General features: G+C 42.5%; 1 protein-coding gene across 1 annotated transcript; it reads right to left on the bottom strand.

Moving 5' to 3' along the window:
* Nucleotides 1–29,782: 29,782 nt before the first annotated feature.
* On the bottom strand, nt 29,783–37,734 carry LOC143800713 (vomeronasal type-2 receptor 26-like). The gene is made up of 4 exons (XM_077281206.1): nt 37,623–37,734; nt 34,483–34,498; nt 33,443–34,164; nt 29,783–29,805 (listed from the first exon to the last, which is right to left on the bottom strand). Exons 1-4 carry the CDS (start codon nt 37,732–37,734, stop codon nt 29,783–29,785), a joined length of 873 nt encoding a protein of 290 aa, XP_077137321.1.
* Between the last annotated feature and the right edge of the window lie 34,355 nt (nt 37,735–72,089).

The following is a 72,089-nucleotide window of genomic DNA, read 5'->3' as shown; positions in this document are numbered from 1 at the left end:
TGAACTAACGACCTGAGCAGAGTTAAATAGGGAAGCCAGCAGAAGCAATAAGCGAGGGCAGCTGAGAAATCCAACCTCAAAGATCAGCAGTTGCACTCAAAGCCACCAGAGGGTGTCCAAGGACAGAACTCACCAGAGTACCATTCATGACCACAGGAGGGAGCCCGAGAACGGAATTCACAACACCTGGGTATCACGCTGCTGAGCAAGCTCCTGCTGGAGACTGACCAGCTGAGCAGCGCTTCCTGGATCGGATGTCTGGAAGGCCGATAAGCGGGACTCCATGGTTTTGAGGAAAGACATGATCCTAGACTGATTCTCCCATAAAAATAAAAGTTCCTTTTGAGTTGGGATGGGGTACCAGCAAGGTCCATGGCCTGATTGTACTGTCAGATCTTATGGATCTCAAAGAGTGAACCCGCAGAACCACGACAACGAACCTCCCATGGGTGAGCTGGCCTGGTGGACCACCCCCAATACAGGGAGCGTTAGGGGCAGGCCCAAGGGAGACTATTGCCACAGAAGCTGATACCAGGGAACAGGAAGCAGAAGAGGAAAGACATGGAAGTGGCTGAGGCGGAGACACAGGACAGAGTGACAGTGACTCAAACACAGAGTGGACTGGATTTAGCGGATGCCCAGGACTGGCAGGATATGGCTGAGACACGGGACGGACTGGATATGGCAGATGCCCAGGACAGGCAGGGTATGGTGGAGACACAGGATGGAATGGATATGGCAGACACCCAGGACTGGCAGGGTATGGCAGAGACACAAGACGGACAGAGAATTGCACTGGAAAGCAACAAAGCACAGAGGGACCTGGGTCAAGTGAGGACAAATGACAATCAGGCATGGAGCAGAGGAAGGAGTTACCTTAAATAGACTGAGTGCTGCAGAAATTCTGGGTCAAGATCCTCCAGAATCATAGAGTGGAGGAACAGAGTATCTGCATGCCAGAGAGAGGAGTGTGTGTGCGCAGTGAGAGGTGCACACACGCACCCGACGAGAGCCAGGGACCGACGGTTAGTCAAGAGAAGAGACCTTAAGGCACGTGCACACCGCTGGAGCATGCCGGGAGAGGTAAGTTTGCTGCAAAGCAGGTGCGGCAGGTGCGGCAGGCATCACACTAAGTCAGTGCTCATCATTATCATGATGATTGTGTGGTGAGGAGCTGGACCTTAGATACAGATCAGGGTGACAAAACTAAAGGCCGCAAAGACTGAGAGTTGTGTTGTAGGAGACCAAGACATTCCAGGGGCAGATCTGGTTCTGTTGTGATCAGATGACTCAACAGCAAATGATGCCACAACTACTGTTGATGGAGGAGATGCAGTTTTATGTGTTGACTAGCTGAAGAGACCAGCATTGCCAGGGTATAGTAACTAACTGTGGTTAGTTATAACAAATTATAATGATTATATTGCACATAAAAACAGTTCACATCATATACTCAACACTACAGATTTGCAACACAAATTAACCAAATGATTACCTAAGTATTGAAAGTATTTTATTTTCACCTCAATCAAGAGCCTTTTGGATAAACAAGATTTTTTGTTTTTCTTTCCGGAGCAAAGCTGAACAGATTTTTGGCAGTTCCAACTCTTGAACAGGCCACGTAAAGTTGACCATAAGAAAAGCATGGAGATTGCAAATTGATCCCTACTTCTTTCAAGGACTGTCCCTGAGCCTTGTTAATAGACATTGCAAAAGCCAGTTGAAGTGGAAACTGGAGGTGTTTAAAATCAAAAGGCAAATTCTATGGAATGAGTGGAATTCTTGGAATGAAAAAGTCCTCTCCTTTGGCACATTCTGTTGCTGAGCTGTGTATCTAATCCTATACTGTGTGATACCATCTGCTGAGTTGTGAATCTAATTATGTCCTCTGTGATACTGTCTAGTGAGTTGTGTACCTAATCCTATCCTGTGTGATACTGTGTGCTGAGCCGTGTACCTAATCCTATCCTGTGTGAAACTGTCTCCTGAGCTGTGTATCTAATCCTATCCTGTGTGATACTGTGTGCTGAGCCGTGTATGTAATCCTATCCTGTGTGATACAGTCTGCTGAGCTGTGTATCTAATCCTATCCTGTGTGATACTGGGCTCCCCCTGTAGTCTATGACAGAGGGTGGTCTGTGTTGACATAGTAATACATTCTATTATTTCCAGCTTTACTGAAGGATAAGAATAATAGGCATCAGTGTACACAACTGTCTGCAAGGAAAACTGTTGCAAATAGCAACCAATCACAGCTCAGCTTCTTGAAAGATGCTTAGTGATTGGTTGCCGATACACACACACATACACTCATTTTTTATATAGATAGATTGAGAGCCATAGTTCTTTCTCTACTTGATCCTTGATTTCCACATCTTGTTTATCTTCCTCAAAGTCTGTAAATTGAATAAAATTTATCGGTGGAAAAGATTGACTTTGTTTCTTCAGAAACAAATAGACAACATAATGCTATTACATGTAATCTGCTGTTGAATTATCATTGTTGTCTGTCACATGAACCCTGCTAGTGCCTACAATTTTTGGTAGATGTCATATTTAGAAACAAATAAACTATCAATGTGTTCAAAATGTTCTGTATGCTAATCCAAAAATGGCATCGGCAAGGACTTGGTAGAGCGATAGAAAAAAAGACTAATATCATGGATTAGAGTGTATTAGCTGCCAGTAGCAGTATCACTGGCAGCATAGATCCTGGAAGGAGTAGCATGAAACATAGGTCACATTTGGCCACCTTTGCCTTTTACAAGCATATTAATGGGGAGGAAACACAGGGCATAACGGAGAATAGCTGGAGTTAATATTCTCCTCAGTCCACCTCGCCCATCGTCATAATACCTATTGTTGTGTTTACATCAATGTCCAATCTGTCAATTATACCTGTTTCTATCATGCCCCATAGTCTCCTAATCTACAGCACCCTGGGGCAAAGGGCTATATTACACCAGAAAAAAAAAAATCATGCAATTGATTTTCTGAATGAGAAAAACAGTCAGATTTTGCTCTTGAAAGACATGTTGCCGGAGGAGATGGAGAATGACAATCTAATGCTAATCATTGGCACTCTGTAGGCTCTTCAAGATGAAAATAAGCTCTGGATTTCCAGGACATTTATAAACTATGAATTGGGATCCAAGAAGTATCATTTCTCCTTGCGGTGAGTGACATGTTAAGCATGTCGAGATGAGGAGATTTAAAGCCACAATGCTTCTCTGGGAAATATGCAAATTGTCTCTTCAGAGAGGAAGAGGACTAGAACTCTAGTGCAATCTACTGGAAGTAGCAAATCCTCAGATTCTGGTTCAGTTATTATCCTAAGTCATGTGACAAGGCTCGTTAAAGGGTCAACAAATCAACATTGAATGTTAGGATTGCTACTTCCAATAGGTGGCACAAGAGTTCTAGTACTCATCCTCTCTGAAGAGACAATTTGCTTAGACTATGAATTAAAACTTTCCATCAGCATATGAAGCCACATCACTAGCTCTTTTGGCCAGTTAAGGTTGGACAGCATTTAGAACTAGCCTCAAATTGTCCTCCTCCCACTTCTGTCAGCCAAACCACACTGTTAGATACTACCTGAACAATATCATCATCACCAGAATCCATAATGATAGTTTTCTGGCCAGTGGGTCCCGCTGAACAACCCTGGCTGTTACCTTTTTGTCACGAACAGCCCTTTGCTGCCCCCTATCGTCAGGACCATTACAAAATTGACTGACTAATATCTAATCGCTTCCAAGGCACCAGAGAGATGATTCTATTCATTTATTCATCCAAAATGGATCATAAAAACAACACTTTGGCTGGCAAGCGGCCTTGTTCAAGCATAAACAAAATGTCAGATGAAGCTAACAGTCATCATCACCACTATGATCATTGTCGTCCACCTCTTCTGCCAGTCATACTCCTAGAATGCCTCCTCCTCCTTCTTTTTGTCTCAACTGCAAATAGCCATTCCCAATTGTTTGTCAAGGAAACAAGTGTATGCTTCTAGTTATCTACATAGAACTTATAGGTAAACCTATAAATAAAGATCACATGCACCAAATATACCAAGATGAAAAATGTATTGTATAGTCAAGCATTTATAAATAAAAATGATAAAAGAAGAAGCAATTAAAAACAAATCCGAAAGAGATGAATGACAATAAGTATTCTATGAACAAAATGAGATAGTTATTTACTATAAAAAATTAGTAAATTAAGGTGCAGTAGGAGGAAGCTGGTGCTTGTAGGTGACAGCCATTTTGTGCTGCTCTGTGCTTCTAAGAAGTGGCACTCACTTATGGCGAGTGCCTCTCTTTCTTTCTTTCTTTCTTTCTTTCTTTCTTTCTTTCTTTCTTTCTTTCTTTCTTTCTTCATTATATATTTTTTTACTGGACTTTTTTTATAGTATCTTTTTACCAATTTTGCCTTATGAAAATGTAAAATTTGAGGCTAAGATAACATTTTTGTGGTAAAAATGTAATTATTTTTTCTTCACTGGCCAATGATATAAAATTCTGTGACCCACCTGTGGTGTCAAATTGATCACTGCATCATTATATTAATTAATTGAGATGTGTCGTTTGTAAAATGAGGTCACTTATCAACAAAATCTGCAGTCTAATATGTTTCATGGAAATCCTTCCCTTCTGAGCTCTCCACTGTGCCTGAAAAGTGTCTCCTGAGTACATGCAGGGTATTGGCGCATTCAGTAGAAATTACACCACAAACTGTAATGTCCATTTTTTCATATTAGCTCTAACAAAACTTAAAAACTTGGGGCTAAGACAACATTTTGGAGGTAAAAATATAATTATTCTTTTTCCACCAACCAATGATACAACATTTTGTGAGCTTATGCAGTTTCAGTATTCTCACTGCACCCCTAGTAGTTTCCAAAATGGAGCTATTTGTGGGGGGTTCTGCAGTTTTGGAATTTCAGTGGCTCTTCAAATGTAACTTGGCATCCACAATCTATTCAACTCAAAATTGAGGTCCAGAATTCAATTGATGCTCCTTCACTTCCAATCCCTGCCGTGTGTCCAAACAGTAGTCTTCCACCACACATGGAGTATCTGTGTACTTAGGAGAAATTGCACAACAAACTTTATGGTCTATTTTCTCCTATTACTCTTGTAACAATGAAAAATTTGAAGGAAAACCATATTTTTTTTGCCAGAAAAATGCATTTCATCATTTTCACAGCTCAACATTATAAAATTCTGTGAAGCACCTCTGAGTTCAAAGTGCTCACTACATCTCTAGATAAGTTTGTTGAGTGGTCTATTTTCCAAAATGTGGCCTCTTGTGGGGGGTTTCCACTGTTTAGGCACATCACTGGCTCTGCAAACTTGACATGGCGTCCGCTATCTATTCCATCCAGTTTTGGGCTCTAAAAGTCAACTGACGCTCCTTCCCTTCCGAGCTATGCCATGCACCCAAGCAGTAGTTTTTAACTAGATATGAGGTATTGTAATCAGGAGAAATTGCACAACAAATTGTATGGTCCATTTTTTCCTGTTACAAAAATTTGGAGCTAGATCAACATTTTTGAGGGCAAAAGTAACATTTTCATGTTTTCCTTCACATTGTTTTAATTTCTGCGAAGCACTTGAAAGGTTACTACACTTATTGAATGTGGTTTTATCACTTTGAGAAGTGCAGATTTTAAAATTGTGTCACTTTTGGTTATTTTCTGTCATATAGGTCCCTGAATGTAATTTCAGATTGGTGGTTCTTACTAAAACAGGTTTTGTAAATTATGCTGGAAAATTTGAACCTTTCTAACTTCCTAACAAAAAATTATGTTTCTAAAATGATGCCTATGTAAAGTAGACATGTGGAAAATGTTAACTATTAACTATTTTGTCTCGTATAACTGTCTAATTAAAGGGCAGAAAAGTTTAGTTTGAAAATTGCGAAATCTTCAAAATTTTCACAAATATTTTCACAAATAAAAGCAAAAAATATCAATAAAAACCAATCTCAAAATCACTGGGAAACATTGAAGCATTCCAGAGTTATTACCGCATAAAGTAACAGTGGTCAGAATTACAAAATTTGGCTTGTTCAGAAAGATGGAAATATGCTCGAGGTTGAAGGGTTTAAGTGTCTGAATCTAATGATGCACAGATGACTGCAGCAAATTCTTCTCATCTATAATACTATTTTTTTTCTATATATTCATTGCTTAGCTACTTTCAAAATAAACAAGGTAACATGTTTTTGTGAAATGCTGATTATTTTTCTTTAGATGTTATTTAGGTGGAGTTGCAGAATCTCACATAATGAGATTCCAACAATATTAACCACTTTATTGCTTAAATTATTTTGCTCCGAAAAGCTATAGTGCACAATTCACAGAAAGAGATAGGCATGTTCTAATAGGTTTTGTCTTTTTACTTACAATATGCAAATCATTTTGGAAAATATGTCCCCTTTATACCACCATGGCATTGTCCATGAGTGTACAGTGAAGATTCCTCCTATAATAATGTCTCCACCTTGAGAATATTTATATTCAAATGTATAGTTCTTCATCGTTAGATGACATCCAGGAGCCGAGGTCTGAGCAGAGCAAAGCATCATGCAGAAGAGTAATATCCAGCAGAGCATCAGTGGAAGATCCCATACAATGTAACTGGACATCAGAGGATTGGTGAAGACTCGTCTCTCTTATCCCAAATGACAGATGTAAATCTTGACTGAAAAGATCAGGACTGCGCTGACAATGGCAGGATGAGGGCTTTATATCTTCTTCCAAGTCATAAAATAGACTCCATGTACAAATTTGTATTTAGAAAAATGAAAAAAAAAAAAAAATGAAAATAAAATAAGATCGTCTCAGGTGTGAGGGAAATATTAGAATTGTAAAGTAATTGAATTAAATAAAATATGAAGAAAAAAAAACAGCCTTGGGGTAACAATGAACGTTAATACGTTTTGGTACATTGCTGACATCTGCTGTTCTATGTTTAACAACAATCAGATCAACTGATATCCACTTTCAGTCACAATCTCATTGTTATTATATCATTGTATAGGAGCACCACAGTTTCTAAAAATTTGGGCAACAGGTCCAATGTGAAAAAAGTGTTGATATTCCAACCCCTCATCCACAGCTCATTTGGAATTGTAGAGCACAAGTAGGGGTGGAATTTTTTTTTTTCAATTTAGATTATTTCATTATTTTTCAGCTGCTCAATATAGCTCTGCTTATGACCAGCCACTCCAGACACATCAGTTATTGCCACTGCAATGCATCCTAGAGAATAGCCAAATGTATGTATTACTTACAATACATTTTATTCTGGCTTCTCTCCCTATCACGGTAACAACCCTGATATCAATGACTTTCCTTGCATTTCAGACTCTATATAGGGTAAGATTTAGACAAAAAGTATCCAAAACTACTATCAGTGAGATCTTGAGAGGAATTGTAGACATCATACAAACCTTCAACTAGGTGGCACTTCTCCACCAAGACCTTGTCCTGTGACATCTTCTTCTTTTGTCCCATACTGCAGTATTAATTCTATGGGCAGAAGTTAGAAGAGACATTGGAACCAGAAGATCTGGACGACACAGGATCTTTCCAGCTGTTTAGATCATTGTGGTTGGGACCTACAGTGCTGACCAGTCAGACAGTGTGAGTGTGTGCGCTGCTAAACTGGAGTTGTCAGCTCCATGCTCCAGGCAGTTGGACAGAACTGCACTCTTTCTAAGCTTACAGCTTACTGCTGGAAGCTGTCTGATATAATTGTGTGCTACTCTGGTTTAGTCCTGTCTGTTCAGCTCCTTGTTGCATTACTGACCCTTTTTTTTACTTCAACGTGTGTTGATCAGGGAAATGTGGTAGACATAGTATATCTCAACTTTAGCTAGGCATTTGATAAAGTATCTCATACTAACCTTATTGAAAAAATGACCAAGTATGGGATTGAGAAGACTACAGTTAGGTGTACTTATAACTGGCTCAATGATGGTACTCAAAGAGTGGTAATAAATGGATACATATCCAATTGGAAAAGTGTTTCAAGTGGGGTACCACAAGGCTTATTCTTAGCCCAGTGTTATTCAACATTTTTATAAATGATCAAGATAAGGGAACTGAAGGTAAACTAATCATATTTGCAGATGATGCAAAGCTAGGAGGGATATCTAACACTAGAGAAGACTGAGAAAGGATTCAGAAGGACCTAGATAAGCTTCAACAATGGGCAGCGACTAATAGAATGGTATTTAACAGGGAAAAATGCAATATTCTACATCTGGGCAAGAAAAATGAAAATTACATCTATAGAATGTGTGTAATAATTATAGGGGATAATTCAGGAGACTCTTTGCGTGGAACAAGACAACAGGACACAGTTTTATAAGTGGTAAAGTTTATATTATCACACGGAGATTCAAGCAGGTGCAGAGAGAAACTCAATTCCACAACACTTGGTACAAATAATAAACGCAGCTTAGCAGTCTATAGGAAACTTCAGAGGTGGATGCAAACAAACAGAAAGTCTATGAAGCACAGTTATTCTTGAGGAAACTTGACACGAATAGATCCTTGACTTAGTCCAGACACAGATAGATATGCTATTAGGCAGTTCAAATCACATCTTAGCTCAACCAGGGAGGACTGGTTAATAGTCTTAGGTTTTACAGAGCAGAAACAGCTTACATGTCCAGCAAATGCAGATGGAAGTAACACGAGCAGCAGATGAAGGAGGATTACTGAACACTGGTGTATGCAGCAGGAACTCAGAGCAGAGTGGCAGGATCTCCAACACAGGTTCACAGGAGCAGGTGCAGGTGCAAGGCCAGGGAGTAATCAGGAGCTGGATGCAAAGCAGAATAATCTAGCACAGACTGATGGCTGGGGTGGAGTTTTATAGCAGGAAGACAAGTGCACATGAGACCAAAGACACCATGTTGGAAAAGGGCAGTAATGCACAAAAGGTAAAAATGTTCAGAATCCTGACATTACTCCCTCCTTAGAAGCGGCCTCAGGACGATACTGGACCTGGTTTCTCAGGGAATCTCTGATGAAAACGAGAAATCTTCTCGTTGGGCATTGATGTTTTCTGCCAGATTCAGGCAAAAAACATAAAGATGACCCATCTTGGAGTCCAAACATTTCCAAAAATAAGAGACAGATACCAGGAAAAGTGGCATCGATTGACCCACAGTAGAAATTTGATAATGGCGCAACAGTCAGGCATGGGACATGCATGAGTTATTAGAGTCTGTGCCAGCATTTATAGTTTTTAACTTATGTTTAAATTAAGACGAGGTGGATGAGGGACCGATGCAAGCCTGTTTTGCTGGGAGCCCTGATACCTCATGCAACAGCTCAAATTGCTTTTCTGCTCAGCCACACTTAGATGGCACAAATATCAGTTTCATCAACTACTATTAATAGAAACATTTAAGGATAGTAACAAAGGTAATAGACAGAAAGTAAGTGTAGGCCTGCTGTGCTGGGAGCCCTACTGCTACAGGCAACCCACATAAAGGAGGCCCAACTTGGAGTGCAAACAATTCCAAAAATTAGGGGCAGATATCAGAGCAAGTGTCATTAATTGACCTAGAGTACAAATTTTTATAATGATGCAGCAGTCAGACATGAGCCATGCTGTTATGGAACTGGTGGTTAGGAGCACCCGAAATGACCTGATGGTTAAAACAGAAAACCTGGGACAAGCTCTGAGGAGGTGGTAACTCTACTGACCACAATCCCTAATCCTATCACACACACTAGAAATAGCCGTGGAGCGTGCCTAACTCTCCCTAGACGCCTCTTCACAGCCTAAGAGCTAACTACCCCTAAAGATAGAAATAGCAGCCTAACTTGCCTCAGAGAAATTCCCCAAAGTAAAGGTAGCCCCCCACAAATATTGACTGTGAGTTAAGAGGAAAGTAACAAACACAGGAATGAAACAGATTTTAGCAAAGGAGGCCGAATCTTCTCTAAATAGACAGAGGATAGGAAAGGGAACTATGCGGTCAGTATTAAAAACTACAAAAACCACGCAGAGTGTGCAAAAAGACCTCCACACTGACTCACGGTGTGGAGGTGCAGCTCTGCACCCCCAGAGCTTCCAGCTAGCAAGGAAATATCATAATAGCAAGCTGGACTAGAAACATAGCATGTACTGAGAAATATATTCAAAAACCAATGAACAGCAAATGAACTACCAGGGACTTAGCTTCTGCTGGAGTAGACAGGTCATCTGAGAAATCCAAGAGAGATATGAACCAGTACTGAGACATTGACAGCTGGCATCCACTAACGACCTGGGCAGAGTTAAATAGGGAAGCCAGCAGAAGCAAATAAACGAGGGCAGCTGAGAAAGCCAACCTCAAAGATCAGCAGTTCCACTCAAAGCCACCAGAGGGTGTCCAAGGACAGAACTCACCAAAGTACCATTTACGACCACAGGAGGGAGCCCGGGAACGGAATTCACAACACCATGCATGAGACAGGGTCTGGCCCAGCATCTACAGCATTGAAATTAAGTTGAAATTAAGAGGTGAGTGAGGGATGAATGTAAGCCTGATGTGCTGGGAGGTCTGCCAAATTCAGGCAAGATACATGAAGGAGACCCAACTTGTAGTACAAACATTTCGAAAAATTAGGGGCATTCATCAAGAAAAGTGGTATCAATTGACCCACAGTAGAAATTTGATAATGGTGCAACAGTCAGGCAAGGGCCATGTGTGAGGTATCAGGGTCTGAGCCAGAATATATATATTTTAATGCAAGTTTTACACCGGTGAGGGACCCGTGTAAACCTACTTTGCTGGGAGCCCTGATAACTCATGCAACAACTCAAACTGCTTTTCTGCCCAGCCACACTTGGGTAGCACAAATATCAGCTTTGTCAACTACTATTGTTAGAAACATTTAAGGATAGTAATTGACTGAAAATTAATGCAAGCCAGCCAGTCTGGAAGCCATACTGCTAGAGGCAACACACATAAAGGAGAACCAACTTGAAATACAAACATTTCTCCAAATTATTGCCACACATCACTAATGTGTCATCAGCTTCTCCAGAGTAGAAATAGTAGCAATGCATAGTTTTCTGAAAACTTCTGTTACTGTACAGACTACTTGACTCCCTTTCTTTGGCAGCCACACAGCGGTATTATTATTTTTGTTATAGCGCCATTTATTCCATGGCGCTTTACATGTGAAAAGGTGTATACATGATAAAAACAATTACAATAATCTCAAACAAAACAAGTCACAGTCTGGTACTGAATTTGAGAGGACCCTGTCTGTGAGGGCTTACAGTCTACTAAGGATGGGTGAGGAAACAATAGGTGAGGATAGAGCGGCTTGTGCAATGGTATGGTGGAGTGAGGATCACTGTGTATTGTAGGCTTGTCAGATGAGGTGCCTCTTCAAGTTCCTTTTGAAGGTCTCCATGGTAAGCAAAAGTATCATATGTTGGGATACACTGTTCCTGAGTAGAGGGGATTTATGGGAGAAATCTAATATGCTATTGTGGTATGAGGAGATAAGAGGTAATTAGAAAATTAGACCTTGGGATGATTGGAGGTTGCATGAAGGTAAGTACCGGGAGACTATGTCACACACAGATGTATGAGAAGACAGGTTTTGGATGGCTTTGTATGCCAAAGTTAGGCTTACGAACATGAATCTCTGGACACTAGATAGCCAGTGTAGGGATTGACAGAGGGGAAAGCCAAAGAATAGCAGGGTGCCGGGTGGATTAGTTAGGCAACAGAGTTTAGAATAGGTTGGACAGGTGCGAGAGTTTTAGAAGGGACACCACTGAGTAGGAGGTTGCAGTAGTCAATTAGAGAGAATTTGAGGGCTTGCACTAGTGTTTTTGCAGTTTCATGGTTGAGGAATGTGCAGATCTGGGAGATATTTTTGAGTTGGAGTAGGCAGGAAGTGAAATGACTTGGATCTCAGATTTGAAAGAAGAGAGTAGACTCAAGCATGCGAGACTGGGGACAGTGGGCAGCCACTGACTTTGATGGATAGGTCAGTTTGGGAGGGTTGAATGAGTTGGTGGAAAGATAATCACTTTGGTTTTATCCATATTAAGTTTTACAAGTTTAGCAGAGAAGAAAGGCAAAATATTGTACAAACATTATGGATTCTTGTTAGTAAGGAGGTGATATCAGGTCCAGAAAGGTAGATCTGAATGTCATCAGCATAAAGGTGATACTGAAAGACATGAGACTCCATGAGCAGTCCCAGACTAAAAATGTAGATGGGCTAGAACAGGGGTCATAGAACTGAATCTTGTAGGAAACCGACAGTTATAGCGTGATATATGGAGATGATGTGTGAGTGGGAGATACTGAATGTCCTGTCTCTTAGGTATGAGGAGATCCAAGATAGGACCAAGAAGTGGAAGAACAGAGAGAATGACGATGAGGTTGTAGATCCCACTTGGTGGGAACACTGAGGCACTTAGCTGAGTAGCTTATCAGAGGAAGTGGAGGAGGAGGAAGATAAGGAGGTTACATTGCAGCTTCCCACACAGAGAGTGAGTGATGAACTTATGACAATCACTGAATCCTCAGCCATAACTGTGGCTGCAGCAAGTAGCGGTAGTGGGTCTGCAGTTTACAGTTGCGACAAGGGTTAGTTAGCCTGGCCCTTATTTGAGTCAGCAAAGGATGACCCAACTTATGTTATCTGCTAACCTTGTAAAAAATGCCTGAGCAGAGTAAAAACATCCAATAATTTGACTATTGCATGCATGAACCGGCGCAAGGGCAATCAACATGTGTTAGTCTGAGAATCTTACTGCCTCAAAATGTGCACTAGAAGACCTCACCAACCACCAGTCATCCCATCAACCACATCTCCTGCTTCTTTTTCCTCCACTTCTTGTCAAGTGTTCTCAAAGAGGTCTCCATCCGCAGAACCTCCACTTGTTTTCCCGCTACAGTCCTGGTGAGTGACAGCCTGTCAGCTGTTATGGAAGTGGACATTCCTGCTGTTTTTGACTGTTTTCAGACTCCGAGCACATCACATCTTTCTCTTTTTCTTTTCAATGTTCCTTTTATTAATTTTAACAGGTTTAAACATACAATAACAAATTGTATCGAGATATAACAGAGAAAAGGTCATGAGTCATACTATACAGACAAGTGATCAGACATAAATCATGCATATAGAGACTTGAGATTTGGTAAGAGTAATAATGATGGGGTACTGCATTCCGGTCAGCAACTCCATGGTGAACACTATTATCGTAATTCAAGAAATCTCGTCAGAAGACAGCTGGTCTGTGGGTTAAGACACTGGTTATAACTCATCTTAGCTGCACACAAGAAATGATTCTAAAAGAGTATTTAACAATGGTGGATTAGAAAAGATAGTAGAGAGGGGGTTAGCGGGTAAGAAAGAAAAGAAGGTGGTTTAGATTGGGAAGGGAGGGAGGGGGGGGAAGAAGCACCTTATCACAACCTCGGATGGTCATCAATTTGCGTCTTCAGATTCAATATATTGGTGAGCTCTATATAGGGCCCATGGACGCCATTGTTCTGTAAATTTTGCTTGTGAATGATTAACTGAAGCAACCAGTTCGGCCATGCGATATAGTTGGTCTATTTTCGATAATAACTGGAAGTGTGAGGGTACATTCGGTGACTTCCAGTATACCGGAATCAGTAGTTTAGCAGCAGCTATGATATTGCCGATAAGAGTGGTTAAGCAGGTATACTCGGACCCCATAGGGAGATTTAAAAGTGCAATTTCAGGAGTCAGCTTCAGCGTTTTCCTCGTAATTACTTGAATGGTCTTCTCCACCAATGACCAAAAGATTTTTATAGTTGGGCATGACCACCATAGATGCATGTAGTCTCCAAACCCTTTCTCACATCTCCAGCATGAGGTTGGGGTATTCACCTTCCAGGCCCAAATTTGCATCTGAGATATATACCACCTTGATATTATTTTGTAGGAGTTTTCCTGAGTTTTCACACATCTTGTAGGACTGTGTGAATGTTTATAGATGTGTTGCACTTGAGCCTTGGAAAGCAAATAGCCCAGTTCCTTTTCCCATTTTGTTATGTAAGCTCTTTTTAACCCCTTCACCCCCGGAGCTTTTTCCGTTTTTCCGTTTTCGTTTTTCGCTCCCCTCCTTCCCAGAGCCATAACTTTTTTATTTTTCCGTCAATTTGGCCATGTGAGGGCTTATTTTTTGCGGGACGAGTTGTACTTTTGAACGACATCATTGGTTTTAGCATGTTGTGTACTAGAAAACGGGAAAAAAATTCCAAGTGCAGTGAAATTGAAAAAAAAGTGCAATCCCACACTTGTTTTTTGCTTGCCTATTTTGCTAGGTTCACTAAATGCTAAAACTGACCTGCCACTATGATTCTCCAGGTCACTACGAGTTCATAGACACCTAACATGACTAGGTTATTTTTCACCTAAGTGGTGAAAAAAAATTCCAAACTTTGCAAAAAACAAAATAAAACAAAATTGCGCCATTTTCCGATACTCGTAGCGTCTCCATTTTTCGTGATCTGGGGTCAGGTGAGGGCTTATTTTTTGCGTGCCGAGCTGGCGTTTTTAATGATAGCATTTTGGTGTAGATACGTTCTTTTGATCGTTCGTTATTGCATTTTAATGCAATGTCGTGGCGACCAAAAAAATGTAAATCTGGCGTTTCGAATTTTTTTCTCATTACGCCATTCAGCGATCAGGTTAATGCTTTTTTTTATTGATAGATTGGGCGATTCTGAACGCGGCGATACCAAATATGTGTAGGTTGGGGTTTTTTTTTATTGATTTATTTTGATTGGGGCGAAAGGGGGGTGATTTAAACTTTTATATTTTTTTTATTTTTTTCACATTTTTAAAAACTTTTTTTTTTTTACTTTTGCCATGCTTCTATAGCCTCCATGGGAGGCTAGAAGCAGGCACAGCCCGATCGGCTCTGCTACATAACAGCGATCATCAGATCGCTGTTATGTAGGAGAATTGCAGGTGTGCTGTGAGCGCCGACCACAGGGTGGCGCTCACAGCTACCGGCGATCAGTAACCATAGAGGTCTCAAGGACCTCTATGGTTACAATGGAGGAGCATCGCCGACCTCCGATCATGTGACGGGGGTCGGCGATGCGCTCATATCCGGCCGCACGGCCGGATGCGGTAGTTAAATGCCGCTGTCTGCATTTGACAGCGGTATTTAACTAGTTAATAGCGGCGGGTGATCGCGATTTCACCCGCCGCTATTGCGCGCACATGTCAGCTGTAAAAAACAGCTGACATGTCGCGACTTTGATGTGCGCTCACCGCCGGAGCGCACATCAAAGCGGGGGTCCCGACATGTGACGTACTATTCCGTCACATGTCGGGAAGGGGTTAAACAAAGGTTTTCGGTTAAAAGTGAATGGTATATCGTGGAGAGTATTTTTGAAGGTCTAGATGCTTTAACGCATAGAGTTTCAAAGGGAGTAAGATTTTGCATGGAGTCTGGGTTATAATGCCGTTGTCTCAGTGAGTTTTTGAGAGAGGAGTATTGTATAAAATTGAAATTTGCTAGGCCCGGGTGTTTTCTAATTTCTGCTAATGAGAGGAGTGCACCGTCGAACATTAATCGATCTATAGGTATATCAAACCCTTGCTGACCAAGAATATCCCTTTTTGTTGTTGTTGTGAGTGTGTGTGGTAGGACGTCCGCAAGTGTAAGTAATGGGGATGAAGGAGGAAAGAAGAATGTTGTGAGTTTTGGCCCAGATTCTAAAAATCGGGTAAGCGGGTTGCAAGACTTAGGGGGCAGGTGCTCCTTAGTATAAGACAGTAGAAGTGGTCTGATGGGTAGAGGAGAAAGTCCCCCCTCCACCGCCAGCCACTGTTTGTTCCGAGTGCCTCGGATTAAATCAACTGCACGTGATAATACTGCAACATAATAATATTTCCTTATGTCTGGAGCACCCATGCCACCATTGGGTCTGGATAGCATTATCGTGTGGTAACCAATTCGCGGTTTAATATTTTTCCACATATATTGGAGAAATAAAGAGATTATTTTAGCTAGATAGGAGTCTGGGATGTATATAGCGAGCATTTGAAATAAATAAATGAATTTAGGTAGTTGTTATGATCAGGTGGCCTAGGAGCAGCATGAGACGTACTCTGGAGAAGGTGGCACCTGTACTGACCGCAGACCCTGAACTTAACACCGCAACTAGAAGTAGCCGTGGAATGTACCTAACACTCCCTAGACATCTCGACACAGCCGGAGGACTAAATACAACTAGAGATAGAAAAGGGAAAACTATCTTGCCTCAGAGAAAATCCCCAAAGAATAGACAGCCCCCCACAAATATTGACTGTGAGAGGAGAGGGAAATAACATACGCAGACTGAAATCAGGAGGCCACTCTAGCTAAATAGAAAGGATAGGACAGAGTACTATGCGGTCAGTATTAAAACACTAGAAAATATCCACCACAGAAAATACAAAATCTCCACAACTAACTAAAGATATGGAGGGTATATCTGCATCTCCAGAGATACCAGCTTGGCTGAACAAATCTTTATGCAGACCAAGCTGGACAAGACAAAACATGGAAAAGAACTGAACAATAAGGCCCACAGCATGTGGACTGCAAAAAACAAGGCCAGAACTTATCTTTGTTGAAATGAACAGCAAAGCAGGAGAGACCAGGCAGGGATGTGAATCCTCCAGGAACAATGGACAACTGGCACTGACTAAAGGGTCAAGCAAGACTAAATAGCCCAGTCAGAGTTGCAATAAGTGGACACACCTGATAAATGCTGGGATCCAAAGACAGCAGCGCTACCACTTATAACCACCGGAGGGAGCCCAAGAGCAGAATTCACAACAGGTAGTATTAAACTTTTAAGGAGATTTTTCCTTCCTGATAGTAGATTTCACCTTATTGAGTAGAGGGCAGAAGTTAAGAGCAAATAATTTTTTATGATTCCCACATATTTTAATTCCAAGATACGTAATGAATTGTTTAGGACATGAGTAGGGGTACAGTTTCTTTAGTTTAGTCAGAGTATGTGAGGGGACAATGATGTCTAGTGCCTCCGATTTTGATAAGTTTACTTTGAAATTAGTAAGGGAGCTATATTCCTCTAAGACCTTTGTCAGGGCAGGGAGGCTTCTGAGCCTCGTCATTAGTATAAGAAGATCATCGGCAAAGGCTGCTGTTTTGTATTGAGTATTACCTATTTTGATCCCTTAAACTTCTGTGTTCTGCTGTATAGCTCTCAGTAGGGGTTCCATCAAGAGCACAAAAAGAATCGGCGACAGGGGGAAGCCCTGACGGGTGCCATTTTGAATTGTAAATGCGTCAGTCAACGAGCCATTAATGCTAATTCGGGCCCTGGGGTTTGTATACATTTCCATTATTGATACAATTAGATGTTGAGGAAAACCAAAACTGACCAGGGTCTCTTCTAGGTAGGTCCAGTCCACCCTTTCAAAGGCTTTCTCCGCATCAGTCCCAAGTAAAATTAGGGGTAATTTTCTTTTCTTAGCATAATGCATCAGATGTAATATCTTATAAGCATTGTCCTTTCCCTCTCTGCCCGCAACAAAGGCTGTCTGATTCGTCGTGATTAGATCTGGTAGGAAAATAGCCACTCTTTGTGCTATCATACTAGCAAATAATTTCAGGTCTACATTTAACAACAAGATTGGTCTATAGCTGCTACACTGTTCTTGGTCTTTGCCCTCTTTGTATATTAATGATATTTTAGCTTCTAATGTTTGTGTAGGGAAATTATCTCCCTTTAATACTGAATTGCACATGTTTAAGAGGCACGGGAGGAGCACAAGAGGGAAGGACTTATAATATATTGTTTGTTAATAGTCCGTCAGGACCAGGGGCTTTCCCTGCAGGGGACCCCAACAGGGTGGACTGGAGTTCATCCATCTGAAATGGTCTATTTAAAAGGTGTTTTTGAGGGACTGTTAGTTGGGGTAAATTCAGACGCGTTAGGAAAGTCTTAATAGCGCATTTCCGTTCGGATTTATAGGGACTAGACTCTTTTGGGCGTAGATTATAGAGTTGTTTATAATAATTTAGGAACTCTGACTCTATTTGCTTATAGTTTTGAGTACTATGGCCACTTGAGGATTTGATAGAATGTATATAAGTATGCGCTTGTCGTTGTCTGAGCTTCGATATCATGAATTTTGTTGCTTTGTCACCGTGTACGAACATTTTGGTTCGCCACGAAGTGTACCATTTTATTGATTTTAAATTTAAAATTTCTTTTAGGTGCTGCCTTTTTTTGGTTAAGTCCTTCAAAAGTTGTTGTTCTGCCTGTTTTTTCTGTCGGGTTTCTAGATAATAAATCTCTTCATATAGGGTGTTTAGCTCCTGTTGTCTCTGTTTTTTGAGATGCGAGGAGATTGAGATTAGTTCTCCTCTAATTACAGATTTATGGGCTTCCCATAGCATTGAGGCAGAGATCTCTCCAGTATCGTTTTGTTCAAAATATTGATTACTTTTTTTTTCAATGCGTGTTTTGAGTTCCGGAGAGTTCAGAATGGATTCATTAAGTTGCCATGATATGTTAATAGAGAAGGGTTTGGTTAGTGTTCTTTGAAACAGCACTATGGAGTGATCTGAATGAATATTAGGGATTATGTTGGCTTTTAATGCGTTGGGTAGCAGCTGTCTAGGTGTGAAAATATAATCAAGCCGATGATATGATTTGTGGGGATGAGAGTAGTAAGTATAATCGAGATCCGACGGGTGCAAATATCTCCAGATGTCAATTACCTGCATTGACCCAAGTTTTGCTTGTATCCTAATTAACTCTTTTATGGGAAACATGCTCTTTTTTGTTGTTGTAGCTATTAGAGGTTCTAATGCAATATTCAGGTCTCCGCCTATGATAAGAGACCCTTCTCTAAAATACTCAATCTTCCTTAGCAGTGACATTAATCATTTTAGGTTTTTTTTGTTGGAAGCGTATAAGCTACAAATAGTGACTAGTAGGGTTGAGCGACTTTTATTTTTATAGGATCGGGTCGGGTTTCACGAAACCCGACTTTCTCAAAAGTCGGTTCGAGTGAAATCGGCCGATCCTATAAAAAAGTCAGGGTCGGGGTCGGCCGAAACACGAAACCCAATGCAGTGCAATGGGATACTATGGTTCCCAGGGTCTGAAGGAGAGGAAACTCTCCTTCAGGCCCTGGGATCCATATTAATGTGTAAAATAAAGAATCAAAATAAAAAATATTGATATACTGACCCTCGGACGCGCCCTGGTACTAACTGGCAGCCTGCCTTCCTGAGAATGAGCGCGTGAATGACCTGCGGTGACGTCACGGCTTGTGATTGGTCGCGTGAGCGGTCACATGGGCGGTCGAGACCAATCACAAGCTGCGACGTCATCTAAGGTCCTTCACGCACTCATTCTTAGGAAGGAAGGCTGCCGGAAAGAAGCAGGGCGTGTCTGAGGGTGAGTATATACCTAATAGGAATATACTCACCCTCGGACGCGCCCTGCTTCTTTCCGGCAGCCTTCTTTCCTAAGAATGAGCGCGTGAAGGACCTTAGATGACGTCGCGGCTTGTGATTGGTCGCGACCGCCCATGTGACCGGTCACGCGACCAATCACAAGCCGCGACGTCACCGCAGGTCATTCACGTGCTCATTCTTAGGAAGGAAGGCTGCCAGTTAGTACCAGGGCGCGTCCGAGGGTGAGTATATCAATATTTTTTATTTTGATTCTTTATTTTACACTTAAATATGGATTCCGATACCGATTCCCAATATCGCAAACATATCGGAACTCGGAATCGGAATTCCGATACCAGATTCAGAAGATCGCCAACCTCATGGCCGACCCCACTCAGGGGTCGGGTCGGGTTTCATGAAACCCGACTTTGCCAAAAGTCGGCGACTTCTGAAAATGGCTGACCCGTTTCGCTCAACCCTAGTGACTAGGTTTCCAGCCAGTAGTCCCTTGACCAGCACATATCTGCCGTTGGGATCGGTTATCAAATTACAGGGTTGAAAAGGTATTCCCTTCGCTATCGCTTTCGAAATACCTCTTGAACCGGTTTGTGTTGTGGTAGCATGGAACCATGTATCATATTGAGAGTGTTCAAAGTTGGGAAGTTTGTCAGGTTTGAAGTGCGTTTCTTGAATTAGCAAGACGTCTGCTTTTTGTTTTTTAAGTTGGTTTAATGTATGTCGCCTGGTGATCGGTGAGTTTAAGCTATTTGTGTTTAGTGAAGTGAAGGTAAATACCTTATCCTGAGTTGCCACGCCCATAAGATTCGGGGGTGTCAGGTGTCTGTAGGATAGTCGTCATCCAATGGTGCGGGTGCCCTAGGGAGCTGGGGTAGAGGTTAGGAAGGAAGGAGGGAGAGAAGAAATAAAGGGGGAAGAAGAGAGAAATAGAAGGAAGCCTCAACCTAAAGGAATTAATAGACAACACATTAGTTATAAATGCAAACACAGGAAAATTCTTAATTAACATATTTAGACAGTTGACACGACTGTCTCACAGGCTTCTTTTGGGGGAGAGTAATAATCATATTCCAAAACTTGGTAACTAGGAGTTTAACATCCGTACCGAGGTATAGGGGTAGGTTAGGGTGGGGGGGTAGGGTGGAGAGCAGCAGAGGGAGGGGTAGAAGAGGTAAGAGCAGGGATGTGGTGTGAGGGAGTAAGGGAAGATGGGGGAGAAATGGGTGAGGGGGCGGGGAGAGGAGATCCAGTGTCTCTAACTAAAGCTACTATGTGTTAATATCCCTTTCAGGGTATAGGGGGTAGGTTAGAATGGAAGTGGGTATAAAGTAGGAAGGGTAGACAGGAAAGTTTTTTTTGGGGGGAGGAGGGGTTGGGATAGAATTGGGGGTGGGGCAGGAGGGGTGAGGGGGGAACGGGTTGAGTAGAGTCAGAGACAATAGTTAAGCATCAAAGTATGGTAAAAAATGTAAGCTCAAATTAAAGTGGATGATGTAGTATTACAAGTTAGAGCTGTCTTCAGCAGTTCAGCTTACTTCAGGGTCTCATTTTGGAGGTGGTGTTTTGGTTGATTTTCTTTTCAGTCTTTGAGATTTAGGAGTCCCTGAGAGGTGCCATGGGGTAGGAATAGGGAACAGTTGTTGATGTGAAGCTGAGTGGAAAGTTTCCTGATCTGGGTAGAAAAATATTTAGAATTGAGAGTCCTCAGTGGTTGATACCTTTTAATGGCTAACTGAAAAGATGGTAACAAATTGCAAGCTTTCGAGACTACACAGGTCTCTTCATCAGGCAAAGACTAAAACAAAATCTGAAGAATCACATATTTATGCACAACAGCATAGAAAAAAAAAGGCAAAAACCATGGATAAGACAGGTGACATGAAGCAGAATTACCATGGGTGATAAACAGTTATGTCCATAAATATTGGGCCAGTTCTTAGATAAGGACTGTTTTATTGAGGTCTCCTTCTGTTGTGATGACCCCACATGGTCTGAGGGGCAAGTTCCTTAGTTGATGTAAAAAGACATAAATCCGTGCGACACATTCATTCCTGCAGTGAAAGTGTCAAAGGTCGTCATCAGTTTATATTCCCGGACTCTTCTGTCTCTCTGGGATTTGAAGCTACCCTTTAACACAAGTAATTTCATGTCCATAATGTTATGATTTGGGAGACAAAAATGTATTGCCACAGGTAGATCCATTCTTTTTTCTCTTATTGTGTGGCGGTGAGAATTCTTTCTTGTTCTAAGCTTTTGCCCTGTCTCCCCCACATACAGACCCCCAGTTGGACATTTAGTACAAATAATTAAGTACACCACATTAAAAGTGACGCAGCTTAAAGTGTTATGGTTCTCAATGGCAAGAGAACATAGCCCAGCATACATATGAACTAGCTCTTGGAAGGATGGAAACATAAACTGACCATGAACTAAACCTGCCGCACAACTAACAGTAGCCGGGTAGCGTGCCTACGTTTTATCCCTAGACGCTCAGCGCCAGCCGGAGGACTAACTAATCCAGGCAGAGGAAAATACAGTCCTGGCTCACCTCTAGAGAAATTTCCCCGAAAGGCAGACAGAGGCCCCCACATATATTGGCGGTGATTTTAGATGAAAATGACAAACGTAGTATGAAAATAGGTTTAGCAAAATCGAGGTCCGCTTACTAGATAGCAGGAAGACAGAAAGGGCACTTTCATGGTCAGCTGAAAACCCTATCAAAATACCATCCTGAAATTACTTTAAGACTCTAGTATTAACTCATAACATCAGAGTGGCAATTTCAGATCACAAGAGCTTTCCAGACACAGAAACGAAACTGCAGCTGTGAACTGGAACAAAATGCAAAAAACAAACAAGGACAAAAGTCCGACTTAGCTGGGAGTTGTCTAGAAGCAGGAACATGCACAGAAAGGCTTCTGATTACAATGTTGACCGGCATGGAAGTGACAGAGGAGCAAGGTTAAATAGCGACTCCCACATCCTGATGGGAACAGGTGAACAGAGGGGATGATGCACACAAGTTCAATTCCACCAGTGGCCACCGGGGGAGCCCAAAATCCAATTTCACAACAGTACCCCCCCCCAAGGAGGGGGCACCGAACCCTCACCAGAACCACCAGGGCGATCAGGATGAGCCCTATGAAAGGCACGGACCAGATCGGAGGCATGAACATCAGAGGCAGTCACCCAAGAATTATCCTCCTGACCGTATCCCTTCCATTTGACCAGATACTGGAGTTTCCGTCTGGAAAAACGAGAGTCCAAGATTTTTTCCACAACGTACTCCAACTCGCCCTCAACCAACACTGGAGCAGGAGGCTCAACGGAAGGCACAACCGGTACCTCATACCTGCGCAATAATGACCGATGAAAAACATTATGAATAGAAAAAGATGCAGGGAGGTCCAAACGGAAGGACACAGGGTTAAGAATCTCCAATATCTTGTACGGGCCGATGAACCGAGGCTTAAACTTAGGAGAAGAAACCCTCATAGGGACAAAACGAGAAGACAACCACACCAAGTCCCCGACACAAAGCCGAGGACCAACCCGACGCCGGCGGTTGGCAAAAAGCTGAGTCTTCTCCTGGGACAACTTCAAATTGTCCACTACCTGCCCCCAAATCTGATGCAACCTCTCCACCACAGCATCCACTCCAGGACAATCCGAAGATTCCACCTGACCGGAGGAAAATCGAGGATGAAACCCCGAATTACAGAAAAAAGGAGACACCAAGGTGGCAGAGCTGGCCCGATTATTGAGGGCAAACTCCGCTAAAGGCAAAAAAGCAACCCAATCATCCTGATCTGCAGACACAAAACACCTCAAATATGTCTCCAAAGTCTGATTCGTCCGCTCGGTCTGGCCATTAGTCTGAGGATGGAAAGCAGACGAGAAAGACAAATCTATGCCCATCCTAGCACAGAATGCCCGCCAAAATCTAGACACGAATTGGGTTCCTCTGTCAGAAACGATATTCTCCGGAATACCATGCAAACGAACCACATTTTGAAAAAACAGAGGAACCAACTCGGAAGAAGAAGGCAACTTAGGCAGGGGAACCAAATGGACCATCTTAGAGAAACGGTCACACACCACCCAGATGACAGACATCTTCTGAGAAACAGGAAGATCCGAAATAAAATCCATCGAGATGTGCGTCCAAGGCCTCTTCGGGATAGGCAAGGGCAACAACAATCCACTAGCCCGAGAACAACAAGGCTTGGCCCGAGCACAAACGTCACAAGACTGCACAAAGCCTCGTACATCTCGTGACAGGGAAGGCCACCAGAAGGACCTTGCCACCAAATCCCTGGTACCAAAGATTCCAGGATGACCTGCCAACGCAGAAGAATGAACCTCAGAAATGACTTTACTGGTCCAATCATCAGGAACAAACAGTCTACCAGGTGGGCAACGATCAGGTCTATCCGCCTGAAACTCCTGCAAGGCCCGCCGCAGGTCTGGAGAAACGGCAGACAATATCACTCCATCCTTAAGGATACCTGTAGGTTCAGAATTACCAGGGGAGTCAGGCTCAAAACTCCTAGAAAGGGCATCCGCCTTAACATTCTTAGAACCCGGTAGGTATGACACCACAAAATTAAACCGAGAGAAAAACAACGACCAGCGCGCCTGTCTAGGATTCAGGCGTCTGGCGGACTCAAGATAAATTAAATTTTTGTGGTCGGTCAATACCACCACCTGATGTCTAGCCCCCTCAAGCCAATGACGCCACTCCTCAAAAGCCCACTTCATGGCCAAAAGCTCCCGATTCCCAATATCATAATTCCGCTCGGCGGGCGAAAATTTACGAGAAAAAAAAGCACAAGGTTTCATCACGGAGCAGTCGGAACTTCTCTGCGACAAAACCGCCCCAGCTCCGATTTCAGAAGCGTCGACCTCAACCTGAAAAGGAAGAGCAACATCAGGCTGACGCAACACAGGGGCAGAAGAAAAGCGGCGCTTAAGCTCCCGAAAGGCCTCCACAGCAGCAGGGGACCAATCAGCAACATCAGCACCCTTCTTAGTCAAATCAGTCAATGGTTTAACAACATCAGAAAAACCAGCAATAAATCGACGATAAAAGTTAGCAAAGCCCAAAAATTTCTGAAGACTCTTAAGAGAAGAGGGTTGCGTCCAATCACAAATAGCCTGAACCTTGACAGGATCCATCTCGATGGAAGAGGGGGAAAAAATATATCCCAAGAAGGAAATCTTTTGAACCCCAAAAACGCACTTAGAACCCTTCACACACAAGGAATTAGACCGCAAAACCTGAAAAACCCTCCTGACCTGCTGGACATGAGAGTCCCAGTCATCCGAAAAAATCAGAATATCATCCAGATACACAATCATAAATTTATCCAAATAATCACGGAAAATGTCATGCATAAAGGACTGAAAGACTGAAGGGGCATTTGAAAGGCCAAAAGGCATCACCAAATACTCAAAGTGGCCCTCGGGCGTATTAAATGCGGTTTTCCACTCATCCCCCTGCTTAATTCGCACCAAATTATACGCCCCACGGAGATCTATCTTAGAGAACCACTTGGCCCCCTTTATGCGAGCAAACAAATCAGTCAGCAGTGGCAACGGATATTGATATTTAACCGTGATTTTATTCAAAAGCCGATAATCAATACACGGCCTCAAAGAGCCATCTTTCTTAGACACAAAGAAAAAACCGGCTCCTAAGGGAGATGACGAAGGACGAATATGTCCCTTTTCCAAGGACTCCTTTATATATTCTCGCATAGCAGCATGTTCAGGCACAGACAGATTAAATAAACGACCCTTAGGGTATTTACTACCCGGAATCAAATCTATGGCACAATCGCACTCCCGGTGCGGAGGTAATGAACCAAGCTTAGGTTCTTCAAAAACGTCACGATAGTCAGACAAGAATTCAGGAATCTCAGAGGGAATAGATGATGAAATGGAAACCAAAGGTACGTCCCCATGCATCCCCTTACATCCCCAGCTTAACACAGACATAGCTTTCCAGTCGAGGACTGGGTTATGAGATTGCAGCCATGGCAATCCAAGCACCAACACATCATGTAGATTATACAGCACAAGAAAGCGAATAATCTCCTGATGATCCGGATTAATTTGCATAGTTACTTGTGTCCAGTATTGTGGTTTATTACTAGCCAATGGGGTGAAGTCAATCCCCTTCAGAGGTATAGGAGTTTCAAGAGGCTCTAAATCATACCCACAGCGTTTGGCAAAGGACCAATCCATAAGACTCAAAGCGGCGCCAGAGTCGACATAGGCGTCCGCGGTAATAGATGATAAAGAACAAATCAGGGTCACAGATAGAATAAACTTAGACTGAAAAGTGCCAATTGAAACTGACTTATCAAGCTTCTTAGTGCGCTTAGAGCATGCTGATATAACATGAGTTGAATCACCACAATAAAAGCACAACCCATTTTTTCGTCTAAAATTCTGCCGTTCGCTTCTGGACAGAATTCTATCACATTGCATATTCTCTGGCGTCTTCTCAGTAGACACCGCCAAATGGTGCACAGGTTTGCGCTCCCGCAGACGTCTATCGATCTGGATAGCCATTGTCATGGACTCATTCAGACCCGCAGGCACAGGGAACCCCACCATAACATCCTTAATGGCATCAGAGAGACCCTCTCTGAAATTCGCCGCCAGGGCGCACTCATTCCACTGAGTAAGCACAGACCATTTACGGAATTTTTGGCAGTATATTTCAACTTCATCTTGCCCCTGAGATAGGGACATCAAGGCTTTTTCCGCCTGAAGCTCTAAATGAGGTTCCTCATAAAGCAACCCCAAGGCCAGAAAAAACGCATCCACATTGAGCAACGCAGGATCCCCTGGAGCCAATGCAAAAGCCCAATCTTGAGGGTCGCCCCGGAGCAAGGAAATCACAATCCTGACCTGCTGTGCAGGATCTCCAGCAGAGCGAGATTTCAGGGACAAAAACAACTTGCAATTATTTTTGAAATTTTGAAAGCAAGATCTATTCCCCGAGAAAAATTCAGGCAAAGGAATTCTAGGTTCAGATATAGGAACATGAACAACAAAATCTTGTAAATTTTGAACTTTCGTGGTGAGATTATTCAAACCTGCAGCTAAACTCTGAATATCCATTTTAAACAGGTGAACACAGAGCCATTCCAGGATTAGAAGGAGAGAGAGAGAGGAAGGCTGCAATATAGGCAGACTTGCAAGTGATACAATTGAAAGCACACTCAGAACTGAAGGAAAAAAAAAAAAAAAAAATTTTCAGCAGACTTCTTTTTTCTCTCCTTTCTCTGCCAATTAATTTAACCCTTTGGGGGCCGGTCAAACTGTTATGGTTCTCAATGGCAAGAGAACATAGCCCAGCATACATATGAACTAGCTCTTGGAAGGATGGAAACATAAACTGACCATGAACTAAACCTGCCGCACAACTAACAGTAGCCGGGTAGCGTGCCTACGTTTTATCCCTAGACGCTCAGCGCCAGCCGGAGGACTAACTAATCCAGGCAGAGGAAAATACAGTCCTGGCTCACCTCTAGAGAAATTTCCCCGAAAGGCAGACAGAGGCCCCCACATATATTGGCGGTGATTTTAGATGAAAATGACAAACGTAGTATGAAAATAGGTTTAGCAAAATCGAGGTCCGCTTACTAGATAGCAGGAAGACAGAAAGGGCACTTTCATGGTCAGCTGAAAACCCTATCAAAATACCATCCTGAAATTACTTTAAGACTCTAGTATTAACTCATAACATCAGAGTGGCAATTTCAGATCACAAGAGCTTTCCAGACACAGAAACGAAACTGCAGCTGTGAACTGGAACAAAATGCAAAAAACAAACAAGGACAAAAGTCCGACTTAGCTGGGAGTTGTCTAGAAGCAGGAACATGCACAGAAAGGCTTCTGATTACAATGTTGACCGGCATGGAAGTGACAAAGGAGCAAGGTTAAATAGCGACTCCCACATCCTGATGGGAACAGGTGAACAGAGGGGATGATGCACACAAGTTCAATTCCACCAGTGGCCACCGGGGGAGCCCAAAATCCAATTTCACAACATTAAAGTACCTGGGATCTTGTAGTCCTGATGTGAATTGGGGATCTTTATCTTGTTCGTGGTCATAAATGGACAGGTTTTACATTCTTTCTGGTTGCAAGGAAAGGTTCCTACAGCTGTTGGAGAGGACAGGGAGCTCTTGACAATGATGCTTCTTAGGTTTGGGGGCTGCCTAAAACACAGTAGTGGGGGGTCAGGAAAAATGGATTGTAAGAGGGAATCTTTTTTCAGTAAAGGTTGTAATTTCCGTGCAGCTCCCCTTAGCAACTCCAGATTTGGATTGTAGGTAACTACTAGAGGCACCCGGTTATTTTCTTCTTTAGCTTTGTAATGTAGCAGGTGATTCCTTGATATTCTAGTGGCTCTTGTAATCTGGTTTTCAATTGTTCTTGGATGGTAGCCCTGATTCAAAAAGGTCTTTCTGAGGCGACCAAGGTGTTCATCCCTATCCATTGGGTTGGAACATATACGATTGTATCTGATGGCTTGGCTGTAGACAATAGAGTTTTTTATGTGTTTTGGATGGAAACTGTCCCATTTAAGGTATGTTGGATTGTCGATTGGCTTCTGATACAGGGATGTCTCTATTTTATTGTTCTGCAGCTTAATGATGGTGTCCAAAAAGTTAATTTCAGTGCAGGAGTAGTTGAGTGTCAAGTTGATGGTAGGATGAAATTGATTAAACTGTTCATGGAACATCTTTAGCTGTGGCTCAGACTCCGTCCAGATGATTAAAATGTCATCAATGTAGTGGTAGTACGCCAGAGGCCTGGTGGGACATGAGGACAAAAAGTCACTTTCAAGCTTGGCCATGAAATGATTTGCATACTGTGGGGCCATTTTACTTCCCATTGCTGTGCCAGTCTCCTGTAGATAGATCTTCTTGTCAAATTCAAAGTAATTGTGGGTGAGGATGAATTTTATAAGTTTCACCACAGATCTGGGTATGAATCTAAGGTGATATTTAAAACTTTGCACAGATCCTTGACCTCCAAAGATATTCTGGCTTGAAGCTTTTTATCTCCTGCTGTGATTAAGATTCCAAAGGGAAATAACCAGCGGAAGCGATGACCTTTTATTGTCAGGGCATACGTGAAGCGTTTCAGGATCCTTCGTTTTTTCAACGTTGTAGCCGATAGGTCTTGGAAAAGTCTTATTTGTGAGTCTTCATATGTGATGTCCTGTGATTCACGCGCTCGACGAAGAATGAGATCCTTAATTCGGTAGTCGAGGAATCTGCATATTACATCCCGAGGAGGTTCTCCCTGTTTGGACTTTGGACGGAGTGACCTATGCACTCTGACAATTTCAATTTCCTTGGGGTCTTCAGTTGTTAGAATTTTACCAAAGATCTCTAATGCAGTCTTGGATATAGCCTCAAATGCCACTGATTCTGGGAGCCCCTTTATGCGGATATTATTTCTACGTTCACGATTTTCGTGGTCTTCCAGTGTAGATTGAATCGTTTGGATCTGTGATTCGTGATCCTTGAGGCAGTTTAGTAAGATATTGGTATGTTGTGACATTGATGTCTGAGTGTTCTCAACTGTTTCCAACCTGTGGCCTTGTTGTGATAGGTCCTGTTTTATCTCGGCTAGTTCTTTTCCTATTGGCTCTAACCCCTTTGATAGTATTCTCTTTATGAATGAGCGGGTCACTAGATTGTGTTTAGTGTTCCCTCCTAAGTCAGAATCACTTTCAATATCTGAGTCTGAGTCTTCTTCTATTTGTGAGTCTATGTGTCTTGGGAATTTAGTAGACTCAGATATATCAGATTGCTTTTTTAGGAATTTATCCACATCAGCTTGAGTTATTGATTTAGAGGGTTTTGTGGTCCCCTGTGAGGGTTTAACCCCTGTTTTCCCCATGGCTAATTGAGTAGGCTTCGGAATGTCTCTTATTAAGTAGCTTTAGTAGTCTCTCCCGGCCCACAAGACAGAGAGGCTAGTTCTCCATGTCAGATTTCCAGTCTATCTGATAACGTTGAGAGGGAAGGTCTGTCGCATTTCAGAGACAGGGAGGGGGGGTAGTGGTCTCAGTCAGCCTATTGATTAGCAATTCAGAGCAATTATAACATCTAGCAGAGTTGTTAAAATTGTCAGTTCTATTGTTGCAGACCAGCTGTAAAGTTCAAAGGGCTTTTGTAATGGTCTGGAGAAACAAAGGAATTAATAATTCCTTTATATGGCCATTAGGTGTCAGTACATGACCACGTGACTGCAGTCAGGCAGTATATATTCTCTTGTTATGGATGTTTAACAAGGTTTTCTGAGTTTAGAGAAATAAGAAGTTTCACAGTAGCAGAAGGTATTGGGACAATGATACTGAGACTTTTATGGTGAAAAGGGGGTAAGAGGACTAAGTGATCTCTTCGCAAGCTTAGTTCTTATGTGTTGCTTCAGTATTAGTGCTTTAGGGTAAAAATGGTGTCTCCTTATGTAAGTTAACCGTTAACGTCCTGGTTACCTCTTTAGGTTTGTTTAATTAAGAGGAGTATAGTGAGACTTGGTAAAGTGGCTCAGCAGACCTCAATCTGCACGCTTTCCTCTCCAAGGAGAGCTGAATGTGCTCCTTGAATGTGAAGGAGCAGCCCATCAGGGAGAGCCAGATCACTGCAACACCGACCGACTAACCACTACTAGCACGGCACCAAGTCCTGGTATGCAACCCAACGGTTAGCGTCCCTTCCACCGCTCACCTCCACCAGATGGTTCCCCCTCTGCAGTCGGCTCTCCGTCGATTATCACGGCAGGGACCGGCTCAAGAAGATGCTCCAGTAAGGAAGGAGTCACCACAGGAAGGCAGCCCCGGAGCGCCCGGCATGCAGCTGAGCACCTCTGATTCTCTCCTATCCAGGCGCCGTCTCTGCGGCCGATACGCCAAGACTGGGCTCTGCTGCCGGAAATGAAAGGAAGGGCGGGAAACCCCACCGGTGCATCCGCGGCCTGCTTGATCCCCTCTAGTCTCCTCACCTCTCCCAGGCTCTGGAACCTCTCTGACAGTGCCTCCGGGTTCCCCGGATTCAGGGGTGGGCCACGCTGTTATCCTGCTCATCGTGAGCGTCTGTTTGGAAGCAGACACAATGCGGTGAGTCCACAAGTAGATTGCGAGCTATGAGCACCTCTTCCAGGATCCTGGCCCGTTTGTAGGTCTCAATCTTTACGGCGTCTGTGGTCCAATTCTGTGACCAAGATGGTCAAATAATATGTCCAGGCTGATATTTAGGTGGTAGGTGTCCTCTAAATGTGAGGATGGGTCAGCCGAACAGATAGATTTGGTGGATTTAAAAGCTATCAGAGGAGCTTGAGGAATGTGCGTCCTGTCCCTTTTGCTGCAAGCCACGCCCCATCACATCTTTCTCAATCCACCATAACATCCCCATCTGCACCTCACTCACAGTACAGCAGTTTGTTGTGTTCACCCTACTCCGCCCACTGTCAGCACACCAGCCAGCCATTGCTCGCACAGTTGTGGTCACGTAAAAGATTGTTTCTTCCTACACATGGCAAAGCTAAGAAAATGAACTTCACCATCTGCAATCTACTGATAATATTAATCTTTATTTATATAGTGCAAACATATTTGGCGGAGCTTTACAAGTTAGCAGTTCGTATAAAACAGTCATAGGTTACAAAATTAATAATAATCAAATAATTAAAGGCAAAATAATGGTGATCCTGCTTGTAAGAACTTACAATCTAAATGAGGTTGGTGATGACACAAAGTTACAGGTGCTTATTTTTAATGATGGCCCAGCCATCTTGAGGAAATGGGGGTAGATAAAGGTTGCATGAAGTAGTCACCAGGCAATATTTGCAGTACTTTTGGGTGTGGTGAAGTTTGATGGCAAATTATGTTCAAAGAAGTAGCGAATGGGCTATATACTGTATATAAAGGACTTTGATTAAGGAACAAGATAGGCTGCCTTAAACAGATGTGTTTTTGAGGAGTTTCTTAAACTGTGTAATTTCTGATTAGTCCTAATTCATTCAGGTATAGAGTAGAAGCGGTAAGTTATCTAGGTAGGCAATTGAACAGAGAGAACTAAACCACTAAACACCAAGCGATGGTTTAAATTAAAAAACACTAGATGCTGAGTTTTCACTGGACAGAAAATCTTGGAATCCCCAAAGGCTTGCCGGACAAACTTCGGTGTCTAGCACTTCCTCCACTGCTTCTGCCTCCTCCACCTCCTGTAGGCCCTCCACCTGTGCCCTCAACCTCTCTTTTAATGAGACACTCTTTCCAACAGTGCAGAGAGAATTTGCCTTGCCTACTTCTGTACTGTACAGCCAGGAAAAACCACAGTCACATAGTGGTTAAATTAATATGCCATACAGCTCACGAGTTGTGGACACTACAGCTATCCATGTCGAGTTTGAGCAATGGCTGTCTCCACTGCATCTGGAGTTAGGAAAGGCAGTAAGTGATAATGGTGCAGTATGCTCAACTCTACACTTTAGTCTTTGAAAGCCATAAAATGTCCAGGAGAAGTTTCCTGATTTCTCTTCTGGCGTTTCCTTCTTCGAAACCACCACTATTTTAAATGGTAAAAAATGAAAATCTGGCTACAAAGCTGCTGCAAAAACAACAAAAGGAAGACAAATAACAAGTGTCTGGAAAAACATATGTGGCCTTTTTCTGAAGAGTCTTCTGATTTGCACATAGAATCATTGATTCATAGAATTATAGAATCATAGAATGGTAGAGTTGGAAGCGACCTCCAGGGTCATCTGGTCCAACCCCCTGCTCAAAGCAGGATTCACTAAATCATCCCAGACAGATGTCTGTCCAGCCTCTGTTTGAAAACTTCCATGGAAGGAGAACTCACCACCTCTCATGGCAGCCTGTTCCACTCATTGATCACCATAATAATATCTATTTCTAATATCTAATCTGGGTCTCCTTCCATTCAGTTTTATCCCATTGCTTCCAGTCTTTCCATGTGCAAATGAGAATAAACATGATCCTTCTACAATGACAGCCCTTGGGATATTTGTAGGCAGCTATTAAGTCTCCTCTCAGCCTTCTTTTTTGCAAGATAAACATTCCTAAATCCTGCAATCGTTCCTCATAGGGCATGGTTTGCAGACCGGTCACCATTCTGGTCGCTTTTCTCTGAACTTGCTCCAGTTTGTTGATATCTTTTTTAAAATGTGGTGCCCAAAACTGGACACAGTATTCCAGATGAGGTGTGACCAAAGAGGAGTAGAGGGTAATAATGACTTCATGTGATCTAGATAACATAACCTTAAAGATCTACCAAATATATGCTCTTTTGAATGTTTTCCTTGTTCTACAATTAGAAACTACTGATTATACATAACATAATTCTAATAAATATCTAAATTTTAAAATAAATCATTTTATCAATAAATTACACTGGGGAACACAATTTTTTAAGAGTTAGGTCAGACAACTGTTCTCAATTAATTTTTGGATGCTGAATCCAGAAATTATCTCAGTTTTTCTCTATCACATCAAGTTTTTGAACTATAGGATTTTTGTCTTCTCAAAAATATGTAAACTACTGTACCTAAAAAGTGTTGTTTTTTTTTAAATAGTACAAATATGAACAAAAAATGAAATATATAAGAAATAGGCATCACAAATATGTTTTTTAACACTATCATGTTTTTTACAAAGGATATATAATATCGAATTGTCGAATTGTAATCAGATAACAAGTCTTATTACAGATATCAGTGCAATTGTGCTTCTCTGGCAGGTAAGTTGTGGAGGAAAAACTTGACGTGCTAGAAAAAAACTGACTACATTTTTGGAATCAGCATGCCAATTTTAGTATAAATCAGCTCAAAAACCTAACTCAACAGAAATTTTTTTTCAAATTGTTCCCCAGTGTTATACATTGTAAGCATGATTAATATGATTTTACTTTACCTACCATATTTATGCTTTTTTATCAAATTGTTCTTTGAATTTAAGTCAGGTCTCAGGATAATAATATAACATTTAGGGTAAAATATACAGGCCAAAATGGCAACATTTGAAGACAATATAGCAAACATTTCTACAAGAACTGAACTTTTTCCAGTTACACTTAAATATGCCGGAATAAAAGCCACCCAGACACTGCAGACAACCAACATGCTGAAAGTGATGTATTTAGCTTCATTGAAACTATCTGGCAAATTTCTTGCCAGAAATGCAACCAAGAAACTCGCTGCAGCAAGAATACCAATGTAACCAAGGACAAGGGAAAATGCTACTATTGAGCCTTCATTACATTGGAGAAAGATTTTGTTTACATATAAGTAAAAATTGTTTTCTGGAAATGGTGGTGAAGTAGATAACCAGATAATACAAATTACAACTTGGGTAAATGAACAAACAAACACTAAGCAGTTGGTGATTTTTACGCCAATAAATCTTCGACATTTGCTTCCAGGCTTGGTGGCTTTGAAGGCCGAGTAGACCATGATGGTTTTAGCCAGAATAGAAGAGATAGCAACTGAGTAGATAATTCCAAATGAAGTCTGACGAAGCATACAGGTCACATGTGTAGGACGACCAAGGAAAGAAAATATGCAAAGGAAGCTTAACATAATGGAGACAAGTAAGCAGAAGCTCAAGCTTTGGTTAGTTGCCCTTACGACTGGTGTATCTCTAAAAAATGTAAAGATGCCCAAAATAACTGAGGTTTTGAGAAAAAGAAAGATAGAAATTGTAGATATAATAAGAGTTAATGAGTCATCACTATATGATAAAAATTCTGTCTCCTTTGGTGCACATTGATTGTTGTCATTTGGCCACTGGTCTCTTGGACACCTGATGCATGATTGCTTGTCTAAAAAAGATTAAAAAAGATAAAAAAATAAATAAATAAACAAAAATCTATAAAAGCACAGTTTTTGAGAAACGCTTTAAGGATCGGACTTTTGCCACTAAGTGCAGACTTGGAGATGCTCTGTACTTGTGCAATACCTCACAGCCACAGAATCTGGAAATATAGAAATGTATAGTTTATACTTGAGATGAAAATATTGGTCCCTTTGGCCTGGATAGGACATCTTTTTGTAAAAAACGTATGGCAAAGATACAGGTAACATATAATTCTCTTGATAATTATTAATGCTCTTGGTAAAAAAAAATCACTATGTCCTAATGCATATTACTTGACAACATAGTGCATTAATACTGTAAGTGTGAGATTTCCAAGATTTTTTATAAATGAAGAATTAATTTATTTCAATTTTTTCTTAAAATGAAAGCATTAGAATATAACATTTTTTACACATAGAAAAGAAGCACTCCCAATTTTTTTAGCACATTGTTTAATCACTATCAGCATTTTTAATAATTAATTTAATTCATCCCCTGTTAAATCTAAACTTATGATACCCTGGAGGTCGCTTCCAACTCAAACATTCTATGATTCTATTATTCTATGATATGATACATAGTTTGGCAAACAGTCCAGAACATGCACAAATATGTAGACAGGAAGTTTGTCTCTGATCTCCTGAGCAGTTGGATGACATTATTAGAGATGAGCAAATTGATCAAGAGTAATTGATTTCAAGTGATGTTACCTCATATTTGCATGTCATTGTCAATTTAAACACTTTTGATTCTCAGTGATTTTATAAAAAGATACCAAGCATCATATTATAGACTGCTGAAAATACCCTGGTTGGGTGCTCATTACTCAAGTCAAGGAAATCATTCAAGTCAAGCAAATCATGAACCTTAGGTTCTCGACCTGAGTAACGAGTATAATGGCAGTCAAAGGAAAACTCAAGCAACTCCTCCTTTCCAGAGGTCTGGAGGGGGTCTAAATATTGTTGAAAATTATGAAAATTGCACTGAAATTTATAAGAACAGCATGGGGAAAACCCCTGGAAGGATCTCTGAATCTCAGGTCGCTGCTGGGAACCATGTTGTCAGAGTATTGCACCACTTTTACGAATCAAAAATAAAATATACAAAACTGCAGTTAAAATGGATTTACCTGGAAAAAATGTTATGAAACATTCTTTCCAGGATAATGACTTGTATATAAGGCAAAAAAAAAGAGAAAAAAGTTCATCCAAAACATGGTCTTTGTTCACATGCAGTGTTTTTGCAACATTTTTGCACATTTGCGCACACAGCTCCCCATAGACAAAGTGCAGATAAGAACGGTAAAATCATCATGGACTTTTATTTCATCAATGCTGCTGGGGAATATAGTGGAGTATTTCAATTCTACTCAGCCTTATTTGGAGGAGACCAGAATCTTCTGGTCCAACTGACCAACTGACAGCCCACAACAGGGCACTGGATCATACACTATTAAAACCCATCAACTCTTTTGGTTTCAGAAATGTTTGCCTCAACTAGAAAGTGGATCCACAGAAAATATTTTTTCCCATTACTAAAGGGTGGATCTCCAACACTGGTAAAGTGTATGCACTAAGTGCAAGGGATGTCAAAAATTAGAAGGAGGATCTCCAATACCCCTTGTGCAGAGACATAGCAGAGAACCTCAGAAAGCATTTTTTCCCCATTATTACATAGACTGGTAATACCCATGTACTAAGTGCAAGGGTTGAAAAACAGTTATCCCGGGGGGCGTGGCCTGACTGCACTGCCGAACAGTCGCACACAACAGGAGCTCCTGATCTGAGCTCAATTTAATCAAGTTTCTCAGCTCTATTTTCAGCCACATCCTTCACCTGCACACTGTACCCATTCACACTACCCACGGAGAGGTTTCCGGTGTGCTGCGGGAGGCACTCTGGGTCCTCAGTGACCTGCGGCTTGTCCGCGGAAGGAATATAGAGAAGTCAGGAGGCGCCATCTTGGGACCTGCCACATAGCGAGGGGACTCGCTTCATCACTCCCAGAAGCTCCAGAGGACAAGTGAAGCACCCTACCCCAGCATGGGACACACGGACCTCAGAGGAGAGAAGGAGAGGGGATAGAGACGCCGCCATCTTGGATGACTCAAAGACTGAGAGCACTGCGGGCTGAAGCAGCTTCAGGGAGGTACCAGTTCCCCTTCTCCTGATACACTCCCCCTCTCCAGCTTACCGCTCATCTGGCACAGCGCTTACCTGCATCGGCGTCCCCTGAAAACCCGGTGCACACTGCAGTGCTTTGCAACGCGCTGGTTGCTCGATGCTGCTCCCTAGCCGTTTATACTTGCCTGCGGCTCCTAAAAAAGAATCAAGACGCACCTGTCAGCAACATCACTGAGTGGGCCCTCCATCTGTAGTGGAGCTCTGTACTCTTCTTAACCCAGCTGACTGATCGAGTGGTTCAGCGCGTCTCTGGGAGTGGGGAGACGGACCTGGGGATTTCCCACCAAACCCGGTGCCATCTTCATCTCCTCACATAGAGCAGGGGGAAATCCCTGCTTGGTGCATGCACACTGAGACCACTCCCCCTTCACAGCTTACTATTTGTGCCTCCTCTACTGCTGCCCCATACCCACTGCTGCCCCATACCAATTTATTTCAGCATAAATCTCACTGGGCTAGTCTTTGGGGTCGAGTTAACCCTCCAGCACCTGGATAACAGTGAAGTTTGATTCTAGCATCCTTTATTGGAGATGCTGGTAGCTGCCTGAGGTCAGGGACTGACCTACCTGCTAAACTTGTTGATTGCCTATGGTGAAAGATTACCTTTTAATCAATTAGTCATTGGAATCTCTTAAGTAGCAGATTTTCCTGTTTCCTAGTCCTATATATTGAGACTTGAAAGTACTCTACATGACACTCCTATAGCGACATCTAGTGTTCACGCTGAGTACCAGTCTTCAATCCAATATATCACGGAAGGTGCTCCGCAAGAACCCATCTTTCTTTACTGACCCTATGGCGATACCTAGTGTCCAGGCCGAATTTTTGCTCTAAAACATTTATGCATGGTATACAAACGATGACCTTCTAATTCATCGGACTGTCAGCAGGGGGTGATAGACAACTCTTAACTCTAGTCATTCTTCAAAAAAAAAAAGGAGTAAAAACAAGGATCTTCTAAAACAACAAAATCCATCACTCAAGCAGACGTAGACAAATTTCTGAAAAAACAAATAGCCTTTCCAGACCATACTAAATCTCCAAAACATATTGACTCACAAATGGAAGAAGACATGGACTCAGACTTAGAAAGCGACTCAGACAGAGGGACTGCTACTAAGGATAAATTAGTAACCCGATCATTCATCAGAAGAATACTCTCAAAAGTCATGGAACCTATAGGAAAAGAGCTAGCAGAGATAAAACAAGACATAACACAACAGGGTCACAGAATTGAATCAGTTGAAAACTTCCAAACTACATTGACATTGACTTGGTTGCCTCAGTGAACATGAAAACCAAATCCAAATGATTCAGTCTACACTAGAAGATCACGAAAATCGTGAAAAAAGAAACAACATTTGCAATAAAGGCCTCCCAGAAACTGTGGCATTTGAAGCTCTGACCAAAGCCTCGACAGAGCTCTTCAAAATTCTGCTACTAGGCAGTGACCCTACCGAAATAGAACTTGTCAGAGTCCACAGATCCTTACGCCCCAAACCTAAACAAGGTGACCCCCCGCGGGACGTGCTATGCCGCTTTCTTGATTACAGAACAAAAGACTTGATCCTCCGGAGAGCCCGTGAAACACAAAACATCAAACATGAAGACTCTCAAATCAGTCTATTTCAAGACCTATCAGCTACAACACTTAAGAAACGCAGACTCCTAAAACCTTTCACAGAGGCTTTAATCCAAAAAGGATTCCATTTCCGATGGCTGTTCCCATTCGGGATCTTCATAACGGCTGGAGATAAAAAATTTCAAGCCAGATCTTCATCAGACATCAGAGAAGTTTGCAAAGCACTGGATATTCAACTGGAGATATTTCCTGACCTTGAAACTTTCCACTCTGCCAACCAACATCGTCCCTTGCTGAACCCTACTCCTTGGCGTCTAGTGGGGACTCCAAAGTCTCAGAAACAAAAGAACAAATCTACCAAGTCCCCGAGCTCAGGAGGAGGGGAAGAGACAGCGGGATGAGGAAAAATCCCTACTCGATAGTGCTCCTTGATGGTCCTCGTGGAGGACACTGACTCCCATGGTTTTTACCCCCCAGAAATACAACCCACCCCCACAAAATTTCTCATTACCCTTATGTTATCATTATTGTTCCTACCAATGTGACAGGTGGATACTCTTGGGGTCCTGGGTTTTAGTAAGCAATTCTCCCCCAAGCTTGCAGATCTAATTTGCTAAAAGGTTAATACCAGTTCTTGTTGTTAATTTCACATATACCATTTCTTTCTTCTTTCTGAACTTTCTAAATTCTAAATGTTTAAAAATAACCTTGTTTTCTTATTTCCACCCCTTCCTTGTCTTACCTCTTGTCTTACCCCTCCCCCATCTCCCCATCCTCACCCTCACATCATGAGGCATTTAGATCTTCAGCAGACGTCCATACGAAAGACTCAAGATCCTCCCCAAACCTCTACAAATGGCTGAACACAATAAGGTAATCACCTTCGCTTCCCTTAACGCACATGGACTCAATTCTCCGATCTCTAGGCGACACACACTAGATGCACTAAAAAAACAGAGAGTAGACATCTTAATGATTCAAGAAACACATTTTAAACCAGATAAACTCCCCAACTTTGAACGTACCCATTACGACACATGGTTCCACGCTACCACAACACAAGCGGGCTCGAGAGGCACATCAGTAGCTATAGCGAAAGGAATACCCTTCCAACCCCATAAAATAATGACAGACCCCAATGGTCGATATGTCCTAGTTAAAGGCCTCTTAGCTGGGAACTTATCTACCATCTGCAATCTATATGCTCCCAACAAGAAGCATTTAAAATGGCTACTGAAAACACTCAAGAGAATAGAAGAATTCAGAGAAGGGACCCTCATCATAGGGGGAGACTTAAACGTGGCATTAGAACCATTAATTGATACTACAAAAAAGAAAAGCGCTATATCCTTTAGAGACCTTGCTAGGATCAAAACACTATTGGGAACTATGCAAATGATCGATATTTGGAGGTACCTACATCCGACTGACCGAGACTTCACCTATTACTCCCACCCCCACAAGACTTACCACTGACTTGACTACATATTTATCCCGAGGAAATTACTCTCAAATGCTCAAAATTCCAGTATACACCCCAATATATATTCAGACCACTCCATTGTAACACTACAGATGATGCTAGCCAAGCCCTTCTCCACTAACAGAATGTGGCAACTAAATGAAACAACACTGGCACATCCTGAGACCTACACCTGCATCACGAAAACGCTTAAACAATACTTTGACCAAAATGCTACAGGTGACATTACATCCCCAATTGTGTGGGAAGCGCACAAATCTATAATTAGAGGAGAACTAATTTCAATCACCTCATATCAAAATAAATAGAGGCAGAAAGAATTGAACGCACTATACAAAGAAATATTTGATTTAGAAACACAGCATAAAAAACAGACTAACTTACAACTAATGATTGAACTGACAAAAAAAAGGCAAAAACTAAAAGATATACTAAACATAAAATCTGCTAAGTGGTATGCATCATGGCGAACTAGAATGTTCGTTCATGGGGACAAAGCTACTAAATTCATGCTCTCAAGAATTAGATGACGTCAAGCCTGCACTTACATACATTCAATAAAAATGTCAAACGGACTAAGTACACAAGACTATACACAAATAGAAAAAGAATCCCTACCCTACTATAAACAGCTCTACAATATACGCCAATCAGAACCAGACATAGATAAATTAAAAAGGAAACAGGACATTAAAAACTCTCTGGCCCACCTGAGACTGCCCCAATTATCAGAGATGCAACAACATAAACTGTCCAGGCCATTCCGAGTGGAGGAGCTCCAGTCCGCCCTGTCCAAGAGTCCTGTCGGGCAAGCCCCCAGTCCTGATGGTCTCTCAATAACATACTATAAATCCTTCTCCTCTATACTTCTCCCACACCAGGCATTGGAAGCTAAAATCACATTAATCTATAAAGAAGGCAAAGACCAAGAGCTTTGTAGTAGCTACAGGCCGATATCGTTACTAAATGTTGATTTGAAGCTGTTTGCGAGTATGATAGCACGCAGAATAGCTGAATTTCTTCCAGAGTTAATATCCTTGAATCAAGTGGGTTTTGTGGGGGGAAGAGAGGGGAAGGACAATTCACATAAAATACTACACCTTATGCAATATGCAAGAAAGAGTAAACTCCCCATAGTTTTCCTTGGAACTGATGCAGAAAAGGCCTTCGACAGGGTGGACTGGACCTACCTAGAAGAGACTGTATGGGTTTGGCTTCCCTCAACAGCTAATCTCCACCATAATGAAGATGTACAAATGCCCAACGGCCCATATTGGAATCAATAACTCATTAACAGATACGTTTTCCATTAAAAACGGCATGCGACAGGGATGTCCATTGTCGCCACTGTTGTTTGTGCTAGTGATAGAGCCCCTACTAATCTCTACACAACAAAATCAAGAAATAGAGGGCATAAAAATTGGGAAGACTGACCACAAAACCGCGGATTGTGCCGATGACCTTTTGGTCATAATGACTAAACCTCTTAGAAGCTTTCCCGCTCTCTTAAAGGTTTTAAATGAATATAGCAATCTATCAAACTTCAAGGTTAATATGTCCAAATCAGAAGCATTGGATCTTAACGTCCCCCTACACGCTCTTAAAAAAGTGAAAGACCTATACTCATTCTCATGGCCCAAACGCTACATTAATTATCTAGGGATCAAAATAAGTAGAACTGATAAAGAACTGCTTGAAATCAACTATTACTCATTACTAGAACAGACTGCTGCAACAATCCAATCCTGGAGAGATCCGTACCTCTCGTGGATGGGAAGGAAAAATATGATTAAGAGCCTGATATTACCCAAATTTACTTACCTATTCCAAACTTTACCCATCCATATCCCAGATACCTTTCTCACTAAGGTAAATTCACTCTTTTCCAACTGTATATGGAAAAATGCAAAACCCTGTATAGCTTTTCGTACATTGACACTACCTAGGAGAAAAGGAGGAATGGGAGCTCCTGATATAAAGAAATACTATTACGCTGCAGTATTATCTCATACAATAAGCATAATACGAAATTCCCAAGATAAGCAGTCAATAGAAATAGAAAATGAAATATCACCCTCCCCCTTAGATCACTCTTACTGGTCCACACAAAAAGTCAGCCACCCTCCCCACACCCCAACCCACTCACATGAACTCTCCTAAAGATTTGGACCAAAACTTGTCACTCACTTGCCCCTCCTTCGTCTCCATTGATAACACTCTCTGATATCTTAGTTCCCTCATTAAAAGACCAAGTCAAAAATATCCCACTAGACCAGATGATGGAGGATGCAGCACTCCTTCCACTAGCAGATATACGTAAGAACTTTAATTTCATGCACTATTCTACACTTAAAGATACACTAAAGAAAATACAATATTACTCAGACATGTCACGTAAACCCACCAAGTTTGAGACGCTGTGCTCCATGTCATCTAGACCTACAAAAATTCTATCCATAATATATCAAACACTCTTAACGTCAGAGCTTAGTCCTAAAAGAGCTTACATATTAAAATGGGAAAATAATCTTGGATACACGTTCTCACAAGAACAAGTGCAATATATTTATAACTCTTCCTATGGCCCTACAAAATGCGTTAAAACCCAGGAAAATGCCTTCAAAGTAGTGTCCAGATGGTATATCTCACAAACACAAATCCAATTTTGGAGGGCGAACTCCGATGCCAAATGCTGGTGCTGTGGATCCAAAGATGGTGACTATTTTCACATATGGTGGACATGCCCAATTATACGTAATTTCTGGTTGATGACGGAGAAAACCATTCAAGGCATAATAGGGAAAAAAGCTAAAATAACACCAGAGATTGCACTCCTAAACTTTTCTGTTTGGCCCGGGCCCCCAGGAGCTAACACCTTAGCCCAAAATATATTGGCTGCTGCCAAACTTTTATTCCCTACCTATTGGAAGTCCACGAAGATATCAAATTCTCAACATTTACTAAAGAAAACAGATCAATTATATCACATGGCCGAGGTGGTGTCCTTAGTAAATCATACACATACAAAGTTCAAGGAGATATGGAACCCCTGGATTACTTTCAGAGAGAGACGCCAATGACAGATAAAATACATAATTCTCATTGTCACCTAAACCAAAACATGGTGCTCCCCCCATACCCCCCTACCTCCATTCCCTTATGATTACCCCTTCTATCTTCATCTATGTTTTCTCTACTTCCCCCCATTTTTGTATTTCTCTTACTATAGGATTGATTTTAAAGCAGCCAAATTTAGCTTCCTGATAAACGGATAGTGCTAGACAATACCTATATTTACTCATTATTTTTCCTAATTCAAGTCTAAGGCCATCTATATAGCTCAATAGATACTCTTGTAATCTATCTGTTTCTCATAATAGTTGTAATGTTTATGCCCATCTCTTTAAACTGTTGGATGTAAAAATGTGTTTATCTTTTATGAAAATTCAATAAAAAGAACATTGAAAAGAAAAGAAAAACATTTACCTCTGTGGGTTATACATATATAAAAGAATGTTCGAAATAGGCCTCTAAAAATTGTTAATGTGAGCATCATAAACACCCTTAGAAAATGTATAGCGATTGTAGCATGATCACCCTTCTGATATGATGCTGTTGGAGGAGGATGAGGACGACACAAAAAGACAAAATCCTGAAGCGTATACCAATATTTTTGTGGGAAGGCATGAGAATGCACCAGAACCAAAACAAAAAAACCTGCATTTGAGTTATGTTCCACTTATGTCATTCTGTGGAGTAGAGATGTCTGGCCCAATCCAGCCCTTGTTCATTTTGATAAGAATCAGCCTGTCAGCATTTTCAATTGACAGGTGGATATGCCTATAGGTTATAATACCCCCGGTGGCACTAATACCTCGCTCTGATGAAACGCTAGCGGCAGACCAGGACCTCCAAGGTGTAGAGAGACAGTTCATGCCACATGCCTAGCTTGGATACTCAATAGTTGTAAGTCACAGAGGCATCACTGAGGATGTTGGTCCAGTTCTGGACATTGGAAGGGTCTGAGAAATCTGTCCCAGACATTTAAGAATGTTCAACTGCCTCTGCAGCATCTGGTGTGTGTCTCCTTCATCTATACTCCTTGGTTGTCCAAGGAACATTGACCTCAGGCGCCAGAGTTGTCAGATGGGAATTTTTTAAATAATTCTTCAACTTTGGTCGTATGGTACTGCAATGTTTTATAAGAACTGTTCACCACAGAAAGGAGATAAGGAAAGCTTTCCTTGCAGCGTGCGTCTAGAAGGATGAACAATCAATTAGTGTTGGCCAAAATGCTTACAACACGAGGGTCACAATAAAGGCAGCAGAACATCATTTCAGCCATGTGTTCCAGACTGCCAACAGCCAAGATTTCCCTGTCCCCACCAAGTGAACAAATGCGCATCCTTGTTTTCCTTCTCATCCTCCCTCTCCTCCTCATCTATAGGTCATCTGTACTTAAAGGGACACTGTCACCTGAATTTGGAGGGAACAATCTTTAGCCATAGGGGCGGAGTTTTTGAGTGTTTGATTCACCTTGCCTTGCGCAGGCGTGTACTATGGAGGACAGAGAATGAACTTCAATCCCATATTGCAGCCAGCATGCAGCCAGCGGGTGAGGAACGGGTGAATCAAACACCCAAAAACCCCGCCCCTATGGCTAAAGATTGTTCCCTCCAAATTCAGGTGACAGTGTCCCTTTAACAGACAGGGTGAAGGTTGTGTGGGTATTACCATCTGTAACGCAAGCAACCAGCTCTTGTTCCTCTTCCTCCTCCTCATTATAACCCAATTTGTGTTGAGAATATGAGATGAGGCTTGGCTGTGTAGCATCACCCAGTATAGCGTATTGCTCCATCTCAAGATGCTGTGCCTGCAAAGCGTCCATTTTAATTGTAAGCAGCGAGCCTTTCAGTAGACAGAAAAAAGGGTGGGTTATGCTGTTCGTGGTGTCATTGCCACTGACCATCTTGGTCGAATCCTCAAAGTTCTTTCTTTCTACCACTCATCTTCTACTATCCCAGTAGTCAAAAATTAGATATTTTGGAAAAAAATTCTACAACACTGAAATTTGTATTGCCAACAATCTGTTCATTTCTAATAATCACCTATCAAATTTCTCATATCAGCTCTCAAAATATTTCCCTATTCAAAAAGCAGCACAAACACATATGCAAACAATCAGAAATGTACTTATTCAATACATTTAAAAACAAACAACTTATAAAATGAAAAACCTTTGGGAAATATGTAAAGATTAGGGTTGAGCGACTTTTATTTTTTTAAGGTCGAGTCGGGTTTTGTGAAACCCGACTTTGTCCAGAGTCGAGTCGAGTGCAGTCGGCCGATTATCGCTAAAAGTCGGGGATCGACCGAAACACGAAACCCAATGCAAGTCAATGGGGAAGCATAGTCGGCAGTGAGTGGAGGCCAGGAAAACACCTACAGTGCCCATTTTAATGGCAAAAACATCCATTCTTGTTTCTGAAGCTTGTCAATCTTAATTAACTTTATAATAATAGTTGGGCATTGGAAGTTGGGGGTCATTTGGCAAAAGTTGTTGGGGGTAGGGCTGGTTCAAGGTTTTAATGGGCCCAGGAAACGTGGACTACGTCACGGCAGTGGAGCAGGGAGAGGTAAGTATTTCAACGTTGCAAGTGCTGTGATCCTGAGCAAGCAGGGAGGCCCCCTCGTTGGCATTGGCACTGGCACAGGGCCCCTCAAAGTACAGCGGTGTGTTTGCACGGCGGGGGCGCCTCCCACCAGCAGTGACACTTTTGCGTACTCTGAGGGGCCCTGTGCCAGTGACGTCGCCAACGAGTATGCCCCCCCACCTGATGAAGGAACCTGCACTTTCATCTGCACCTTCCTCTTTGTCCCTGTGTAAGGTGGTATAACATGCGGGAAGGGGAACCTTACTTTCAGCAGGGTCAGATTCTGGCTGTGTAGAGTGCAAGGGGAATGTAGTGGTCTAGGTCAATGTACCAGCAGACTCATCTAGCAGTGGCTGGGGAATGGGCAGGATGAGGAGGAAACAGATATAGGGCCAAAGAATAAAGTAGGCTAAATGCAGTTCAAAATTGGTAACAGGACTAAACAGGCGGCATTGCTTTGTTGAGTGGAGTAGCAAACCCAGGAGCAGCAGACACTGTTTTAAGGGCCCAAACACACTAATAGGCCAAATGCAGTTTAATATTTGCTACTGTAGGCCAAAAGCCAGAAGGTAGAAGCTCAGCTTTATTCAGTTGAGGACATCACCAGGGAGGGGCAGACACCGTTAGTAGGCCGGAACCACCAATCTTTTAAAAATCAGCACTTAATGAGAGCCAGAAGGTAGAAGCTCAGCTTTATTCAGTTGAGGACAACACCAGGCAGGGGCAGACACCGTTAGTAGGCTGGAACCACCAATCTTTTAAAAAACAGCACTTAATGAGAGCCAGAAGGTAGAAGCTCAGCTTTATTCAGTTGAGGACAAACACCAGGGAGCAGCAAACAGAGGTATTAGGCCCCATCCAGCAATTAAAAAAAAAAAAAAAAAAAAGCTTAATCAGAGCCAGAAGGTAGAAGCTCAGCTTTATTCAGTTGAGGACAACACCAGGCAGGGGCAGACACCGTCAGTAGGCCCATAACCACCTATTTTTAAAACCACAGCACTTAAAAAGAGCCAGAAGGTGGAAGCTCAGCTTTGTTCAGTTGAGGACAACACCAGGGAGGGGCAGACACCGTTAGTAGGCCGGAACCACCAATTTTTTAAAAAACAGCACTTAATGAGAGCCAGAAGGTAGAAGCTCAGCTTCATTCAGTTGAGGACAACACCAGGCAGGGGCAGACACCGTTAGTAGGCCGGAACCACCAATCTTTTAAAAAACAGCACTTAATGAGAGCCAGAAGGTAGAAGCTCAGCTTTATTCAGTTGAGGACAACACCAGGCAGGGGCAGACACCGTTAGTAGGCCCATAACCACCTATTTTTAAAAACACAGCACTTAAAGAGAGCCAGAAGGTGGAAGCTCAGCTTTGTTCAGTTGAGGACAACACCAGGCAGGGGCAGACACCGTTAGTAGGCCGGAACCAACAATCTTTTAAAAAACAGCAGTTAATGAGAGCCAGAAGGTGGAAGCTCAGATTTATTCATTTGAGGACAACTTGAATTAGGGACTGCAGACAGACTTACCAGGCTGTCCCCTGTGTGGACCATGCATCCAATACATTAACCCATTGCGCCACAAAGGACACGTAACCTTCCGTGGCCATGCCTACCGCTCCACGTGTCTGTTGTCAGGTGTACCTTTGGACTCACAGATTGACAGAATGAAAGGACAATGTGGTCTTTATCATGCTGGTGGAGGGGTGGGATGGCTTTTCTCGCAAAAGAATTGTCAACTGGGTAGCTCATAGCGTGGTACAGTGTAGTCCATCATGGCTTTATTAATATTAAATAAAATAAAAAAATAGGCTCTATGCACTGTAAAATAGGTTCCAGGGGTACACGGGCAGCAGTGGTCTGGTCATTGGAGGCCTAGTGGAAGGAGGGACCGCAGACAGGCTTCCAAGGCCTAACATAATAAAATGGGCTGGCTGTAGGCACTTTATAATTGGTTCCAGGGGTACACGGGCAGCAGTGGTCAGGTCAGTGGAGGCCTAGTGGAAGGAGGGACCGCAGACAGGCTTCCAAGGCCTAACATAATAAAATGGGCTGGCTGTAGGCACTTTATAATTGGTTCCAGGGGTACACGGGCAGCAGTGGTCAGGTCAGTGGAGGCCTAGTGGAAGGAGGGACCGCAGACAGGCTTCCAAGGCCTAACATAATAAAATGGGCTGGCTGTAGGCACTTTATAATTGGTTCCAGGGGGACACGGGCAGCAGTGGTCTGGTCATTGGAGGCCTAGTGGAAGGAGGGACCGCAGACAGGCTTCCAAGGCCTAACATAATAAAATGGGCTGGCTGTAGGCACTTTATAATTGGTTCTAGGGGTACACGGGCAGCAGTGGTCAGGTCAGTGGAGGCCTAGTGGAAGGAGGGACCACAGACAGGCTTCCAAGGCCTAACATAATAAAATGGGCTGGCTGTAGGCACTTTATAATTGGTTCCAGGTGTACACGGGCAGCAGTGGTCTGGTCATTGGAGGCCTAGTGGAAGGAGGGACCGCAGACAGGCTTCCAAGGCCTAACATAATAAAATGGGCTGGCTGTAGGCACTTTATAATTGGTTCCAGGGGTACACGGGCAGCAGTGGTCAGGTCAGTGGAGGCCTAGTGGAAGGAGGGACCGCAGACAGGCTTCCAAGGCCTAACATAATAAAATGGGCTGGCTGTAGGCACTTTATAATTGGTTCCAGGGGTACACGGGCAGCAGTGGTCTGGTCAGTGGAGGCCTAGTGGAAGGAGGGACCGCAGACAGGCTTCCAAGGCCTAACATAATAAAATGGGCTGGCTGTAGGCACTTTATAATTGGTTCCAGGGGTACACGGGCAGCAGTGGTCTGGTCATTGGAGGCCTAGTGGAAGGAGGGACCGCAGACAGGCTTCCAAGGCCTAACATAATAAAATGGGCTGGCTGTAGGCACTTTATAATTGGTTCCAGGGGTACACGGGCAGCAGTGGTCTGGTCATTGGAGGCCTAGTGGAAGGAGGGACCGCAGACAGGCTTCCAAGGCCTAACATAATAAAATGGGCTGGCTGTAGGCACTTTATAATTGGTTCCAGGGGTACACGGGCAGCAGTGGTCAGGTCAGTGGAGGCCTATTGGAAGGAGGGACCGCAGACAGGCTTCCAAGGCCTAACATAATAAAATGGGCTGGCTGTAGGCACTTTATAATTGGTTCCAGGTGTACACGGGCAGCAGTGGTCTGGTCAACGGAGGCCGATTGTAATGAGTGTCTGCCAGTTAGTAGTCCAAAACAACAAATAAATGTGAATGTCTCGCATTAAAACAAAACAAAAACACTAAAGGGTGCAATCATTAGGTTCAGGGGTGGGATCCTCTGCGTTGTTTCAGACGTACTAATTTAGCGCAAAGTATTTACTGTGGTAAATAGAGGACACTGCCCCTGACTATGTTAAGTACAATGGTAATGGTAATGGTATTGTCAGTGGCAGGTATGGAAGGATGTCAGCGCATAGACTAAACATTGGTGGAAGTGTGAGAGATAACTGTGGAAGTGGTAGAGCAATGTTTGACCTGGGGGTGGGTGAACTCTCTTGTGGCCGGCGGTACAGGCCCAGGGCCCCTCATGTTACAACAGTGTGTCTGACGTTGGGTGCGCACCACCACCGCCAGAGACACTTTATTGTACTATGAGGGACCCAGTAGCAATGCCGTCAACCAAAAGCGAGCACACCCACCTCTTCAGACAAACAGCAGTCTCACGGGTGCTTGCGCCTAGTCGCGATACCACGGCCCCGTGTGGGGAGTTTGGCCATTTAGGGAGGTGTAAACATGTCGTATGCTGTACAATCAGCTGCAGCAAATTAGACATTAGAAAAGTAATTCACAGTAGTCCACAGGCAAGAGCTTTTCATAGGAAAGCTAGGTGTCGGCCGGGCAAGGTGGGGCAAAAGATTTCGAAATCCAGTTGTGGTTCATTTTAATGAATGTTAGATCATCAACATTTTGGGTAGCCAGACGAGTCCTTTTTTTGGTTAATATTGAACCTGCAGCACTGAATACTCTTTCTGATAGGACACTAGCTGCCGGGCAAGTAAGCTCCTGCAATGCATATTCTGCCAATTCTGGCCAGGTGTCTAATTTTGATGCCCAGTAATCAAATGGGAATGACGGTTGAGGGAGAACATTGATAAGGGATGAAAAATAGTTAGTAACCATACTGGACAAATGTTGTCTCCTGTCACTTTCAATTGATGCAGCAGTACCTGTCCTGTCTGCGATCATAGCAAAATCAGTCCACAACCTGGTCAGAAAACCCCTCTGTCCAACGCCACTTCTGATGTGTGCACCCCTAACACTCCTAGTCTGCTGGCCCCTGGAGCTCGTGTGAGAACGATCACGTGCGCTGTGTGCTGGGAATGCCTGAAGCAAACGGTCAACAACAGTTGATTGTTTGGTTGCTAATATTAGTTCCAAGTTCTCATGTGGCATAATATTTTGCAATTTGCCTTTATAGCGTGGATCAAGGAGGCAGGCCAACCAGTAATCGTCATCGTTCATCATTTTCGTAATGCGTGTGTCCCTTTTTAGGATACGTAAGGCATAATCCGCCATGTGGGCCAAAGTTCCAGTTGACAAATCTCCGGTTGTGATTGGTTGAGGGGCAGTTTCAGGCAAATCTACGTCCCTTGTGTCCCTCAAAAAACCAGAACCCGGCCTTGCCACGCAACCAATTTCCAGTGCCCCCGGGAAAGCTTCCTCATTAAAAATAAACTCATCCCCATCATCCTCCTCGTCCTCCACCTCCTCTTCGCCCGCTACCTCGTCCTGTACACTGCCCTGACCAGACAATGGCTGACTGTCATCAAGGCTTTCCTCTTCCTCTGGTGCAGACGCCTGATCCTTTATGTGCGTCAAACTTTGCATCAGCAGACACATTAGGGGGATGCTCATGCTTATTATGGCGTTGTCTGCACTAACCAGCCGTGTGCATTCCTCAAAACACTGAAGGACTTGACACATGTCTTGTATCTTCGACCACTGCACACCAGACAACTCCATGTCTGCCATCCTACTGCCTGCCCGTGTATGTGTATCCTCCCACAAAAACATAACAGCCCGCCTCTGTTGGCACAGTCTCTGAAGCATGTGCAGTGTTGAGTTCCACCTTGTTGCAACGTCTATGATTAGGCAATGCTGGGGAAGGTTCAAAGACCGCTGATAGGTCTGCATACGGCTGGAGTGTACAGGCGAACGTCGGATATGTGAGCAAAGTCCACGCACTTTGAGGAGCAGGTCGGAGAACCCAGGATAAGTTTTCAATAAGCACTGCACCACCAGGTTTAAGGTGTGAGCCAGGCAAGGAATGTGTTTCAGTTGGGAAAGGGAGATGGCAGCCATGAAATTCCTTCCGTTATCACTCACTACCTTGCCTGCCTCAAGATCTACTGTGCCCAGCCACGACTGCGTTTCTTGTTGCAAGAACTCGGACAGAACTTCCGCGGTGTGTCTGTTGTCGCCCAAACACTTCATAGCCAATACAGCCTGCTGACGCTTCCCAGTAGCTGGCCCATAATGGGACAACTGTTGTGCAACAGTGTCATCTGCCGATGGAGTGGTTGGCCGACTGCGGTCTGTGGAAGAGCTGTCGCTTCTGCAGGAGGACGAGGAGGAGGAGGAGGGGGTGCGAACGCCTACAGCCAACTGTTTCCTAGACTGTGGGCTAGGCACAACTGTCCCGAAATTGATGTCCCCTGTGGAGCCTGCATCCACCACATTCACCCAGTGTGCCGTGATGGACACATAACGTCCCTGGCCATGCCTACTGGTCCATGCATCTGTAGTCAGGTGCACCTTTGTACTCACAGATTGCCTGAGTGCATGGACGATGCGCTGTTTAACATGCTGGTGCAGGGCTGGGATGGCTTTTCTGGAAAAAAAGTGTCGACTGGGTAGCTCGTATCGTGGTTCAACGTACTCCATCAGGGCTTTGAAAGCTTCGCTTTCAACTAAACGGTAGGGCATCATCTCTAACGAGATTAGTCTAGCTATGTGGGCGTTAAAACCCTGTGTACGCGGATGCGAGGATAAGTACTTCCTTTTTCTAACCAGAGTCTCATGTAGGGTGAGCTGGACTGGAGAGCTGGAGATCGTGGAACTTTTGGGTGTGCCGGTGGACATGGCAGACTGAGAGATGGTTGGAGACGGTATTGTTTCCGCCGGTGCCCTAGATGCAATATTTCCTCCTACAAAACTGGTGATTCCCTGACCCTGACTGCTTTTGGCTGGCAAAGAAACCTGCACAGATACTGCCGGTGGTGCGGAAAATGGTGGCCTTACAGTGACGGAAGGGATGTTGCGTTGCTGACTAGCTTCATTGGCCGAGGGTGCTACAACCTTAAGGGACGTTTGGTAGTTAGTCCAGGCTTGAAAATGCATGGTGGTTAAGTGTCTATGCATGCAACTAGTATTGAGACTTTTCAGATTCTGACCTCTGCTTAAGCTAGTTGAACATTTTTGACAGATGACTTTGCGCTGATCAATTGGATGTTGTTTAAAAAAATGCCAGACTGCACTCTTCCTAGCATCGGATCCCTTTTCAGGGATTGCAGACTGAGCTTTAACCGGATGGCCACGCTGTCCTCCAACAGGTTTTGGCTTTGACACGCGTTTTGGCCCAGATACGGGACCGGCAGATGGAACCTGTTGCGATGTTGATGCCTGCTGCGGCCCCTCCTCCACCTCCGCTTCTGAACTACTGCCGCCTGCACCCTGTTCCCCCAATGGCTGCCAATCGGGGTCAACAACTGGGTCATCTATTACCTTCTCTTCGAGCTCGTGTGCAACTTCGTCTGTGTCACCGTGTCGGTCGGTGGTATAGCGTTCGTGGCGGGGCAACATAGTCTCATCAGGGTCTGATTGTGGATCAGTACCCTGAGAGGGCAATGTTGTGGTCTGAGTCAAAGGAGCAGCATATTACTCTGGCTGTGGCTGTGCATCAGTGCACTCCATGTCAGAATCTACTTGTAATGGGCATGGCCTGCTAAGTGTTTCACTTTCTAAGCCAGGGACGGTATGTGTAAAGAGCTCCATGGAGTAACCCGTTGTGTTGCCTGCTGCATCCTTCTCTCTTGTTGTTGTTTTTGCTGAAGAGGACAAGGAAGCGACTTGTCTCTGACCATGAACATCCACAAGCGACGCGCTGTTTTTACATTTACCAGTTTCAGAAGAGGAGGCAAAAGAGCTAGAGGCTGAGTCTGCAAGGTAAGCCAAAACTTGCTGTTGCTGCTCCGGCTTTAAAAGCGGTTTTCCTACTCCCAGAAAAGAGAGCGTTCGAGGCCTTGTGTAGCCAGACAACGAATCTGGCTCCACAGCTCCAGACTTAGGTGAAATATTTTTATCCCCATGACCACCTGATGCTCCACTACCACTACCATCATTACCAGCTGACAATGAACGCCCACGGCCACGACCTCTTGCACAAGACTTCCTCATTGTTTTAAAAACTTAACCAAAGTAACTTTATTTGTTGCTGTCAAACAACTTACACGGTGAGCTATAACTTCAGTATGATTTCAATATCCCTTTACAGGTTGGTGAGACCACAAGGAAAATCAGGCCCAATGTTACACACTCTGCTTTCTGTGGCACCAAATCACAGAGATGCCACACACGCAGGACTGTCACTCAAGCACAAATGTCAATATTAATCTCCCACCTATTTTATTTTTTTTTTTTTTTCAGGGAGACTTTAGAAACCAAATAAGATAAAATGATTTTTTCAGGGACAATTTAGAAACCAAATAATAAAAAAAAGGCTTTCTATGGCCCACTGAGTGAGAGATGGCACACACAGGAGTCAGGAGTGGCACACAAGCCCTGAGGCCAATATTTTTCTCCCAATGATTGATGTAGTGATTTTTTTTCAGGTAGATTTTAGAACCCAAGTCAAGCAAAAAAATAATAGGCTTTCTATGGCCCACTGAGTGAGAGATGGCACACACAGGAGTCAAGACTGGCACACAAGCAGAAAGGGCAATATTAATCTCCCACTGTTTTAACACAGGGATGGCACTCTAGCAGAAATGCCAATCTTAATCTCCCAAAAAAAAAAAAAAAAAACAGGGACTGTCCTACAATTACTATCTCCCTGCAGTAATCTCAGCCAGGTATGGCAGGCAGCAATAAGGAGTGGACTGATGCACAAATTAAATAAAAAGTGTGGACAAACAAAAAAGATAGCTGTGCAGAAAGGAAGGAACAAGAGGATTTGTGCCCTTCTAGGGCAGCCCAATGAGCTACAGCGCTGAGGAAAAAAAAAAAATGTAGCTTCCACTGTCCCTGCACACCGAAGGTGGTGTTGGACAGTGGAAATCGCTACAGCACAAGCGGTTTGGTGGTTTATGGACCCTGCTTAACGCTCTCCCTGCTTCTAATGAAGCGGCAGCAACCTCTCCCTAAGCTCAGATCAGCAGCAGTGAGATGGCGGTCGGCGGGAACGCCCCTTTATAGCCCCTGTGACGCCGTAGACAGCAAGCCAATCACTGCAATGCCCTTCTCTAAGATGGTGGGGACCAGGACCTATGTCATCACGCTGCCCACACTCTGCGTTCACCTTCATTGGCTGAGAAATGGCGCTTTTCGCGTCATTGAAACGCGACTTTGGCGCGAAAGTCGCGTACCGCATGGCCGACCCCGCACAGGGGTCGGACCGGGTTTCATGAAACCCGACTTTGCCAAAAGTCGGCGACTTTTGAAAATGAACGACCCGTTTCGCTCAACCCTAGTAAAGATCAGAATAAATGTAATGTACTACCTGTTTCATTAGATATTTCTCCATCAGAACACTGCAGACATTCGAAGCAGCACTTATGCCTTTCTTTCCTTAAGATCCTTCGATAACCTGGCGGACAGTCCTCAGTGCACTTAGAGACTGGAATCTAAAACACAAGTCAGCGCAACTTTTTAAAGAAGCATAATTATTCTCAGATTGCTTTAAATAGAAAACAAATATTATTCAGCATTTTAAATGATATTTTTTAATTTGCATTTCAAAATTATGAATCTCGTACTGATGATCTATAGATAGGACAATGCCTTTAAAATAGCAGCATAGTTTAACAATAAAAAGCATTGTGGTCAGCATGAGTCTCTTGGCTAACAAAGTAGACATCCCCCTCCAGCAATAAAAAGGGCAAAAATGAAGAACTTTAGTAGAAAATAGTAATCTGAATATAACATGGAAATCAAGCATTAATTCCAATCTGTACTAATTGCATAACTTACATTAAGTAAATAACTGCAAATCTAACTAAAGAAAGTTAAAGCTATTTTCTATAAATCTTTCTTTTTAAATTTATGTTTATTTAATTTATGAAAAAGAAAAATTAATATGTAATTCCACTAACTGTACTGATATAGAAAAACATATACATTAAAAAGATATATAATTCCACAACCATGTCCACATAGACTGATTTGAATAACACAGTCTTAGGAACATACAATGAAAAAGAGAGAAAAGAGCGAAAAGCAGAAGAAGGACAAAGAAACGAGTGAGGGGAGGGTGAAAAAGGGAGGAAAGGAGATGGGGAAGGGTGTTGAATGGTGGGGCCCAAAAATAACGGACACAGCTTCCCCCAATAAGAGAAAGATAATCAGCAGAAGATCTAAGTTCCAGACAATAAAACCAGGTTGCGCAGAAAAGTTCATAGTAATTGTTGATCATAAAGGTGAGTTCATCCATTAACATCACATCATTAGTTTTTGAAAACTAGAGGGAAATTGTTGGAGCGGTGTCTTTTTTCAAAAGCAGAGGGATGCACTTTCTTGAATTCATAATATAGTCTCTTCTTGTCTTCAGGCTGTGGCTCCCGCGCAGGTGTACTTTGTCTGCCCTGTTGAGGGCAGAGCAAAGAACTGTAATGTGCATGCGCTGGGAAAGTTCTGAGAGGCCCGGCGCCTGTGCACTGCAGTACTTTGCTCTGTCCTCTACAGGGCAGAAAAAGTACACCTGCGCTGGAACCGCAGCCTTAAGACAAGAAGAGGACATCATCATAAGAAGATGGGAAGCCCCGGACCGCGACGCCCATCGGATTGGACCGCCAGCCTAGGTGAGTATAATCGAACCTCTTTTTCTCATCTTTCAGGTTACATTGGGGGCTTATGTACAGCATTACAGAATGCTGTAGACAAGCCCCTGATGCCGGTGGGCTTAGCTCATCTTCGATTTTTGGGGTGACAGTTTCCTTTTAATATTGAATGCCTGTTTATTTTTAAGGGGATTTGGTCAGAAATGAGATCTGTGATTTTACGTAACAATAGTTGTACTTTTTCCAAAAAGGGGAGAGAATCCTGCAGGAACAAAATATATGTAACTGGTCACCTTCCTCCTCCCCACATCTCCATAAGAGGACTATCTTTTGGGAACATAGAATGTAGGTGAGTTGGAACCCAATACCACTGAGAAAGCAACATATAGTGGACTCATGAAAGCGATAACAGACAGATGATTTATGCGTTAGGTGAAAATACACCTCCACTGATCAGTCAATACAGAAAAACCCAAATCGCTCTACCTTGGGTTTTGTAAATTTGTGTTCGGTTGGTCTGGGGGTTCAATCAGCAAGAAAAATGAGAAAGAGAAAGTGTCCTTCATGTATCCTGTGTCCGGGCATGCAATTTCAAAAGTCATCTTGTCATTACTATAAAAACATCTAGGAGGGTGTGAGTGAGAAAAGTAGGAAAGCTGACCGACTCTCCCCACATTCACAGGGGAAAGGGAGTAGAATGGCCATGGTGCATGGTCTTTTAATTGTCTCCACACCATTTTAACCATGTGAAATAAAGCTACAGATTTTTATTCATACGGCTATGTGGATCTGTTTCTTCCCGTTTTTGTCAATTTTCTCCAGTGGATCTATGCTGTGACATCAAGGAGCAATGCTACATTTACCACACAGTGAGGCTTTTCCCATGATTTGAGGGTGCAAATAGGAATAGCTTTATGCAAGGTAGAGCAGACAAGACCATAAGTTCTAGCAAACTCAGCATCTCTACTGAACGATTTCCTTACTGAATGTGTTGCAGCCTGGAATCAGCCAAGGAAATTTGGTCAGGATTGTCATATATAAGGGCTAAGGTCCTGAAAAACTCTTCTGCAGACTGCAGACACATAGAATCCTGTGGCAGAGAAAAAGTCCAGGACTGATGTTCCCCTTCAGTGAAATAACAGTTGCTACTTGTTAAACACAAAAACCTGTTTCTACCCCCAGAAAACCTGTCTGGAAAAGCAATATTGGGTTCAAGCTAGACCCGCCTACCAGCAGTGTTCCCCATGATAGGATCCTCCAGCTTCTGCTGTTACTGCTGAACCTCAGAACGAAGGTCAGTCACCTCCAGTGTCAACCTCTGCATTTGCTCTGCCAGCATAGAAACGGGATCCATTAGTCCAGCAAAAGAAAAAAAACTCAGACAGAAAAAACACAAAATAAAAAATGTGTATAAGTATGGCATAAGTTTTGTACCACTTCTTGTGTAGTTCAAATAGATACTTTATTCTCTTTCTTAACCTGTCTAGCATGAGTAAGCAGGTCTGTGCCCATAAAAAAGGATAATATTTAAAGTTCTTGAGGTAGGTTCAAAACATTTCTAGGAGACAAGACTTTGGGGAATTTAGAGGTTTGCAATATTACAATTAGCGGTGAATAGTGTTGAGCGATACCATCCGATACTTGAAAGTATCGGTATCGGATAGTATCGGCTGATACCCGAAAAGTATCGGATCTCGCCGATACCGATACCCGATACCAATACAAGTCAATGGGACACCAAGTATCGGAAGGTATCCTGATGGTTCCCAGGGTCTGAAGCAGAGGAAACTCTCCTTCAGGCCTTGGGATCCATATTAATGTGTAAAATAAAGAATTAAAATAAAAAATATTGATATACTCACCTCTCCGGAGGCCCCTGGACATCACCGCTGGTAACTGGCAGCCTTCTTTGCTTAAAATGAGCACGTTTAGGGCCTTCCATGATGTCACTGCTTCTGATTGGTCGCGTGCCGCTCATGTGACCGCCACGCGACCAATCACAAGCCGTGATGTCATTCTCAGGTCCTAAATTTCTAGAATGAGGAGTTTAGGGCCTGAGAATGACGTCACGGATTGTGATTGGTCGCGTGGCGGTCACATGAGCGGCACGCGACCAATCAGAAGCCGTGACGTCATGGAAGGCCCTAAACGCGCTCATTTTAAGCAAAGAAGGCTGCCGGTTACCAGCGGTTATGTCCAGGGGCCTCCGGAGAGGTGAGTATATCAATATTTTTTATTTTAATTCTTTATTTTACACATTAATATGGATCCGATACCGATTCCCGATACCACAAAAGTATCGGATCTCGGTATCGGAATTCCGATACCCGCAAGTATCGGCCGATACCCGATACTTGCGGTATCGGAATGCTCAACACTAGCGGTGAACCAATCATCTGCAAATACATTTTTTTAATCTGTCAAAGCTGGTAAATTTAAATATCTAGATTTGACTATCTTTACATTCTATAAATCTGTGCTTCACTTATAAAATAAGCTGAACATAGGCAGTAAATTTAATCAGTGATTTTCATGTCTACACAGTATAAAATATATAATACAATATTGATGCAACTAATTTGTAATGTAATTTTGAACTTTCAATAAAAAAGACAATTCTGAAAGACTTTTTTTCCAATATTACATACTGTATATAACAAGATACATACATTTGTGATGCCCAGTGAATGAATATAATACTGACCTTGTCATTTTTCCAAAATATTTTACTAGTATCTACAAAAAGTTGATTCTCTTCATGTGAAATTAGATTAAATCTTCCAAAATTTCTTAAAATAAATACTTTTTGAAACACTATTCTTAAACTATTAATATGATAGTGAGTGATCATTTCTCCTTTCTTATTAAAATAGACTTCTTCACCAATTGTATTTTGGAAATGAAGTTTTCTTAAAAAATACTGTAAGAATTGAAATAGTAAAAAATCAGTGTAAAGAAGACAAGCTTGAATCATATATGCATATTTTAGATTTGCAGAAAAAGAGGCTAAAAAATTTTGGTATAGATTACATTTTTTTAAACATGTGCTAAAGTCAGTTACTGTTACTTTCTAAGATTGGATCAAGCATCAGGAGATGCGTCCTACTACTTTTCCCAGGTATCTGTGCTCATTTGTGATGTAGATTGCCATGGAAACCCAGTGCTTACCTTCAAGATCATGCCCAACTACCTTTTAGGGTACCGTCACACATTGAAATTTCCATCGCTACGACGTTACGATTCGTGACGTTCTAGCGATATCGTTACGATATCGCTGTGTCTGACACGCTACTGCGATCAGACACCCTGCTGAGAATCGTACGTCGTAGCAGATCGTTTGGAACTTTCTTTCGTCGCTTGATCACCCGCTGACATCGCTGGATCGTTGTGTGTGACAGCGATCCAGCGATGTCTTCGCTTGTAACCAGGGTAAACATCGGGTAACTAAGCGCAGGGCCGCGCTTAGTAACCCGATGTTTACCCTGGTTACAAGCGTAAACGTAAAAAAACAAACCGTGCATACTCACCCGTCGGTGTCCTTCAGGTCCCTTGCCGTCTGCTTCCTGCTCTGACTAGTGCCGGCCGGAAAGTGAGAGCAGAGCGCAGCGGTGCTGCGATCTGCTCTCACTGTACGGCTGCACTCAGAGCAGGAAGCAGACGGCAAGGGACCTGAAGGACACCGACGGGTGAGTATGTACTGTTTGTTTTTTTACGTTTATGCTGGTAACCAGGGTAAACATCGGGTTACTAAGCGCGGCCCTGCGCTTAGTTACCCGATGTTTACCCTGGTTACCCGGGGACTTCGGCATCGCTCCAGCGCCGTGATTGCAACGTGTGACCGCAGTCTACGACGCTGGAGCGATGATTATACGACGCTGCGACGTCACGAATCGTGCCGTCGCAGCGATGAAAATTTCAATGTGTGACGGTACCATTAGGCAGGCTCAAGTGATGGCTTGCCACCTGAGTAATCAGGTAATTGAGGGACCATGCCACTACTTTGAACTGATTTCATCTTTTCTGGATTTCTATATCCACATAACTATCCAAGCTATGATACATTTATGGATACTGTGCTATACTTCTGGCTTGTTGTGCCTTGTACTTTTGACAAACAAACTCTGCTACATCACTTGATACTCTGGTATACCACTGATCTGTCATGATAAAGGGAGCTTAGTCTCCAGAAACGCGTTGAGATTCTTACCCATATGGTTCGTGCTGAAGTCTGTATCCTCCATGTTTAAAGTTTGTGAATAAAGAAAACTCTTTTTTATGGACTGTATGATATACTCGCTCTGCTGCTTTGCTGAACTAACTGTGCCTTAAATATTCCATCTCTTCATTCAACTTTTTCTAAACTCAGCTCCAAGATACAGCCAAACCTGCTTTTGAACCCTTTGTGAACTCAATTCTTTTACAAAGGTTCTTCATCTTAGTGTTCATAGATCTGTCCTACTACTGACTTGTTTCACTATACGGTTGGTTTCTCCATGTAAGCTGAGAAGATGCAGAGTAAAAAAAAAATGTAAAAATAATAATATAAAAAAATTATAAAAATAATAAAACAGGTGAAATACGTTTTGAACATGTCAACAACTTCTAAGTAAAGATAATTCTAAAGGTGCTATTGATATGAAAATATCACAAGATGTTGGTAACAGCCCATCTAATCCACAGATCCAAAGAAATTAAGCCTTAGATGTCCATAAATTAAGTTTGGTGTAGTGATGAGCGAACCAAAGGATGTACTGGGCAAGCAGGTTCTGACAGATATTAAAATATTAAAAGTTTGGTACAGTTACCAGAACAGTACCCGAACACCAACCAGTACCAGGACCACATTCAGAGTAATGAGGGCCCCGAATATCCGTTGTTTCCCATACTCCTTTCTGCATGACAGCATGGAAAACATGTGCTCTGATCGGTGGTAAGATTGTTATGGCAGTCAGAGCGCTGCAGTTCCCACATTTGAGCCAGCAGTTGTGACCGGCGGTAAAAATGGTTACCACCAATCACAGGCATCAGCTGATGAGAATACTACTGTCATCATCCTACACCTGCTCTCGCTGACAGCAGTAAGAGCAGGCGAGATTGATGAAAGTATTCACAATCCGGCTCTACAATAAATACATTTTTTTAAATAGCGTGAGTTCTGCAATTTTTTATAACCAGCACATGTAAATCTGACAGCCCCTAGCTTTAAATTGGATGGTTTTCAAGAATATAGGGATCCACACAGCATATTTTTTTTATTATTTAAATAAATAATTTAAAAAACGGTGTGGAGTCCAACCATTTTGGAAAACCAGCCAAGCTAATGCAGACAGCTGGGGGCAGGTATTCTCAGACTGGGAAGGGGCCATGGATATTGGCCCTCACCAGCCTAAAAATAGCAGCCTGAAGCCACCCCAGTAAAAGTGCATCTATTAGATGAACCAATTAGTATTTTGCCTGGCTCTTCCTACTTGCCCTGGTTCATTGGCACGTGGGGTAATATTTGTGGAGTTAATATTGGCTTTGTAATGTCAGCTGACATCAAGCCCACATGCTATATTTTGTATCAACAACACCCCCACAAATATTACCCCACTTGCCACCACAATAGAGCAAGGACTGACAAAGTCTAGTAGGTGTGCTTTTTCTGAGGTGGCTGCAGACTGCTATTTTAAGGCTGGAAAGGGCCAATATCCATGTGCCCTTCAAAGACTGAGAAAACTAGCACCCAGCTGTCTGCTTTAGCTTGGGGGACATGTGGTGGTTACCCCTCTATGTTTAATAACCAGCCAATATAATGCTGACAGTTGGGAGTTGCAGACTGCAGCTATCAGCTTTACCATAGCCAATTATCAAAAATCGAGGGGAGTGCAGATGTAGGATGATGAAAGTAATGATGATGAGTCACAGCTGCTGGCTCACATCACATGCTGTCATCTGACATCATGGGAACCATAGCGATCTGACCGACGGGACAGAATGCAGCGCCGCTGGTGTTTTTCGTGCTGTCACACTGAAGGCAGTGTGGAAATCACCTAAACAATAACACAGACTTCCATGAGAAGTCTGTATTCAGGGTCTGTGGTTGGACATTAAGTGTTCGGTACAGACCTTGCAGTTTACTGGTCGGGTTCGACCATCAATAATTATTTGTACTAATGAAAAATTACACAGGAAAAAAGTATTGCACACACTTTCCAAAGTTTAAATAATACTTCATACAAAAGGCTTTGTTGGTGATGACAGCTTCAATACTATGCCTCCTGTATGGAGAAGTTAGTCACATGCATTTTTCAGGTGTGATTGTGGCCCATTCTTCCTCACAAACGCTCTTCAAATCCTGACTAGTGTTGAGCGATACCTTCCGATATTTGAAAGTATCGGTATAGGATTGTATCGGCCGATATCCAAAAAATATCGGATATCGCCGATACCGATACCCGATACCAATACAAGTCAATGGGACACAAATATCGGAAGTGATCCTGGATGGTTCCCAGGGTCTGAAGGAGAGGAAACTCTCATTCAGGCCCTGGGATCCATATTTGTGTGTAAAATAAAGAATAAAAATAAAAAATAGGGATATACTCACCCTCGGATGGGCCCTGGTTGTAACTGCTGCAACCGGCAGCCTCCGTTCCTAAGAATGAGCGAGAAGGACCTTCGATGATGTCGTGGTCACGTGAGCGTTCACGTGAGCGGTTACGCGACCAATCACAAGACCACAACGTCATCGCAGGTCCTTCATTCGCTCATTCTTAGGAACGGAGGCTGTCGGTTGCAGCGGTTACAACTAGGGCGCGTCCGAGGGTGAGTATATCCCTATTTTTTATTTTTATTCTTTATGTTACACATCAATATGCATCCCGATCCCGATTCCCGATATCGCAAAAATATCGCAACTCGGTATCGGAATTCCGATACCGCAAATATTGGCCGATACCCGATACTTGTGGTATCGGAATGCTCAACACTAATCCTGACGGTTCCATGAGCTCCCTCTATGAATTCTGAGCTTTAGCTCCTGCCACACATTTTCTATTGCATTCAGATAAGGTGATTGGCTGGGCCATACTAACAGCTTTACTTTCTTTCTCTGAAATCAACTGAGCGTTTCCTTGGATGTGTGTTTGGATCTCTGTCTTACTAGAAATATCCACTCTTATTTTTCTTCATGTTCCTGAAAGATGGTGGCCGATATTTATCAATAATGTATATTTGTCCATTCATTCTTCCCTCAACTGTATTTAGTTTTCCAGTGTCGTATGCTGAAAAACAGCCCCGAAACATGATGTTCCCACCTCCAAACATCACTATTTGGATTTTATTTTTTGGGGTTATGTGCAGTGCCTTCTGGCCTCCAAACATGGTGTGTATTGTGGCATCCAAAGAGTCCAATTTTGGTCTAAGCTGACCAAACTATATTCTCCCAGTTTTTCACACGCTTGGAACATGTTGTTTAGTAAATTTTAAGCATGCTTGAACATGTTTTTGTTTCAGCAATGGAGCCTTACGTGGTAAGCATGCATACAGGCCATGGCAGTTGAGTACATTACTTATTAGTAAAAATATATCTACAGTAGAGAGCAAAAGTTTGGACACACCTTCTCATTTAAAGATTTTTCTGTATTTTTATGACTATGAAAATTGTAAATTCACACTGAAGGCATCAAACCATGAATTAACATATGTGGAATTATATACTTAACAAAAAAGTGTAAAACAACTGAAAATATGTCTTATATTCTAGGTTCTTCAAAGTAGCCACCTTTTGCTTTGATGACTGCTTTGCACACTCTTGGCATTCTCTTGATGAGCTTCAAGAGGTAGGCACCGGAAATGGTCTTCCACCAATCTTGAAGGCGTTCCCAGAGATGTTGAGCACTTATTGGCCTTTTTGCCTTCCCTCTGCTGTCCAGCTCACCCCAAACCATCTCGATTGGGTTCAGGTCTGGTGACTGTGGAGGCCAGGTCATCTGGCGTAGCACCCCATCACTCATTCTTGGTCAAATAGCCCTTACACGGCCTGGAGGCGTGTTTGGGGTCATTGTCCTGTTGAAAAATAAATGATGGTCCAACTAAACGCAAATCGGATGGAATAGCATGCCGCTGCAAGATGCTGTGGTAGCCATGTTGGTTCAGTATGCCTTCAATTTTGAATAAATCCCCAACAGTGTCACCAGCAAAGCACCCGCACACCATCACACCTCCTCCTCCATGCTTCACGATGGGAACTAGGCATGTACAGTCCATCTGTTCACCTTTTCTGTGTCGCACAAAGACAAGGTGGTTGGAACCAAAGATCTCAAATTTTGACTCATCAGACCAAAGCACAGACTTCCACTGGTCTAATGTCCATTACTTGTGTTCTTTAGCCCAAAAAAGTCTCTTCTGCTTGTTGCTAGTGTTGAGCATTCCGATACCGCAAGTATCGGGTATCGGCCGATACTTGCGGGTATCGGAATTCCGATACCGAGATCCGATACTTTTGTGGTATCGGGAATCGGTATCGGGATTAATATCAATGTGTAAAAGAAAGAATTAAAATAAAAAATAGGGATATAATCACCTCTCCGACGCAGCCTGGACTTTACCACCATAACCGGGAGCCGTTGTACCTAAAAATGCGCGCTTGAAGGGCCTTAGATGACGTCACAGCGCTCTGATTGGTCCGTAGCGGTCGTGTGACCGCTACGCGACCAATCACAAAGCAGTAACGTCACCTAAGGTCTTTCAAGCGCTTGAAAGACCTTAGGTGACGTCACTGCTTTGTGATTGGTCGCGTAGCGGTCACGCGACCGCTACGTGACCAATCAGAAGCTGCGGACGTCTTCTAAGGTTTTTCAAGCGCTTGAAAGACCTTAGGTGATGTCACGGCTTTGTGATTGGTCGCGTAGCGGTCACGCGACCGCTAAGGACCAATCAGAGCGCCGTGACGTCATCTAAGGCCCTTCAAGCGCGCATTCTTAGGTACAACAGCTCCCGGTTACGACGGTAAAGTCCAGGGCGCGTCAGAGGGTGAGTATATCCCTATTTTTTATTTTAATTCTTTCTTTTACACATTGATATGGATCCCAGGGCCTGAAGGAGAGTTTCCTCTCCTTCAGACCCTGGGAACCATAAAGGATACTGTCCGATACTTGGTGTCCCATTGACTTGTATTGGTATCGGGTATCGGTATCGGATTAGATCCGATACTTTGCCGGTATCGGCCGATACTTTCCGATACCGATACTTTCAAGTATCGGACGGTATCGCTCAACACTACTTGTTGCCTGTCCTTAGCAGTGGTTTCCTAGCAGCTGTTTTACCATGAAGGCCTGCTGCACAAAGTCTCCTCTTAACAGTTGTTGTAGAGATGTGTCTGCTGCTAGAACTCTGTGTGGCATTTTCCTGGTCTCTAATCTGAGCTGCTGTTAACCTGCGATTTCTGAGGCTGGTGACTCGAATAAACTTATCCTCAGAAGCAGAGGTGACACTTGGTCTTCCTTTCTTGGGGCGGTCCTCATGTGAGCCAGTTTCTTTGTAGCGCTTGATGATTTTTCCTTTGCACTTGGCAACACTTTCAAAGTTTTCTAAATTTTTCGGACTGACTGACCTTCATTTCTTAACGTAATGATGGCAACTCATTTTCTTTACTTAGCTGCTTTTTTCTTGCCATAATACAAATTCTAACAGTCTATTCAGTAGGGCTATCAGCTGTGTATCTACCAGTCTTCTGCACAACACAACTAATGGTCCCAATCCCATTTATAAGGCAAGAAATCCCACTTATTAAACCTGACAGGGCACACCTGTGAAGTGAAAACCATTCCTGGTGCCTACCTCATGAAGCTCATCAAGAGAATGCCAAGAGTGTGCAAAGCAGTCATCAAAGCAAAAGGTGGCTACTTTGAAGAACCTAGAATATAAGACAAATATTCATTTGTTTCACACTTTTTTGTTAAGTATATAATTCCACATGTGTTAATTAATAGTTTTGATGCCTTCAGTGTGAATTTACAATTTTCATAGTCATGAAAATACAGAAAAATATTTAAATGAGAAGATGTGTCCAAACTTTTGTTCTGTACTTTATTTAAAATGAACTCACCACTCTGCATTTATATCAGACTCAACTTATCGGGTGGTAACTGATTGCTTGGCTTGACAGCAAAGACAATAGAAAAAAAATGGTACAGGAAAAAGCAGTTACGAACACTTAAAACATTTAGAAGTATTTCTTTCTTCGGTATCCATTAAGACATTTCTGATGCATCAATCCATCTCTGATGCATTTCCTGGGATGAAATACAACCATAATCACAGAGGTCTCAGCAGAGTCTCAGCAATTTATGTACATATAATGACAATTTTAAATATTTTATTATGATGGCGGTAGATTATCTAGTCACACATAATTTCTTTTTGTTTAATAAAAGATATGCTCTGAGGAAACTGGATGATAGAAAGTTTTGTGTCATAAAGGTGAGACCTCTTACATTCGTGATTGTGCTTTAAGACATGTTGTGGACTGCTCCCCATAAGTGGAGAAGGATGATCAGAATCCTATCACATCTGGCTAATTAAGATGGGGGAGCAATGTGAAGAAATCAGATTATATCTTAATTACCCCGACCACTATCTTTAGCAAACCAAGAAGAATTGACTTTTTATCTGTATCTTGGCTTTTGGATTTAAGTGTTAATTTCTGGTTGGTCAAGAAAACAAACTTTTGTTTGTATAAGCCTGGAATATTGACTTGTAAGCTGATATTTGATATAACATAGTGTGCTCTTATCCTTGATGAATAGTGAGGTCTACTGATATGCTAATTATACATTGTCTAGCCTAGATAGGTTGTTGATTTTTAAAGCAGAGTAGGAAAATCTATGCAAATAGTTTACATAATCAAACAAGGCTATTTGATCTTATCACCATTGTTTCCATTATATGTGAGGCTGGACTGAAAGACACTGGGCAAATCTAAAATTAGGTTACATGCCTATATAATAGGTTATATAATAAATTATAAATAGGTTATATGCCTCTGTATAATGGGACTGATATGGTGAGAGAGAGGCAGCCAGAGATTCTGCCAAACACACCCAAAGGATGAGAGACATCACTGCAGCCAATTCATCATGGCACCATTACGAGGGACACGGATCTATCATTCTACAGGAAATAAACTAGGGGCTTTCAGCTCCGGTTGGAAGAAAACAGATCTGCTCCATTGACCATCGCTGGACCATGGATACGTTTGGAGAAAGCCTGGATTGGGACCCGCTGGTCAACTGAGGTCCATGGAGATGGTCAGATAAGCTGGGTTGCGACTATTGGTCTCAATGGTCTGTCATCTTCCTGCACTCATGGTTACCTCCTCTCTCTGTGTATACCACAGGTGGGGTAGCCGACCCTGGGAGCTCTGATGTAGCATCTCAAAAGGAATAACTCGGCACTCAACTTAATGCTGTGAGAGGTTTAATTTTAGTACCCAAAATGTTTCGGTCCTAGTTCAGGACCTTCATCAATTACATACTAATTAGTAGATTTAACAGGTATTGTGTCAGAGAACACACTGTAATCTGTGTCTGCTAATAGATTGCTTATGAATAGCTGTATAGGGATTAGAATGGGCTGTTGCAGTGTGCGTGCCTCAGTGCCGAGACGCGGTGTCCCCGCATCTGGGCACTGAGGCACGCACGCTGCAACACCCCATTCTAATCCCTATACAGCTATTCATAAGCAATCTATTAGCAGACACAGATTACAGTGTGTTCTCTGACACAATACCTGATACATCTACTAATTAGTATGCAACTGATGAAGGTCCTGAACTAGGACCGAAACCTTTTGGGTACTACAATTAAACCTCTCACAGCATTAACTTGAGTCCCAGGTTATTTCTTTTGGGTTACACATGGTGTGTGAACCTACCTTGGCACCGTATATAGTAGTGCACACGCTTCTATCTCTCATATCTGATGTAACATCTGTCATTATCCTGGCGGGTCAGCAAAAGGGTGAGACTCTCTACTGTACCCCATCTTGGGGAATTTTGCTGAGACTCTTCTATGTGTTATCTGCCTGCTTTCCGTGTCAATAAAGAATTGTCACACTGTTCTACCCTCATCCTTTACTCTCAGCCTGTGTTGTCTGAGTAGCGTTATGCCCACGTTATAAGGAGAGCAGCTGTTGGGTGGGACGGTCCCTCGTCCTTGTGGTTTCAGATAGCGGACCTGGGGCGCTTGCCGACTCCCCATGTAATGTGCTTACTTTAAGAAGCAATTTCATTGTCATAGACTCTATTTAAGGTGACTAAATGTCTTCTTTTAGAAAATATGGTTAAGTGATTTTTACTATAAAGTGTAAATTATATATATATATATATATATATATATATATATATATATATATATATATATATATACACAGTGGGGGAAATAAGTATTTGATCCCTTGCTGATTTTGAAAGTTTGCCCACTGAGAAAGACATGAACAGTCTATAATTTTAAGGGTAGGTTAATTGTAATATAGTAAGATAGAATATCAAAAATAAAATCCAGAAAATCACATTGTATAAATTCTAGAAATGTATTTGCATTTCGCAGTGAGAAATAAGTATTTGATCCCCTACCAACAATTAAGAGTTCTGGCTCCTACAGTCTAGTTTAGACGCTCCTAATCAGCTCGTTACTTGCATTAAAGAAAGCTGTCTTACATACTCACCTTTATAAAAGACTCCTGTCCACGGACTCAATTAATCAGTGAGACTCTAACCCCTACAACTTGGACAAGACCAAAGAGCTTTATAAGGATGTCAGGATCAAAATCATAGACCTGCACAAAGCTGGAATGGGCTACAAAACCATAAGTAATATGCTGGGTGAGATGGAGACAACTGTTGGTGTAATAGTAGGAAAATGGAAGAAATACAAAATGACTGTCATTCTTCATCGATCTTGGGGCATCTTGCAAAATCTCACCCTGTGGGGCAATTGAATTACCGGCTTTTCAACATTATCGCGCTGAAGCAAATATTTAAAAAGTATGCTTCCCCATTGAAATGCATTGGGTTTCGTGTTTTGGCCGATCCCCGACCCCGACTTTTCAATAAGATTGGCCGATTTCACTCAACCCGACTTTTGAGAATCGATCTCAAAAAATGAAAAGTCGCTCAACCCTAGTTGGGACCATAGTCACCGAGAAAACCACTGGTAACACATTATGCCATAAAGATTTAAAATTCTGCAGTGCCCACAAGGTCCCCTGCTCAAGGTGGCACATGTGCAGGCCTGTCTGAAGTTTGTCAATGAAAACCTGGATGATTCTGTGAGTAATTGGGAGAAAATATTGTTTTCAGATGAGACAAAAAGTGAGGTCTTTGGCATTAACTCAACTCGCCATGTTTGGAGGAAGAGAAATATTGCCTTCAACCCAAAGAACACCTTCCCAACTGTCAAGCATGGAGGTGGAAACATTATGTTTTGGTGGTGTTATCTGCTAAGGGCGCACAGGACTACATCACCACATCAATGGGAGAATGGAAAGAGCCATGTACCATAAAATTCTGAGTAACAACCTCCTTAACTCCGCCAGGACATTAAAAATGGGTCATGGCTGTGTCTTCCAGCAAGGCAATGGCCCAAAACATACAGCCATGGAAATAAAGGAGTGACTCAAAATCAAAGCACATTAAGGTAATGGAGTGGCCTAGCCAGTCTCCAGACCTTAACACTAGAAGTCCCAGAGAGGGGTCATTTAACATTTCTACCTTTGGAACCCAGAGACGGGTCGAATGACCTGAAGGATTTTAGCTAACATACTCTAATCACCGTCTTTTGTTCTCAGTTTATTGTATTTGATAATATAAAGACTATACATATTGTATTTAGTTTAGTTTTATTTGAGCAAAAAAACACTGAAACAATGAATCATTTTTTATATATTTTAAATAGAGAATCAGAAATTTTAGAGCAAGGTACAGCTGTGAGTAATGACCAGAAGCATTTTTGTCTAAGGCCTCAAGCACACTAGAGAAAAAAAATTGCACGAAAATCGCACAAGACGACTGAAATTTCAGTGTGAAAAATATAGAAAACATATGGAGGGAGTTGAAGCTGCAAGTTGCCAAGCAACAGCCTCAAAATCTTTAGAGATGATCTGCAAATAAGATTGGACCAAAATTCCTCCTGTCATGTGCGCAAACCTAATCATCAACTATAATAAAACTTCTGACTGCTGTGCTTGTCAACAAGGGTTTTGCCACCAAGTGTTAAGTCTTGTTTGCCAGTTGGATGAAATACTTATTTCTCACTGCAAAATGCAAATACATTTATATAATTTACACAATGTGATTTTCTGGATTTTAATTTTGACATTCTATCTCTTAATGTTAAAATTAGCCTACCCTTAAAATTATAGACTGTTCATGACTTTATCAGTGAGCAAACTTACAAAATCAGCAAGGGATCAAATACTTATATACATGTAAACAGTTTGAAAATTGTCCAGACTACATTGAAGAAAAGTATCTAATACAGTGCGTCTTGAAGCAAAAGGGTTAAATTACCTGTAACATGTATTTAGAATTGAAATTTCTTGGCATATGAAGAAGGCCTTCATGTAGAGCGTGAGCCATGGCATAGACAGCGTTATATATGTGATAGGTGGTTCTAAATGTTTCAGTGTAGTAATGATTGCTGCCAATTTCTTGTAATTTTACAGTTTTGTTGCAATATTTAAGTTTGTGTGGATACTTTTCTGCAGCTAACATTTTTAGGATGGGATTTGAAGGTTTACACCTCAGATATACAATCAGGATATGTTCAAGTATAGGATCATTCGGACGATTTTCAAGACTAATATCTTCTAAAAATGTTTTCAGTTGTGGAATCTTTATACTTGGTGCTGAAAATATGAGGCTGCCATCACATGATGCTTTACGTTTAACTGATGAAAGAATGTGAATATTTGACCCCACTGGTATAATCAGAGTCTTCACCTTTCCTGAAATGCTTTGTTCCTCAATAAATTGTACAGTGAGAAATGAAATTGTGCCACAAAGTACAATAATGTTTGAGGTTGATTTTTGAAATATCCTTCTGTTCTTTTCATTGCTGTTTTCTTCATTTGTGAGATCATCAGTTTTCATTTTTAGAATAAATTCAATGCAAATATCATAAACTTCTGCCTGTTTCATTAACTCCTGACTTTGTGTGTAACCTCCATCATCATCAGAGGCAATAACGCCAATCCATGTCCAATCAAAATGTTTGAGAAGTTTAACTATTGCCAGATATTGAGTTTCATCACTAGGAAGAGTTTGGAAGAAGGATGGATACAATTTCTTATTGGATAAAAGAGGATTTGTGGCACCGTAGCTGATCTAAAGAAACCAATATGCGTTACACCAAACAAAAGCAACATCAACATCAACTTTATGGCAGTCAGAACCAAAAGTCTTCATACAAAGTGAATATTGTCAGTCACGATGTAAAGATTCCTGGATTTGTCAGTGTAGTCCAGTGGAACTGAATATGTGTATAAAACACTTAAAATTATAAAAAGCAGACAAAAAATAAACTGATGCTAGTCATTCCAAACAATGTAGAATAAAGTTTAAATCAGGATTCATGAAGAGCATGAATGGAGTTGGAGAGCCAACTTAGAAGTAAGAAAAAGCAATGCTGATTGACTATACATTCAGTAATCCAAAGATAATCATGAAAGAATTAGTGTTGAGCATTCCGATACCGCAAGTATCGGGTATCGGCCGATACTTGCGGTATCGGAATTCCGATACCGAGATCTGATACTTTTGTGGTATCGGGAATCGGTATCGGGATTAATATCAATGTGTAAAAGAAAGAATTAAAATAAAAAATAGGGATATACTCACCTCTCCGGCGGCCCTGGACTTTACCGCCGTAACCGGGAGCCGTTGTACTTAAGAATGCGCGCTTGAAGGGCCTTAGATGACGTCACGGCGCTTTGATTGGTCCGTAGCGGTCGCGTGACCGCTACACGACCAATCACAAAGCCGTGACGTCACCTAAGGTCTTTCAAGCGCTTGAAAGACTTTAGGTGATGTCACGGCTTTGTGATTGGTCGCGTAGTGGTCACGCGACCGCTACGCGACCAATCAGAAGCTGCGGACGTCTTCTAAGGTATTTCAAGCGCTTGAAAGACCTTAGGTGACGTCACGGCTTTGTGATTGGTCGCGTAGCGGTCACGCGACCACTACGGACCAATCAGAGCACCGTGACGTCATCTAAGGCCCTTCAAGCGCGCATTCTTAGGTACAACGGCTCCCGGTTACGGCGGTAAAGTCCAGGGCGCGTCAGATGTTGAATATATCCCTATTTTTTATTTTAATTCTTTCTTTTACACATTGATATGGATCCCAGAGCCTGAAGGAGAGTTTCCTCTCCTTCAGACCCTGGGAACCATACAGGATACCGTCCGATACTTGGTGTCCCATTGACTTGTATTGGTATCGGGTATCGGTATCGGATTAGATCCGATACTTTGCCGGTATCGGCCGATACTTTCCGATACCGATACTTTCAAGTATCGGACGGTATCGCTTAACACTAGAAATAATACATAACATTTAGATCCCAAATTAGTTGAATTTTAATGGCTAAGCTTTTGGTCACCTGTGTTGTACAATTTCAGCATCATAACCTCAGAAAGATGGTATTTCCATCTTGCTGTTCACTTTTTCATAGAGTGGTTTAGAAACAGCAAGGTGTCACTGTATAGAACATGTTCTAAAATTAATT

Source organism: Ranitomeya variabilis, chromosome 1 (assembly GCF_051348905.1).
Source record: "Ranitomeya variabilis isolate aRanVar5 chromosome 1, aRanVar5.hap1, whole genome shotgun sequence".
Lineage (NCBI taxonomy): Eukaryota > Metazoa > Chordata > Amphibia > Anura > Dendrobatidae > Ranitomeya > Ranitomeya variabilis.
This window is presented reverse-complemented; position numbering and strand designations above follow the sequence as displayed.

What these genes read in the sequence shown, in the direction of transcription:
- LOC143800713 (XM_077281206.1), bottom strand. Translation starts at nt 37,734, where the DNA reads ATGACTTTTGAGAGTATTCTTCTGATGAATGATCGGGTTACTAATTTA. An exon ending in GATAAAAAAGCATAAATATG is followed by an intron (nt 29,806 to 33,442) that starts GTAGGTAAAGTA and finishes CTCTAAACTCAG; the next exon opens with AAAACCTTGTTAAACATCCA.